Below are 72,089 nucleotides of genomic sequence, written 5' to 3'. Positions count from 1 at the left end.
GTGATGACAGTGAGGGTAGTGAGGGTGGTGAGAGTGAGGGTGGTGAGAGTGAGGGTGGTGAGAGTGAGGGTGGTGAGAGTGAGGGTGGTGACGAGTGAGGGTGGTGAGAGTGAGGGTGGTGAGAATGGTCGTGATGAGGGTGGTGGTGGTGAGAGTGAGGGAAGTGAGGGTGGTGGTGATGAGAGTGAGTGTAGTGAGAGTGGTGAGGGTGGTGGTGATGAGAGTGAGGGTGGTGAGGGTAGTGATGAGGGTAGTGGTGATGAGAGTGAGGGTGGTGAGGGTAGTGATGAGGGTAGTGGTGGTGAGGGTGGTTGGTGAGGAAGCCGAGGGGAGCTCACAGATGCGACAGCCTCACTCACGGTCAACGCCTTAAAGATGGTGCCCGTGAAGCTGGGCACGTCCATTCTCATTGTGGGGGGGCACAGCTGGGAGGTTGCTTCCGAGTGGACCATCTTCAGGTGTCTCAATGTGATGGAGAATTCAGTCACAGGCAATGGGTGGTAGTGGTGTGTGGATGGTGGTGGTGGTGTGTGGATGCCTGTGTGTTGTCGTTCACTGCAAAGGCAGTCGACTCCACCTCTTCACCACCATCCACACGACCACCGACACTCAGCAACCACCACCACACAAAGTACCATCACCCACACCAACTACCACCACTCCACACGCACACCGTCAACCCATGGCAGTCTGTCCCGTGACCTCCTGTCAGCAGAGCCGTCGACACTTCACGTGGTAGCCTCAACATGCACCTAGCTTGGCACAGGCGCCTTGGTGACGTCACCACCACTTGCGAATGGTGGCTGCTTAGGCCTCGGCAAGGCAATTTACCCTTTTTACCGGGTAAAAGGGTAAAGGTGTCGACATGCCAAGGGATAAGGTAGGGTAAAGGGTATGGTAAAGGTAGCGCGAAGTATTACCCGGTAAATACGGTACCTTGTTTATCGCTAAAAACTCCGTGGCGCAGTCCGTGGCTTCCATTTAATAAGTAATGTTTTTTAAACTTTATTAAAAACACGCTTTTATGAAATGTACTCGTAATGGCAGAACTCCACGACTCCAGGAAGTGGCCCGGAAGCTTGCCATAACGAAAGGGACCGTGGTGATTTACAGCTAACGTCAGTTTACCGTGGACAATTAGACACAAGCTGAAACATAACATATAAAAAATTGTTTAAAAAAATATACATTATGATAGAATATATTATCAGTATGATATAAGTATACCAAGTTTGCAGTCGATACCACATTGGGAAGTGGGTTAAAATTGAGTTACAAGATTTGAGGATACGACAACAACAAAGACGACAACAACAAATACAACGACAACAAGCGTGTAAAATTGTAATCATCGAGAGTATTCTATATGAATGAAGCGCTCTACCCAGCATTTACCGTTATAAACCTTGTTCATGTGTAGTAGCACCTCAGTAATTACCCTGTAATCGAGTAATTTGTATGGGGTAAGGGTATAAGGTAGGGTAAAGGTAGGCTCGTTGCTTTTACCTTTTACCCTACCTGCTGAAGGGTAAAAGGTAGGGTAGAGTGATTGTATTGTGATAAGGTAAAAGGTAAGGTGAAGGTAGGCTTGTTTTTTTACATTTTAACTTTCACCTTACCTTGCTGAGGTCTATGGCTGCTGTTCCTGGGACGTAGTTGAGGGTGGTGGTGATGAGTGAGGGTGGTGGTGATGAGAGTGATGGTGGTGGTGAGGGTAGTGATGAGAGTGAGATGAGGGTGAGGGTAGTGGTGATGAGGGTGAGGGTGGTGGTGAGGGTGGTGAGGAAGCCAAGGGGAGCTCACAGACGAGACAGCCTCACTCACGGTCAACACCTTAAAGATGGCGCCCGTGAAGCTGGGCGCGTCCATTCTCATTGCGGGGTGGGGGCACAGCTGGGATGCTGCTTCCGAGTGTCGGGTTTCTCAATGCGATGGAGAATTCACTCACAGCCAATGGGTGGTGGTGGTGTGTGGATGTGTGTGTGGTGGTGTGTGGATTTGTGGGTGTGTGGTGGTGGTGTCGTTCACTGCAAAGGCAGTCTGACTCTGCCTCTTAACCACCAGCCACACCACCACCGACACTCAGCAACCACCACACGTAAAGTATCATCACCCCACACCACCCACACCACCACCCCACACCGTCAACCCATGTCACCTGCTGGGTCTGTCCCGTGACCTCCCGTCAGCAGAGAGCCGTCGACACTTCACGTCGCCCCAAAGTGCACCTAGCTTGGCACAGGCGCCTTGGTGACGTCACCACCACTTGCGAATGGTGTCTGCTGTTGCTGGGACGTAGTTGAGGGTGAGGGTGGTGGTGAGGGTAGTGAGGGTGGTGGTGATGAGAGTGAGGGTGGTGAGAATGAGGGTGGTGAGGATGGTGATGAGGGTTGTGGTGGTGAGAGGGTGGTGGTGGTGGTGAGAGTGAGGGTAGTGAGGGTGGTGGTGATGACAGTGAGGGTAGTGAGGGTGGTGAGAGTGAGGGTGGTGAGAGTGAGGGTGGTGAGAGTGAGGATGGTGAGAGTGAGGGTGGTGACGAGTGAGGGTGGTGAGAGTGAGGGTGGTGAGAATGGTCGTGATGAGGGTGGTGGTGGTGGTGAGAGTGAGGGTAGTGAGGGTGGTGGTGATGAGAGTGAGTGTAGTGAGAGTGGTGAGGGTGGTGGTGATGAGAGTGAGGGTGGTGAGGGTAGTGATGAGGGTAGTGGTGATGAGAGTGAGGGTGGTGAGGGTAGTGATGAGGGTAGTGGTGGTGAGGGTGGTTGGTGAGGAAGCCGAGGGGAGCTCACAGATGCGACAGCCTCACTCACGGTCAACGCCTTAAAGATGGTGCCCGTGAAGCTGGGCACGTCCATTCTCATTGTGGGGGGGCACAGCTGGGAGGTTGCTTCCGAGTGGACCATCTTCAGGTGTCTCAATGTGATGGAGAATTCAGTCACAGGCAATGGGTGGTAGTGGTGTGTGGATGGTGGTGGTGGTGTGTGGATGCCTGTGTGTTGTCGTTCACTGCAAAGGCAGTCGACTCCACCTCTTCACCACCATCCACACGACCACCGACACTCAGCAACCACCACCACACAAAGTACCATCACCCACACCAACTACCACCACTCCACACGCACACCGTCAACCCATGGCAGTCTGTCCCGTGACCTCCTGTCAGCAGAGCCGTCGACACTTCACGTGGTAGCCTCAACATGCACCTAGCTTGGCACAGGCGCCTTGGTGACGTCACCACCACTTGCGAATGGTGGCTGCTTAGGCCTCGGCAAGGCAATTTACCCTTTTTACCGGGTAAAAGGGTAAAGGTGTCGACATGCCAAGGGATAAGGTAGGGTAAAGGGTATGGTAAAGGTAGCGCGAAGTATTACCCGGTAAATACGGTACCTTGTTTATCGCTAAAAACTCCGTGGTGCAGTCCGTGGCTTCCATTTAATAAGTAATATTTTTTTTAAACTTTATTAAAAACACGCTTTTATGAAATGTACTCGTAATGGCAGAACTCCACGACTCCAGGAAGTGGCCCGGAAGCTTGCCATAACGAAAGGGACCGTGGTGATTTACAGCTAACGTCAGTTTACCGTGGACAATTAGACACAAGCTGAAACATAACATATAAAAAATTGTTTAAAAAAATATACATGATAGAATATATTATCAGTATGATATAAGTATACCAAGTTTGCAGTCGATACCACATTGGGAAGTGGGTTAAAATTGAGTTACAAGATTTGAGGATACGACAACAACAAAGACGACAACAACAAATACAACGACAACAAGCGTGTAAAATTGTAATCATCGAGAGTATTCTATATGAATGAAGCGCTCTACCCAGCATTTACCGTTATAAACCTTGTTCATGTGTAGTAGCACCTCAGTAATTACCCTGTAATCGAGTAATTTGTATGGGGTAAGGGTATAAGGTAGGGTAAAGGTAGGCTCGTTGCTTTTACCTTTTACCCTACCTGCTGAAGGGTAAAAGGTAGGGTAGAGTGATTGTATTGTGATAAGGTAAAAGGTAAGGTGAAGGTAGGCTTGTTTTTTTACATTTTAACTTTCACCTTACCTTGCTGAGGTCTATGGCTGCTGTTCCTGGGACGTAGTTGAGGGTGGTGGTGATGAGTGAGGGTGGTGGTGATGAGAGTGATGGTGGTGGTGAGGGTAGTGATGAGAGTGAGATGAGGGTGAGGGTAGTGGTGATGAGGGTGAGGGTGGTGGTGAGGGTGGTGGTGAGGGTGGTGAGGAAGCCAAGGGGAGCTCACAGACGAGACAGCCTCACTCACGGTCAACACCTTAAAGATGGCGCCCGTGAAGCTGGGCGCGTCCATTCTCATTGCGGGGTGGGGGCACAGCTGGGATGCTGCTTCCGAGTGTCGGGTTTCTCAATGCGATGGAGAATTCACTCACAGCCAATGGGTGGTGGTGGTGTGTGGATGTGTGTGTGGTGGTGTGGGGATTTGTGGGTGTGTGGTGGTGGTGTCGTTCACTGCAAAGGCAGTCTGACTCTGCCTCTTAACCACCAGCCACACCACCACCGACACTCAGCAACCACCACACGTAAAGTATCATCACCCCACACCACCCACACCACCACCCCACACCGTCAACCCATGTCACCTGCTGGGTCTGTCCCGTGACCTCCCGTCAGCAGAGAGCCGTCGACACTTCACGTCGCCCCAAAGTGCACCTAGCTTGGCACAGGCGCCTTGGTGACGTCACCACCACTTGCGAATGGTGTCTGCTGTTGCTGGGACGTAGTTGAGGGTGAGGGTGGTGGTGAGGGTAGTGAGGGTGGTGGTGATGAGAGTGAGGGTGGTGAGAATGAGGGTGGTGAGGATGGTGATGAGGGTTGTGGTGGTGAGAGGGTGGTGGTGGTGGTGAGAGTGAGGGTAGTGAGGGTGGTGGTGATGACAGTGAGGGTAGTGAGGGTGGTGAGAGTGAGGGTGGTGAGAGTGAGGGTGGTGAGAGTGAGGGTGGTGAGAGTGAGGGTGGTGACGAGTGAGGGTGGTGAGAGTGAGGGTGGTGAGAATGGTCGTGATGAGGGTGGTGGTGGTGAGAGTGAGGGTAGTGAGGGTGGTGGTGATGAGAGTGAGTGTAGTGAGAGTGGTGAGGGTGGTGGTGATGAGAGTGAGGGTGGTGAGGGTAGTGATGAGGGTAGTGGTGATGAGAGTGAGGGTGGTGAGGGTAGTGATGAGGGTAGTGGTGGTGAGGGTGGTTGGTGAGGAAGCCGAGGGGAGCTCACAGATGCGACAGCCTCACTCACGGTCAACGCCTTAAAGATGGTGCCCGTGAAGCTGGGCACGTCCATTCTCATTGTGGGGGGGCACAGCTGGGAGGTTGCTTCCGAGTGGACCATCTTCAGGTGTCTCAATGTGATGGAGAATTCAGTCACAGGCAATGGGTGGTAGTGGTGTGTGGATGGTGGTGGTGGTGTGTGGATGCCTGTGTGTTGTCGTTCACTGCAAAGGCAGTCGACTCCACCTCTTCACCACCATCCACACGACCACCGACACTCAGCAACCACCACCACACAAAGTACCATCACCCACACCAACTACCACCACTCCACACGCACACCGTCAACCCATGGCAGTCTGTCCCGTGACCTCCTGTCAGCAGAGCCGTCGACACTTCACGTGGTAGCCTCAACATGCACCTAGCTTGGCACAGGCGCCTTGGTGACGTCACCACCACTTGCGAATGGTGGCTGCTTAGGCCTCGGCAAGGCAAGGTAATTTACCCTTTTACCGGGTAAAAGGGTAAAGGTGTCGACATGCCAAGGGATAAGGTAAAAGGTATGGTAAAGGTAGCGCAAAGTATTACCCGGTAAATACTGTACCTTGTTTACCGCTAAAAACTCCGTGGCGCAGTCCGTGGCTTCCATTTAATAAGCAATATTTTTTAAAAACTTTATTAAAAACACGCTTTTATGAAATGTACCCGTAATGGCAGAACTCCACGACTCCAGGAAGTGGCCCGGAAGCTTGCCATAACGTAAGGGACCGTGGTGATTTACAGCTAACGTCAGTTTACCGTGGACAATTAGACACAAGCCGAAACATAACATATAAAAATTGTTTTAAAAAATATACATTATGATAGAAAATATTATCAGCATGACATAAGTATACCAAGTTTGCAGTCGATACCACATTGGGAAGTGGGTTAAAATTGAGTTACAAGATTTGAGGATACGACAACAACAAAGACGACAACAACAAAGACGACGACAACAAGCGTGTAAAATTGTAATCATCGAGAGTATTCTATATGAATGAAGCGCTCTACCCAGCATTTACCGTTATAAACCTTGTTCATGTGTAGTAGTACCCCAGTAATTACCCTGTAATCGGGTAATTTGTATGGGGTAAGGGTAAAAAGTAGGCTCGTTGCTTTTTACCTTACCTGCTAAAGGGTAAAAGGTATGGTAGAGTGATTGTATTGTGGTAAGGTAAAAGGTAAGGTAGGCTTGTTTTTTTACATTTTAACTGCTGAGGCCTACAGCTTCTGTTGCTGGGACGTAGTTGAGGGTGGTGGTGATAATGAGTGAGGGTGGTGGTGATGAGAGTGAGAGTGGTGGTGATGAGAGTGAGGGTGGTGGTGATGAGAGTGAGGGTGGTGGTGATGAGAGTGAGGGTGGTGGTGATGAGAGTGAGGGTGGTGGTGATGAGAGTGAGGGTGGTGGTGATGAGAGTGAGGGTGGTGGTGATGAGAGTGAGGGTGGTGGTGATGAGAGTGAGGGTGGTGAGTGTGGTGATGAGAGTGAGGGTGGTGAGGATGATAGTGATGAGAGTGAGGGAGGTGAGGAAGCCGAGGGAAGTTCACAGACACGACCGCCTCACTCAAGGTCAATGCCCTAAAGATGGCGCCCGTAAAGCTGAGCGCGTCCATTCTCATTGTGTGTGTGTGTGGGGGGGGTTATTGATGAAACGCTTCACCTGATTGTTCCAACTCCTACACTACAGAGTATTCACACCGAGTAAAGCACTCAACAAAAAATATGTCTAAGTTCACTGTCAACGCAATCCCAAGTTTTATTTTGAAGCTGCACAGTTTACAGTGCAGCCCGAACGACAAAGTGTCCCACCCCTCATGCCTCTGCGTGGTTGGTAGAGCCCGTGGCGGACTCAGCGACATTTTGATTGCAACAGGAAAGGCCCCGGCCGTGCTGAGTCACTCTTTTTTGCTGAAGCGGCCTGGCCACCACAAATGAAAGTTTAACGAAGCGGCTCTTATAGCAGCAGCAGCCAAATACTCTATACGCGTGATGTTAATCATAAATGTGGAGGAGGAAAAGCCCGAAGACAAATCCACGCGACCAATATATACAGCAGGCGTCAGGGTTGAACCCACGACCTCCTGTATAGCAGGCAAGGTAGTTAACATCTAGCCACCGTATTGATGAGAGGCACACAAACTCCAAATATACAGCAGGTCGTCAGGGTTGAACCCACGACCTCCTGTATAGCAGGCGAGGTAGTTAACATCTCCTAGCCACCGTATTGATGAGAGGCACACAAACTCCAAATATACAACAGGCGTCAGGATCGAACACATGGCCTCCTATATACTAGGCGAGGTAGTTGACATCTCGCCACCGTGGTGTTGTGAGGGCGATGCCAACCTCTGGCAGTGCCACCATCCCTGGGGCCCAATCTGTCGTTGTTTCACTGCCTACGCATTCGGTGGTGGTGATGGTGAGGTGACATCACCCCGTGTGCCTAGACGTGGCTGGAGGAGACAACACCGCTGAGCTTCTTGGTCTCCAGAGAGACTCGCAGAGGGCATGGGGCACATGTGTCCAGAGCTGCAGTCTGGGTCAACCTTGGAGTTCATCTTCTGTCTGTGTCGTGACTGAACGTTGCGAAAGGTATCCCATGTTGCCCACATGGGATACCTTTACGCTTTCTGGTGACCATATAAAGAAGGTGAGGAATTTGGGACATATATTTATTCTTGATTCTACAAGTGGCAGAATTGTTTTTCTTCCACACTTGACTCATTGGTATAGCCAAAGTGTGTCATTGTGTGCCTCAAATACCCCAAACATCAGGAGACCAAATCTCACAAAAACCACTGACCTATACCTGTCAACCCATACGGTTCACCTGTATTCCTGTACAAGGAAATTGAGTTCTCAGGTACATACGGCGTACAGCCGTTTCAATACGGGTAAAAAAAAAGACATTTTTGTCTTTGTTTCTGCCTTGTGATGGGACTTTGTAGGATGAACATTGAGATTCGTAAGGGCACGGGTAGACCAATAAGGTCTGAATTGGTCTGTAATAAGGGAGGAGTCCATTGCAGTGCTTTTGTATTCTTATAAAATGGACGGTCAAGGAAGTCGGAGTAATCGCCGGTATTTACCAGTTGAGAATGCATGGAGACTGCCGGCCTCTCTGCCAATGCGATGTGGGTCAACGAGTAATATGAAAACAGTTTCAATGGGGGCTGCTTCACCTTCCAAAATTATGCGAATGTATAAACAAAACAAAAAAGATATAAACAGGGGTCTGACAGAGTGGAATAAATTTCAGCTTGGGATGTGTGAGAGTCTGATGGATGAAGAGGGTGGACACAAGACCAATAGCCTTTGATCTCCTATATTTATAAAACAAGCGTGGACAACAGGAATCCAGACCACCGTGAGACCAGTTTTACAGAATCTGCTGCTCTGCTGCAAGTCCACAGGGAAGGGCAGTTTGGCTCAACTTCCTTGGAAGATTCAATTATTGGAGGGCTGTCTCTGTAACTGGGACGTAGCTGCTACGACAACCGTATTGGCAGGAGTGGAGTGGATCTCTGAGCGTCCCGAAAGATGGCAGGAAGTTAGATTGCCCTCTCCCTGTCACACTTTGAAATCATCTCGCACGGCCTGAGGGCCGCTGATAACGCTCTTAGCATTAATTCCCCGTGAACTGTGTCCAGGTGTTGCTGGGTGCAGCCACCGTGCGGTTTGTAAACTCGTGTTTTTGTTCCTCAGTGGCGATGGGCAAGCAGACGTGCACGGTAATGTGGAGGAGAATGGGCATCCACTGATGGTGAATGGACACAAGGGGGACAACGGAGACAACGGCACGGACGCCATGTGAAGAAATCTTCTGTGGGCTCCCCCGTGACCACCCTGGTCGGCACGTGGAGCCGCTCTTACCCACAGTGCCATGCGGGAATGCAGTGCTGACTGCCTGTGCTTCATGAGCTGATTATTTACAGGCCGTGCTTTTGTCATCTTTCTCCCTCACTGTGACTCTCCACACCCCTCTTTGGCCATTTCAAATCCCTCACCGCTAAATTCCACATGATCCAGAATCGTACTGCTGCCTCCCATCACAGCTAATCCTCAGATTCCCCCTCTGGCTCCTAATCCGGTCCCCAATCGACTGAGACATCGCACTCTCCACCTACATGACCCTCCATAGACTCTCCACTACCTCTTTTTCCTCTGTTCAGGGGGTCCCCAATTTATGTCAGGGTTAAGGACCGAAATGTTGCGACTTATAACGAAACGATGCATAGCAGGGACTTTTCCCTCATAGTAATACTACGTATTAATGGAGGGGAGATAGGGACCGTAAGAGCGTAAACATTGCCTCTGCGATGCAAAGCGGGGCAGTTTCTCTAATAATAAACAATGTAATAAGGTAGGGATAGGGACCGTACCTTATGGAAATGTGTTGTTTCATACCTAGCAACCAAAATACGTACTTTACATGTACAGACAACTACATACTGTGTACATAACTTTGCAACACAATGTACACACATTTGTAATAAAGCTCGTTGAGACGACTTCTGGAATCTGTCTTTTATTCAACTTGTATTACAGTTTCCTTCACGCTGCTGACAGGCAGCGTGAGAGGGACAGATAGAGAGAGACGCACTGCCACGTGGCAACTCGGAGCCCCGCTCCCGCGTGGCCCCCTTCCTCTGTTCGTTCCTGTTCTGACCACGTGTCGTTCGTCTCCACCCCTATTTAATACCCGGGTCACGTGGTACGGTTCCGCCAATCCTCGTTAGCCTGCATGGAAACTTCCAGGCTCCCTCGTCAGCTCCCGGGACCACGCCCCTGACTCATCTCCCCATTGGCTGTGGCTAAAGCCAGCAGAACCAATCCTTATAGCTGTCACCTTTCCATCACGTCAGGGCCATGCCCCCAGGCTTCCCCCCATTGGCTGTAAACCAGGACCGGCAGAGCCAATCACCATGACGAGTTGTGATACGTCAGTGAGCCGGATATATCCTCATATTACACATTTATAACCAATTCTGAGTTAAGGAACTGTTAAACAGCATTTAAACTTATAAAACACTCAATTGAAAACCAGCAATGATGATTTTGAAGCAGCCCTATACACTTTAATCGTTTTCCTTTTCTTAACAGAACAACGAATTTGTGACATTTTAAAGCAAAGACTCGAGCAGAAACATGTTTTAGTGGGAAAAAAGCACAAAATCTTGAACAGCATTAATAAAAAGAAAGATGTTACACCTTAACCTACATTGTTTACGATCTTACCTTTAGGAGTGGATGAGTTGTGTTGAAGAGTTGCGTCGACTACAACGAGCACTCGTAGCTACGCACGCCAGAGATCATGATGGTACTGAAGGTGCAGCGCATGCGTGAGTTGTACAGTACCTCTATACTCCCCCCCACTCAGAAGTGCGTTCAGCTGAGCCAAGTTGAAATCGATTATTCAAAATCGATAATCGTCACCGGTGTTGGCCGTGAGCGGGAATCGAAGTCGGGTCGCCAGGCTCGTAGTATAGCGCTAACCGCTGCATGCTAACCGCTGTGCACCCACCACAATGTGTTTAACTTGGCTTGGCTGAGCGGAGTTAAAACTACATAACGACGTGTATAGATATACGTGTATTTGCGTGTGTGTGTGCGGGTAAATGTTACGTTGCATTCCTTAACATGTCAGCGACGTAAGTGCGAAACAAGGTAGGGTGTGTGTATATCGAGACGATGTACATCAGGGAGCCCCTGTACTCCCCACCACGTGTTCCCCACTCCAACCAAAGCCTTGTGTCAAAACCCACAAGTCAACCCCTCAATGTCTGTACAATTGTAGACGTGGGGGAAATAAGTACGATTCTACACGTGGGAGGTAACTGGAGTTACCTTCAAAAGTTCACGCAGATGGGAGTAAGTCCCACTTGCCCCACTGCCATTTCCTGGCCACTTCATAGCCCAGTGGGTTCAGGGGAGTCTCACAAATCTGTGATTCATGAATCCTCAACTCCATAGCGCCCCGTCGCTCTCACCGCAGATTCCCCCTGCTCACGTCCAGACTCTAGAAGTTCCCTCCTTTCTGTCTGTATTTCTCCCCTGTGTATCTCCTCACCTGCGCTGCACCACTGCTGTTTTCCTTCTCTCCTGAGCTCCATGCAGATTTCCTACATCCCCTTCCTGCTCTGCTGAATGTCTCAGCATTGTGTGTCTGTGTGTGAACCTGAGTGAATGTGCGAGTTGTGTGTGTACAAGTGTAAACGAGATGAAGGGGGTGGTAGTGGAGTGGTTGTGGTGCAGTGTGACTTGTGTGTGGTTTGAAGGGACCAGAATCGGTGCATGTGTCGTAAACGCAATGCACGAGTCGATAACTCAAAGGGTTCCTGCACTGGGAATGTTTGACACACTTTGTCACCAATTATTCTTGTACATGCCTTAAACTTACCACAAAGTAATACAAATGTAATAAATCTGCTCGACGACAAGCGACTGTGTCTTCTTGGTTCTTTCGGTAAAGTCACGTAGAAGGGAAATAATAAAATAATAAAAATAAAACATAATAAAATACAATTCTCATGACGTTTCGGTCACAACGCAAGCAGCCGTCCTCAGGTGAAGAACAGAGCTGTCGGAAAGACAGCGTCTGAATGAACACCACCAAGCTTGGCAGCGTATATTTAAGCTGGGTTAGAGGAGAAGGGCGCCTTGACAAAGGAATTTCCATATCAACAGAGGAATTTAGCATATTTATGGAAAATGCAGGTATGGGATTAGTCAACTTGTGGAATGTGTAGGTGGATGGGGGGGGGTCTCAAAGTCATATTATGCTCGTGTATTATGTAGGATTGCTAATATTTATGGAAAATGCAGGTATGGGATTAGTCAACTTGTGGAATGTGTAGGTCAGGCATGTCCAAAGTCCGGCCCGCGGGCCTTTGGTCAGATTTCATACGGCCCGCAACTTCGGTCTTATAATGTGTTATTTATGGCTCGCTAGCTCTGTCAGAATAAATAAATCATAAAACTTTAAAGATGTAATTTCTCCTTTCACCACACGGTGGCAGCACCATTCTAATGCTATCTGGCTCTGCATCCGTGCCGCGAACCCTTCTCGAATCATTTCTGCCATGGCGACTGCAAAAAAAAGAGAAAAGTTGACAGTGAGGGCCGCCGCTTTCAGGAGCGGTGGGAATTACAATACTTCTTCACTGAAAATCGAGGCAATTGTGTTTGTCTAATTTGTAAAGAGACGGTTGACTTGTTTAAGGATTTCAACGTAAATAGACACTACGAGACTAAACATGCTACAACATGCGACAAGCTAACAGGGAGTGACCGCGCTGAAAAAGTGAAGCAACTCCAAGCTGGTCTGGCATCGCAACAGCGATTCTTCACGCGGGCCTGTGAGTCAAAGGAAAACATCACCAAAGCCAGCTACTAAGTGGCCATGTTAATAGCTAAACATGGCAAACCTTTACTGAAGGTGCGTTTATCAAAGACTGTGTCATGAAAATGGTGGAGAACATTTGCCCCGAGAAGAAGCAAGAATTTATTAATGTTTGCCTGGCACGCAACACTGTGGCATGGAGAGTTGAGGACATATCGTCAGATATTCAGAGACAACTGAGGGACAGGGGAGTGGCTTTTGATTATTTCTCATTAACCTGCGATAAAAGCACCGATGCATCTGACACTGCACAACTACTTATTTTTTAAGAGGATTTGATGACAACATGAACGTGACATCGGAGCTGCTTGACCTCAAAAGCCTTAAAGGGCAAACCAGAGGAACAGATTTATTCGTTTCTGTTTGTGAAGCTGTTGATGATATGAAACTACCATGGAGTAAAGTCTCTGGGATCATTACCGATGGTGCGCCTGCCATGGCTGGTGAGCGAAGTGGATTGTCCACACTGATCTGCAATAAAGTCAGCAAAGCAGGCAACGCTATTAAACTTCACTGTATCATTCACCAGCAGGCTCTCTGCGCCAAACATCTAAAATTTGACGATGTTATGAAACCAGTGGCAAAGACAATCAATTCTATTCGCTCTAAAGCTCTATACCACCGATAGTTTCAGCAGTTCTTGCGTGACATCCAGGCTGAATACGGTGACGTAAGATATCACAACGATGTGAGGTGGCTAAGTCGGGGGTCCGCATTGCAGCGATTTTTCTCTTTCAAAGAGGAAATTGGACATTTTTTGGGTGAGAAGAGACAACCAATGGAAGAACTGTCCGATCCTGTATGGCTGGCAAATCTGGCTTTTTTGGTTGACATAACGAAGCATTTGAATGCACTGAATGTTAATCTTCAAGGAAAAAATGCAGTGGTGAGCCAGCTATACGCTCACATCAAGGCCTTTGGAACCAAACTGCAACTTTTCCAAAGACACTTGTCCCAAACAAAGCCCTGCACCGCGCACTTCCCAGCTTTGAAAGAGGTCATTGACAGTTTCCCACAGGACAACATCAGTGCGCAAATGAAGAGTTATGCAACAGCTATCGCATCTCTTTCTGTGGAATTTAACAAAAGCTTTCGGGACTTTGCAGTTATTGAAAAGGACATGTTGCTTTTCTGTTCTCCCTTCTCCGTATACCCTGATGATGCTCCTCCACAGCTGCAGCTGGAGCTCATTGAACTGCAGTGTGATGATGAGTGCCGCGGAAAACACCAGCAGTGGACAAAAGCAGGTTTACAGAAATGCGGTCATTCGCTAAGAAAATGCTGAGCTTATTCGGCTCCACATATTTGTGTGAGCAAACATTCTCAGTCATGAACTTAAACAAGAACCGATTGAGGTCAAGGATGAGTGACTCCCACTTGCGTGGCATTTTACGCATCTCAACCACTGCCCTCAAGCCAGACCTGGTCTCTTTACTGAAATCTAGATCTTAGTATCACCCTTCTCATTAGTGTCAGCAAGTTATCTGTTCCTTGATCAATCTGAAATTGAGTGTTTTGAACGGTAACATCTGTCACTATTAACAGTGAAAAGCCTAAAGCACACTAATGCACTTAGACTTATGGCACTTGTTTAATTAAACTCTTGAATAAGATTTGGTTATAACTGTTGATGTTATGTACCTGTAGAGGTGACGCAAACTATTGATTTCTGAAAGATCTTGTAAAAGACAAGGCCAAAATTCACTTGTTTTAAAGTTTAATGATAACAGACCACTTTGCATTACTTATAACTCCTGTTTAAAATGTTCATGAGGCAAAGATATTTAACTCATGGAAATTGAAGGTATTATATACAGTTTGTTCAATGTTATCTGACTGAATGAAAGGCAGAATTGTGTTTCTAGAGTTGTTCATGTCTGCCTGAGTGGCTTATATTTGGTTACATTGTCATTTGAAAAATAAAGGTAATTGTGACAATGATAATTGTTTTATAACAGTGTGTATTTTCACGTAAATTTTGTGGTTAAAAAAATGTCAGAAGGAACTATTGGCCCCCGGGCATCTTCACTTTATCAAATTTGGCCCTCTTTGCAAAAAGTTTGGACACCCCTGATTTACGAGATATAAATGATTGGGGCGCCAAGGTGGCTAAGAGATGTTGACTACCAAGCCTGGTATATAGGGGTTCGTGGGTTCAATCCCGACTTTGACGCCTGCGGTGATAGCGATTCTCTAAACAGAGTCCTGGGCTTCCCCTCGGTCGACTCAGCCTCAAATGAGTATAGCCGGTGTGGTGTGTGTAGTTCAACATCACCACACGGGAGACAAAGGCGGCCGGGCAGGCGTGGTGCTGGCCACCTCTGTGTGTGTGCCACAGTGTTCGGAGCTTTCATAGGCGCTGCTTCTACTCGCTACTAACAGCACTTGCCCCAACAGTCTGTTAAGGCTACACCACCTTTATCTCCCCAGTAGTGATGTTTACACACCGCTTCAGGTACTCATTTGAGGCTTAGTCGACCTAGGAAAGGACACACGCAATCTCTCACATACACTCACACTCAACAATGGCCGTTCGCCACTAAGTGGCGGTGATGCTACTACGGTGCTTGTGCCAGGCCAGGTGCATCTTGAGGCCACGTGACGTGGGGATGGCTCGCTGGCAGGAGATCACGGAAACAGACCCTGCAGGTGCCATGGTTGTCTGACTGAGATGACTGGCAGATGCAACACCTGTGCCCCCTATTGTGCCAACTTGCTGATTTTACCTGCCCGGCGCTCCGCTCGTTGTTGTGAGCATCGCTTCTCTGCCCTCCGCTGTTGTTGAAGGGCGACTGCCTCCAACTGCCCAGTAGCCTGAATGTGCACCCAGCCTGGCTTACGATCCAGGATGGATCTAAAACCTGCAGACTTGTTCCTGGGGATCGGAGATTGGATCATCACCGTTCTTTCCCTGAAAGCTCGTGAAATGTGTGGCGCTGAAAGTTACTTTTTTGATGGACTTAAAGAGTGATTTGTGATCGCGGACTAAAAAAGTGTAGATTTTATCTTCTCAGCAATCCGCCCCCACCACCCATCCTTGCAGCACCACACAGCTCTCCAAACTTTCTGAGCGACGGCTGCGGTAAGCCTCATTTTCCGACATGGAATGCTGTAGATAGTGGGATGGTCCAGTCGCTTTTTATCAACCAGCTGGAACACCTCTTCTATCAACCAGGGTCTCTATGGAGGTCTATAGTCCCTAGACTGCATACCCAATGCAGCCATTGCAGCTGCATGAGCCACATTCCTAAACCTCACCCCTTTACCCTCAGCGTGAGGATGGAGTGGACGATGCCAACCCCAGCTGCAAGCGATGATGAAATTCTCACTTGCAACTATCCTCAGATAGCTAAGACCTGGCCACTGTGGATTTTAATAGGGTTCTAGATGGACACCCACCACCGGAATGGAAGAATGGTAGGCGCATTTTACAGATGACAAACCGATGGTCAGTGGAAAGATCAGCTCCACGGTAGGTCCTGGTGACAAGGACTATATAGTCCAGCAGATGTGCTTTATTTGACCCAGCGTGCACCAATGATGTTGTGTGGATGTGCTGATGCCAGAACAGCGCGTTGGTATTTACAAGCTCATGCGCTACAAAGAAGTCGAGCAGCCTCCTACCGTTATTATTGAGCTGATGTGGCCCATGTCGTGCAATCACTCTGGCCCAGGTGCCTGTATCATGACCCACTCGGGCATTAAAGTCACCCAACAAGATGGCTCCATCCCGAGAGACCACTTTAGCCAGCACCTGGGACAGGAGGTCATAGAAGGCATCGGACTCGTCGGCCTTGTCTGCATCCCTCCATGTTGTTCATTTTCGGTGGGGGCATAAGCAACCACCACCACCATTCCTCGCCTCCCGTTGTTGAGAAGGCGAGCCCACAGTATCCAGGGACTCAAAGCTTTCCACACCTCACCGCCATGCTCCCATGCCCCCTTAATTATTTTGTCCAGAAGAAGAGCCACTCTCTGTTGTTTGTAAGTCTCCTGTCCAGAGTATAGGACTGTCCACCCCTCAGTGAACGGAGCCAGAGGCAGCCCATTCGAGCTCCTGAATACCAGAGATCCAAACGGTCCAGTTTCCAACAGAGGAGTGGAAGCCTCTCCTCCAAAGCAAGCGTTCGAACATTCCAAGTGGCCACTCGCACTGACACCCACACTCACTCACTCTGCAGTACAGGGGGAGATAACTCAAACTCCATTCACTCAATCTGTAGAACAGGGAGAGATCATACAAACGCCACTCACTCTCTGTAGAACAGGGGGAGATCATACAAACTCCACTCACTCACTCTGTAGGACAGGGGGAGATCATCCAAACTCCACTCACTCACTCTGTAGAACAGGGGGAGATCATACAAACTCCACTCACTCACTCTGTAGTAGAGAGGGAGATCATACAAACTTCACTCACTCACTCTGTAGAACAGGGGGAGATCACACAAACTCCACTCACTCACTCTGGAGTACAGAGGGAGATCATACAAACTCCACTCAATCACTCTGTAGAACAGGGAGAGATCATACAAACTCCACTCACTCACTCTGTAGAACAGGGGGGAAATCATACAAACTCCACTCACTCACTCACTCTTAGAACAGGGGGGAGATCATACAAACTCCACTCACTCTGTAGAACAGGGGGAGATCACACAAACTCCACTCACTCTGTAGAACAGGGGGAGATCACACAAACTCCACTCACTCTGTAGAACAGGGGGAGATGACACAAACTCCACTCAATCACTCTGTAGAACAGGGGGAGATCACACAAACTCCACTCAATCACTCTGTAGAACAGAGGGAGATCACACAAACTCCACTCACTCACTCTGTAGAACAGGGGGAGATCATACAAACGCCACTAACTCACTCTGTAGAAAAGGGGGAGATCATACAAACTCCACTCACTCACTCTGTAGTACAGAGGGAGATCATACAAACTCCACTCACTCACTCTGTAGAACAGGGGGGAGATCATACAACACAGTTACTCCTTGCTGCGCTGTCAACTTCAGCGACCCATCAAAAAATGTATGTGAGGTGGTAACGCTGGACCCCAGGGGCTCTTCAAGTCTTCACAGGAGCGAGTTCGCAATGCTGCAAAGGTCACTACTTAAAATAAAAAAAAAATTACGCGGTAAGTCCCCACAGAAACGACCTGTCCATGACAAATAATAGCTCAAGGAAGTGGCTCGTCGTCATCACGCGAACATTTATCGCAGCAGTCAAAATACCGAAACGTGTGATTTCGATTCCAAATGTGGAAGGAAAAAACCGAAGGACTGCGGGGGGAGAGAGGCGCAGTTTCTCAATACACAGCAGTTTCGAAACCACGACCTCCTGTATACCAAGCGAGGTAGTTAACATCTCCTAGCTACCCAGATGATGATGAGAGAGAGACACTGCAAACTCCAAATATACAGCAGCAGGCGTCAGGGTCGGGATCGAACCCACGACCTCCTGTATACCAGGCGAGGCGGTTAACATCGCTCGGCCAGTGATTTGAGTGAACGGTTCACGTCTATGATAGCCGCGTTGTGTGTGCAAACCGGTGGTGACGGCACGTGGCACGATAGCACCTATGAAGGCCGGCACGGCCCACAAGGGGGTGGGTGGGTGGCCAACACCACACCCGGCCGCCTTTGTCTCCTCAGCGGCGATGTTTACTACACACCGCACTAAGTACTTATTTGAGGCCGAGTCGACCTAGGAGAGGCCCAGGACCGGTTCAGATAATCATCACCGTGGTTTTGGCCGTGAGCGGGAATCGAACTCGGGTCGCCGGGATCGTAGCGCAGCGTAGCGCTAACCACTGCGCCACCGCTCCCCACAGATAGAATAAGGACAAAGATCCCCGAGTATAACCTTGAACAGACTCATCATCTTTGTTCTTTCGGTAAAGTCACGTAGAAGGGAAGTAATAAAATAATAAAAAAATAATAAAAATAAAATTTTACAGACTGTTGGGACAAGTGCAGCTGTGAGCGAGCGGCCCTTTGAAGGCACACACACACACGGGGGGCAAGGGACGTCCCTCTCTTACTAAGCTCCAGTCGCCCACGTACACGCACATAGCTCAGCAGAAAAACAAACAACAAGATCAAAGACTGGTGGGGCAGGTTTTTTGTGCGTTCAGAAATGGGTGCGGGGGTGCAGGAATGTGTGGGGCGTGCGAGCATGGAGCGCATCGCGGATTGGTCGCGGAGGTGCGGTGGGCGGCCCTTGCCTCGTTGCGGCCAATGGGTAAGCCGGATGCCAACAGTGACGTCGTCGTGTCACTTCTCAGTGTATATATACAGTACATACACACACGGGACAAGACAGAAACACAGGACAGGCTGGGTGAGTACTCGTCAAAATCAGCACCTTTATTTATCCTGCACACTTTGTGTGCATAGATCCGTCTTGAAGGTGTTCATGGCATCGTGATATTTGCCGTATTCTATTCTTCATATCTATTCGAAAACATGTACAACACGTTTGAATAATGTACAATGCATCCTCAATAATCGACAATATATTAAACTAAATAACTGAAAATGACAGAAATGTAAACACCTATTCTTATTTTTTCTACTTTGATACTGCCAAAAAGGTCTCATTATACATTCAATAATCTCAAGTTTGTTGCACGTATATAAATAACGAGTACATTATGGTTGTTAATCGAGGACACGTAAAATCAACAGCTGTTTAACAACTCCAGTTATGAAACTTCAACAAATATGCTGCCAATGTTGTAGTAACTATTCGAAGCTTGATTCGGATATTTTCTTTGCTTGATACGGTTTATTTCATTGCACACCAGAACCCATGTGACGTCACTCACCGTACGCACTGCTCCAGAGGCTGATTGGCAAGGACCCTCGCTTCGTCGGATCCTCGTTCAAAGCAAAACTACACTATACACTACACAAGAATATTAATAATCATTAGAAATACCGTCGTTATGTAGACTATATATAACACAAACAAGCAGATCATACGCCTTCATCTGCGACAAAGAGCTGCATAGCTCATTGGATTCTTCCCGTCTAAATAAAGATTCATATTTAGATTTGAAGCTTTCATGACTGCAGCAATCCATTCGCTTTGGTTCTTTCGGTAAAGTCACGTGGATAGAAAATTAATAGATCACGACATTTCGATCGCTACACAAGCGACCGTCTTCATGTGAACCCAAATAACCAAAGAGTAAAGATTCCGATTCTCACAATGTCCTTCACATGAACAGCAACACTCTCTGCGTCACGTGATGTGTGGGCTCCGTGCCTTTTATGCAGAGGTCGCAAACGGGTTTTGATTTCTTACCCATACCCGTACCCGGTCGCTCCAGGGTCGCAAACGGGTACCCGATACCCGGCCGGGTATGGGTAGGGTACGGGTATCGGGTACCCGATTGCAACCTCTGGGATGAAGCCATGTTGCAGGCGCGGGTGGGTTGATTCTAGGAACTTGAATTGTGAGAAGAGACAAGACGTTGGGAAATGAGTGACAAACGGCGACTCACCAATTACTCACGGCCTACCCGTACCCATACCCATACCCGGCCACACCAGGGTCGCAAACGGGTACCTGTACCCGGCCGGATACGGGTAGCCAGGTATCGGGTAGGGTACGGGTATCCGATTGCGACCTCTGCTTTTATGAGCCCCGAATGTTGAAACCGCTCCAGAATTTCCTTCCACTGAGCCCCTGCCGCTGAGATGATTCACTCCCAGAAGGTCGTGTGGCTGATGGGATAAGTAAACATGTGTGTACTTTCACGTGGAGGGACAGATATACGGAGGTGCTTGTTATTTGTTACTTGTGTAATAAACCACTTCCACGACGACTCTTGACTGGTGTCTTTTACTGGTAGGAACGAAGTGGACCAGCCACCAATAGATTATTTCGTCCGTCCGTCCGTCCGTGTAGCAACATCGCCCCCTCCTGCAAACACTTGGCATGACCCTACAAAAACCTTTAGACTTAGTGACGCTTTCCTGGCTAAACAAGTGTAACATTCCCTTATAATTCCCTCAGATAGCTTTTAATTCAAACATTTAAATTAATGAGGCTTTCCTGGCTAAACACGTGTAACATTCCCTTATAATTCCCTGATATAGCTTTTAATTAAAACTTTGAAATTAAAAAATATCGTTCGTCTGTCCGATTATGTGTAGCAACATCGTTCCCTACTGAAAACACTTGCCATGACCCTACAAAAACCTTTAGACTCAGTGAGGCTTTCCTGGCTAAACAAGTGTAACATTCCCTTATAATTCCCTAAGATAGCTTTTAATTAAAACTTTTAAATTAAAATTTTACTCACAGCGCCCTAAAGCCTACAGCTAGGCCTAAAGCCTCAAACTACGCCTATCACTCTCCCTTCGTATCGTACCCCCGCGTGTGTGCAAGGGAGTTAATGTTTAACAATGTTACATTCCCTGATGCTTTTAAATAGAAACATTTAAATTTAAAGCTTTAACTTAAATAATAAAAACATTTAATTTTAAAATTAACTCACGGCGGCCTAAAGCCTACAGCTAGGCCTAAAGCCTAGAACTAGGCCTCAACCTCTCCCTTCGTATCGTACCCCCGCGTGTGTGAAAGGGAGTTAATGTTTTACAATGTTACATTCCCTGATGTTTTTAAATAGAAACATTTAAAGCTTTTACATAAATAATTAAAACATTTAAATTACAAATTAACTCACAGCGGCCTAACGCCTACAGCTAGGCCTAAAGCCTAGAACTAGGCCTCACTCTCCCTTCGTATCGTCCGATTCGGTGTAGCAACATCGCCCCCTACTGCAAACACTTGGCAGGACCCTACAAAAACCTTTAGACTTAGTGGGGCTGTCCTGGCTAAACAAGTGTAATAATACATTATGTTTATATTCTTTGGTTATTCGTTCCTACCAGCCCACCCCGCAGGGTCCTGTTATTCAGCAGAATGTCTACACAGCTCCGCGCTCTCTCTCCCTCTGGGTAGTTCTCTGACTTGACAGTCCACCTCTGTCCGCTGACGCGGCACGCCTCTCTCTCCCTCTCCGTTCACGCCGCTGGCCTGGCGGCGTGCCCGGAGGATATGATGCTTCGCTGGGGGTTCGCCACGTGGTCGTTGGCGAGAGGTAGAGCGGCGATGCAGTCTCCAGACCCGAGGCTTCCCACACCGACCCCGAGTCCTCTCCTGCCTCCGCTTATTTGCCTCCCGGCGGAGCTAAACTCCGCCTACAGCCACGCCCCCTCGTGGAACCCTCTGAATGGTTCCCGTATATTCCCCGTAGCTCCGCCCGTTACCTTTGGCCAAGATCGAATCCCTACTCCAGATTGGTTACCGGTTACCCAGCGGTGGCCATGCAGATGTCCCCTGTAACCCCCCAGGTGGCGCTCTGATTCTCACCATGTCCTTCACATGAACAGTAACTTTCTCTGCGTCACGTGATGTGTGGGCCCCATGCCTTCTATGAGCCCTGAATGTTGAAACCGCTCCAGAATTTCCTTCAATCGAGCCGAGATGATTCACTCCCAGAAGGTCGTGTGGCTGATGGGATGAGTCAACATACTTGTGTACTTTCACGTGGAGGGACAGATATACGAAGGTGCTTGTTATGTGTTACTTGTATTCTCCAAAACAAACAAAACAGGTTTATTTGAGCAGGTAAGGCCCCACTGAGCTATGTCGATCTTGTTCAGAAGCGACCTGGCCATCACAAATGATAACTCAACGAAGTTGCTTATCACGTGGAAATGTATAGCAGACAAATCCAACACTGTCACATGCTCACAGACAGCCAGTCACCTGCGTATTGCTCTTCTATCACTGCTACTGCTCTGTATACTGATCTACTGAAGTTCACTCGTCGATTCTTCCACCCACTGATTGTTACGTCTCACCCGTCACACTGTGTTCAACTGCCACACTGCAGGTCACAACAACACACTCACGAAACTGATATTTCTGTTCTTTAGCTGTTCTACCAAACCGTCTGTTCACTCACTGGACGGCATGCCGGCTCACCCGGCCCTACTTTAACTGCTGGTCGTGAGTGGAGCGAGAGTTGTGATGAACCACTCTCTTCGAAGTTCATCAGGAGACATGCACCATGAAGTGGGTCCTGGCCACAGCGTTCATCTCTCTTCTGCGTGAGTTCACACCGAGAAGCACTCACCCACTGGCACATGGGCCGTGCCAATGCAGGGCCCTCACGGTAGTGGTAGTTTACCAATAGAAGTTTGCTACAATAAACAGAACCAAACCGTGCTGGCCTCACCCAGGGCCAAGCAGGGCCAGGTGCAGCATATCTCATTTTTATCATGCAGGGATCACGACTTGTTCACTGAGTATGACAGCAGTACAGCACGGCTCAGCTTCTGCAGTAGAAAAACAGCCTGGCCCCCCACCTGAGCCGTGCTGGCTCGATACAGTCCCAGCATGGCTCAGATGTGCAGTGGAAAAGAAGTGATGTGTCACCAGCTGAGAGTCCAATGTGAATCGTCGTCACGATGACGTCGTGGCGATGGGATCCCAGTGCCAGGGCCCCCGTGTAGCCGTGAGCGTAGGTGCCTCCCGTGGTCGCGCTGCACTGAGACGCGTCCCTCACGCTGCCCGTGTGACCACGTGAGCACTGGAGGTGAGGGAGGCAGTCGCGCTCACTCACCAGGTGAGCGGTCTTCCTCTCATACAGCGGATGCTGAATAAAACTCATTGTATGTCCGTGCCTTTCAGTGAGCTGCTCATTTTATCCACGGATGCTGGATCAGTATAAATGTGAATGTTACAGCACTGCTGTGTGTAACGTCTCCATCTAGACCCCCCTCCGTATCTCTGCTATTGCTGAGTGGACCTCTGGTGAGCATTTAACAATGGTGGCCTCTCTCTCTCTGTGTATAGATATCTGTATTGTCTACACAATGGGAGAGTATGGCTGATCTCTTTTTGAGGGAACATCTCTAATGAGAGTGACCGGTCTCTCTCTTTGTGTAGCTGTGACGTCGGCTGTGAAGCTGCAGCTCTCCCTTCCGGAGAGTGTGAATGTGACTGAGGGAGAGAACGTGACTCTTCCATGCTCCTTCTCCCCACCGCCGACCAAGTCGAATGCTCTCCTCATCAAGTGGGTCATGATGCCCACACACTACTCGGAGAAGATGCCCAGATGGGATATCATCGAGGTGAGAATCTCCTTCAACTTTAACCCTGAATATTCAACTCAATAGTCGATGTCTGCATCGCCGCGTATCAGATAGTAACAAGACGTTATTTGGGGTTTTTATTCCAGATTATGATTGAAAAAGTTGCTTAAATACCCAGAAATGTCACACCGAGTCTCTAGACCGTCTTTTTTAAGCAGGGTGCTCTCAATTGAGTTGATGAGAGTTTAGCTTCATGTGAGAGGAAGCCGGAGAATCTGGAAAGACCCCACATATAAAGGCGCAATACTCAAAACTATACACAGAGTCTATAAATCCATAGCTAGAACCACTCTAACGCTGTCTGCAAACCAAATCAATTGCTAACTGCCTTCTCCTGACCACCTTGAAAACCAAGCCTACAACCTCCGACATTCCCAGACAGTCAAAGTATTGAGCAGGCTCAGCCCTGAATGGCGACCGAGATCCAGTGAGTTTGGGGAAATTCTGAATGATTTGGAGAATTGTGGTTCGTGCCATTTTAGATCTACGACTCGCATTCTGGAAATTCGAGGCCCGGAGTGGCTGAGTTTGTGGGAGACGAGAAGAGTGACTGCTCCTTCAGGATCATCAACGTCTCGAGGACCCTCGGCCCCGTGTTTAAGTGCAATGTCTACTGTTACCGCTGTGGGACAGAGGACTGCCAGGTGTTTGGAGAGGTGAAGCTGAACGTGACGACTGCAGGTGAATGAGAGCGTCGTGCTCACCACATGGTGGCGCTGTGACTCGCACCGTCACTCGTGCAGACGTGGTGGGTGGGATGTCAAGGGTCAGAGATCACAGGGTGGAGGGTGCAGAGCTGGAGAGCGGTCGTTGTACAGAGAGGAGCCTCGGCAGAGAACCTCACTGCTGCATGTGAAGCCGTGTTGAGTGAGTGGTCTCTCCCTGCTGCACATGAAGCCGTGTTGAGTGGTCTCTCCCTGCTGCACGTGAAGCCGTGTTGAGTCGCTGAGTGAGGCGATGGTGCTGGTTGCGAGTGGGGGTCTCGTTGAGTCCCTCTCTGTCTCAGTCTTTGGTTCTTGACACCGCCGTCCGTGTCTCTGCAGCTCCACGGTCACACGGGGAGACCTCGCCCACACCACGTGTCCACTCCAAGTGGGAGACGGTGGTGATGGTGGTGACGGTGGTGACAGTGGTGGTGGGTGTGATCTTGACATCTGTGGCTGTCATCCTCTTCATCAAGAGACACCCTTGTTCGTCTGGGAGCTCCCCCCGCTCACGCAGGTACTCCCCCCCCCCATCCCAGAATCCCCCCAGCGCAGCTCCTCACGAATGAACGTGAACACAGGAGGCTGGGCTGGGTTCTCAGAGGTGCTGAGTTGGACCACTGAGCGCTTGGGGGGTCATTCCCCGTGAACTGTGCCCAGGTGTTGCTGGGTGCAGGCACCGTGCGGATTGTAATCTCGTGTTTTTGTTCCTCAGTGGCGATGGGCAAGCAGACGTGCACGGTGGTGTGGAGAATGGGCCTCCACTTATGGTGAATGGGGACACAAGGGGGACAATGGAGACAAAGGCATGGACGGCGTTTGAAGAAATCTTCTGTAGACTCCCCCGTGACCACCCTGGCCAGCACGTGGAGTCGCTCTTACCCACAGTGCCACGCTGGAATGCAGTGCTGACTGCCTGTGGTTCATGAGCAGATTGTTTACAGACCGTGCTTTTATCATCTCTCTCCCTCTCTGTGACTATCCACACTCCTCTTTGACCACTTCAAATCCCTCACTGCTAAATTCTGCAGGATCCAGAATCCTGCTGCTGTCTCATTTCACAACTTCTGTAAATGAAACCTCATCATTCCAATCCTCAGATTCCCCAACTGGCTACAAATCAAATCCCTAATCGACTGGGAGATGGCACTCACCCCCTACACGATCCTCCGTAGACTCTCCGCTTCCTCTCCCCTCTCTGTACTCCCCACCACGTGCTCTCCGACCTCTCCCCTCCTCTCTCTGTACTCCCCTCCACGTGTTCTCCTACCTCTACCCTCTAATCTCTGTGTTCACGTAGAATTTATTGGAGATGTACAGAATATGAAATTCACGGGCTTGTACTTTTTTAATTGGCTGCCGTGGCACAGACGACACGCTCCTACCGGACGGTGTGGATGGTGAGAGGGGGAAGGTTGCCCAAGTGATGCCGCTCTCCCTCTCGGTTCGTCTTTGTCTGCCGTGCGGTTTACATGCGAGGTGCGTTTCTCTACACTGGTGTGGAATTAGGCACCGTGTGACATTCATTCATTCATCTATTCGTATGAGCACTTTTAAATACCGCATGTTTAACCCTGTGTTGATCATGGGTACTAAGTATTAATGTTCTCCGCTTTAATATTTGCGCCGTGGTTGCGGTGCAGGTCTGAGTTGTGCCTGTGAAGGGACCTGAATGTGTGTGCATTGCACAAGTCATGAGGCCCTAAAGATTATTAATCTGGGATGGCGCCTTGGACTTGTCACGAATTAATGTATGTTGTATCTGTACGACTGGGAAGTATTGATCTCAGGAGTCTATCCTGCTCATAGTTACTGTTGGGAGATGTGGGTCGAGAGGAGTGGTTCCCGACCTGTGAGCTGTAGACCACACGGCCATGTTAATTGCCCTGCAGAACTGTTGCCGATTTTATTCACAAAACCTTTTTGTATACACTGCAAGTTATTCTGCAATTTGTTTTGAGGGTTGACAGTGAACGTGGCTCCAGAAAGGTTGGGAATCACTGGGCTGGAAGATCCACACTGTGACTGCTTGGAAGAGATTAGTTTCTAAGTGCAATGCTGCACATGTTTGGTCTTGAGAAATATTTGGCGTTCAGGTCTATAGTTTTTATATTTAAAATACTTACGATTGTAATCCTTTTTTTTGTCAATATATAAAAAATATATATTTTTAAAGGTTTGGCCAAAAATGCATGATTTGCTGGTGTAAAAGAGAAATATTTCTATTTTCTTAAAAAAAACTCTGGTCCTAGACCCATAAACTGAAATATTAAATGTTTTCAACAATACCGAGTCTTGTCTGTTAATCATCTTATCACAAAACGTATGTAGCTGGGAAGCTCCACTGCAGGTAAGTGAACCCTCGCGAGGGGTGAGGGGTTCGTTTTGCACGGCTCAAACGTGAACGTTCATCTCAAGGGCAGGGCCCTGTCTCCACCCCGCTCCACCCCGCTCCACCCCGCTCCACCCCACTCCACCCCACTCCGTCGGGCGATTTGCCACAAGTGGTTGTAATCGCAAGCAAAGCGTCGTATTCGAATTGTTGTGGGCTTCCTCTCCATCACACCGATGTGCTTTAGTCGCTAATTGGCACGTTTCTTGTTCACGTGACAAACCTTACTCATTGGCTGTGTCGGGTGGTGGTGGGTTCACTACACGTTTATTTTCACGCGATCCAACCCAAACCGCCTGTGTTATGAATCACTGAAACTCATCACGCAACTGTACTGCCCCCTGGCGGTTACATCACGCCACTGCACAAATCCACAATAACCACAAACCCAGCCGATTCATCTCCATGACGTTCATGTCCCCTCCACATCAAACATAAAAAAAAATGCAGCCACAAAAATATTTCTGAGTGCACAATTTTAGCAGCACCCTTGGTGGTTCAACTGCAGGAAAAAACATTCTGGACCGGTTTCGACATTCAGTGTCTCATCAACAGTCAGGATCGCTTGAGAATATAAAACACGGCGCTCGATGTGACAAAGATAAACGATGAAGGTGCAGCCCCTGCAACTGCTCGCTCACGCCACTGCAGGCGGAAGGGCCTCCACCAGAGAGCGCTCTGCACAGCCCCTCAAGCCAAGGGCAGAGGGCTTGGGGAACCGTGGTGGCTAGATGTTAACTACCTTGCCTGGTATAGAGGTTGTGGGTTCGATCCCGACCCTGACATCTGCTGTACATTTTGAGTGTGCGTCTCCCAGTAGTCGTGCGGACTTTTCTCCGGGTCTTCCCGGTTTTCCCCTCCACATCTAGAATCAACATCGCGCCTTCAGAGTGTTTGGCTGCAATAAATGTCCACTTGGTGATAAGCCATGAAGTTGAGCTGTCATTTGTGATGGCCTGCAGGTCGCTTTTGCAAAAGAGCGACGTAGCTCAGTGGGGCTTTACCTGGCAAAATAAAAACAGTTTAGTTTGTAGGCTTTATCTATATTATTTTACTTGCACCGTGTATTGGGTTTAAAGAAAGACAATCTCACAGTGACAGGATCAATGAAAATATGTAAAGGTTACAATACTCACAGTTAAGCAAAATAAGTAAATAATAGTTTAAAGTTTGTGAACCACAACACGACCACAGCAATCATGGCTCTTCGTCAGCGCACTGCTAGATGAAGTCCTCGCCAGGCCGCTGTGGGTCGTGATGATTGTTGGACCATACTTCACTACGGGTCGGGGTGGTGATTGTTGGACCATACTTCACCACGGGTGGTGGTGGCTATGCACGTGACCTGTGACCCAGCGCTGTGGAGGCAGCAGCAGCAGGGAGGGTTGGTGGATCACCGCACGATTTTTTCAGAACTTCCCTCTCGTGACCGTGGAGGATACGTCGTACCCCGCGACTCGCCACGAGAGGGCGGCACAGCAAAGTGAGATGATCATAGAGGCGCCACTCTTTATCACTGAGGGCATCACGCGAGCACAGTAGCCATACTTTGTGAGCTCCATCTCTGGGACATTTTTTGCCAGTTTTGAAAATTATGAAAAAAATAACAAGGTTTTACCCTTTCTGGCAATAAAACAGTTGTGTTAAGATATTCAAACACCAAATATATGATACCTTTGGCAAGGCATCAAGTCTGCATGAACCACAACATACTTGTGGTAAAACATGCAAACAAGGCGGTATTTATTTTTGCCTTTCTCCGAGTGTGGCCAACGTGATCCTTGAAAGGAAGTTGAGTCTACGATGACCCCAAGGTAATTCGTTTCATCTGCCTGCTCAATTTTTTCATTATCTAAGACTGCATCGCTGAGGAAGACTTGCCGGTTGTCTTTTTCCTGGAAATACGTCACCTTTGATGTATTGGCATTGAGGACCAGCTTAAGTTGGTGCTGAAATTTAAATCACTCTGTAATTCCTGTATACGTCTTTGGAGTAATTGCCAGCAACCCTAAATATGGTGTCATCAGCAAAGATGTTCATCTAAGAGTGGTCAAGCTGGGTGTCCAAGTCATTGACATACAGGGAGAACAAGATATGTCGAAAAACGGAACCTTGAGGTACAACCCTTAGTAACTTCAATTTTGTTAGACACCAGAATGGCAATGGATACGACCCGATTACATCAAAAAAGGTAGATTTTGAACCAGTCAACTGTGCTCGGAAAATCGTAGGCTTCGAAATCTATATAATAAAATGCTATGGTCGACTGTATCAGATGCTTTGGATAGATCTAGGAATAGGCAGGCGCAGTGTTTTTTTTATTTCCAGATTATTGAAAATAAAATTTAAGGTGTCCATAACAGTTGAGGTTGTTAAGTATTGTTTGCGGAAGCCTGATTGTTTTGGATGTAACTTAGCTGATTGTTTTGGATGTGTTGAAGAGTATCGGACGACTCGTTTTCAAATAAGGGCTTACGCCAACTTAACACTGAGGGTGAAACACTTTCCCAGGGGTTAGGGGTCCTAGCAACAATAGCGGCCGTCTGCAGCATCGCAGCCAAAATGGCGGCCGCCTGCGGCGTCGTAGCCAAAATGGCGGCCGCCATCTCCCGCGGCGCATCCGTTGGGAAGATGGCGCCAATTTCAAAAGTGGCGGGAGGCGCATTTGCGGGAATCCGCCGCTCCCATTCCGAGTGTGGGCCGGGTGATTGCAACTGCGCACCCACCTCGGTAATTGTGGTGGAGAGCTTCGCCATCGCCTGCAGGAGCAGCTGCCCTGCGAAGGCGCTCCCCGCCTCCGGCGGCGGCGCGCTGGCACCCCCGTCTAGTCTTGAGAATTTGTATTTTATTTATTTTATTATTTCCATTCTACGTGACTTTACCGAAAGAACCAAGAAGAAGTCTCCTTCCTGCTCCGGGGCCCCGAACTCCGGGGCCACTGCCGGAGCCTCCTCCACGCAGTCTTCACTCTCTAAGCGCCCCGTCGATAGGTTCTTACGCCGCACTCCAGATTTTGACATGGTGGCGGCAGCGCAGGCATTCTGACACCACTTGTTGAAGTATCAGACGACTTGGAGGCACGTTTTCAAGTAAGGGCTTACGCCAACTTAACACTAAGGGTGTAACACTTTCCCAGGGGTTAGGAGTCCTCTACTCGGACCTTCCCCACGGTCTGTTCCTTGGCTCAGCTGGCTGTCCGGGCTGCCTCTTCAGCGCCGGCCGAGGGCTGATCCAACTTCGGCCGGCCGAGGAGTGCAGCCTCTCCTAGCGCTTACGCTGGCCCATCTACAGACCCTTCTCCTTACCCCTGGTCCTAACACCCATCCGCTTCGTTCCCTGCTCTCCGCAACGACCCCGCTTACGTCATTGGCTCCCGTTTAAGTACCCTTGCGGGACATGACGTCATCCCGCCAGCAGGCGCGCATGACGCCACTTCCCGTGACGTCATCGCTCCTGGAAGCGAGCGTGACGTCATGCCCATAACTAGTCCTCTACAGATGTAACAGATTAGCTGATTGTTTCGTATGCAACTTAACTGATTGTTTTGGATGTAACTGCTCACCTGATTGTTTTGAATGTAACAGCTTACTTTCTGCAAGAAAGTTGCTGACTTGGGCGTTTAATTATTTGTTTAATAATGTTATCAATGGAGGTGAGATTGATATTGCCCGTTAAAAATCAGCATCATCTGAAGAACCCCTTTTGTGTAGGGGGCGAACAAAAGCAGTTGTCCATTGAGCGGTTACAGAGGCGTCTTTAATGGACACATTTAATATGTGGGTTAGGGGCCTGAAAATCAAGTCACCCACTGCATTTAAAGTGAAGGCAGGCAAGCCGTCAGCTCCAGTGGAGGGCTTGCTTGGAAGAAACAACTTCTTTGGGACATCAAGCTCTGTCATGGGCTTTAAATTGAATTATTTTGGATCTGCGTCAGATTCTTTTTGGATGGTACCAACGCTTTGCATTTGCGACCAATATCATCCATAATAGAGGGGTTCATCTTCTTGTTTTTTTCGGTAAAGTCACGTAGAATGGAAATAATATAAAAATAAAACATAATAAATTAATTCTACGTGACTTTACCAAAAGAACCAAGAAGATGAATCCCTGCAGTCACGAAAGCTTTAAATCGAAATAGAGGGGGTTGTTTTGGGTTAGATCGCGTAAATATATAAATGTGTCGTGCCCATTCGTCACTAGTACAGCACACCGGTGTGTTGGAGAGCCAAGCCACAACATTTACACTCCGAGTACGACGTTTCGCCAGTAATTACAACTAGGGTCATCAGGCAACAGCCAGATTTGTGGAGAAGTCCACCTGTTTCGTTCCTTATATAGGTATGGATGTGGTCACCACGCTTTTGCACTCCTGTACAAAGTGGGGGGTGTGGGGTTAATGAGTCAACGTACATGATGCATGCGCATTATGCGAGCCCTTTCATCTTGTCCTTCCTGTCCATTGTGTGTATTAAAATAGCCGTACCAACGGTAATCCCTATTGAAGTATGGTTGGCCTGTATAGGCATGCATTTAAATAATGTTTTATTTGATCATTCGCTTTCACGCAGCACTAAGTCGGTAGCTATCCAAACGGTTAATTTATTTTCTTTCAATTTCGATAGATTATCTAATTAGTATTGGCCAGTCGTAGCTAGTTTTCAACTGAACTTAAACATTATCAAAATCAATTGAGTGTACTTGTTGTAACGTGTGTTCTTCTACTGCTGAGAGTATTTCATATTTCTCTGATGTTCTTTAAGTCTCGTGCTGATCACATTCGTCCTGTTTGTCCAACATAACATTTGCCACAAGTGCAGTTAATCCTGTACACACCTTATGTTGGTAGCTTCGGTAAATTATCTTTTGTACCAGATTTTATGTACCGTGCCAAATCCGACACGGATGTTTTGTTTTTCCAAACATCTGGCTAGTTTATCAGTTACTCCCGCAATGTACGGTATTTTGATCGTTTTAATGAAATAGTTTCAATGCTCGTGTTATGTGATTTGCTTTTGGCATTCAAATAAAATAACACGAGCATTGAAACTGCCAAAGTAATTAAAACGTATTCTTAGGTTTTTTCGGTAAGTCACGTGCTGTGACTGTTCCACCTGAAGACGAAAGCTTGTGTTGCCTCCGAAACGTCGTGATTTTTATTTTACTTAAATTAATTTTAATTTTTTACCTACGTGACTTTACCGAATAAACCTAAGAATATGAATCCTTGCAGTCACGAAAAAGCTTCAAATCTAGTATTAATTAAAACGTGTTTACTCCCCACACACGGATTGGTCAGTGCGAGGCTGCCCCCCCCCCCAATGCCCCTCCCCATCCCGCCACGCCCCCCACGCCGTGCCCGCTGCTCCGCGAAGGGGGATTCCACGCCCCCCGCAGTTTTAAAGTTCCCGGCGAGAGTCGCCCCCATGGCCGCGTGTACGGTGCGACCCCACACCCCAGCTCCTCCCCACCAGCACCACCACAGCTGAGAGGTGAGGTTGTCTGTCTACGCGTTGTCTCTGTGTGTGTTTCTCACTCTGTCTACGTGGTGTCTCTGTGTGTCTACCACTCTGTCTACGTGTTGTCTCTGTGTGTCTCTCACTCTGTCTACGCGTTGTCTCTGTGTGTCTCTCACTCTAGTCTACGCGTTGTCTCTGTATGTCTATCACTCTGTCTACGCGTTGTCTCTGTGTGTCTATCACTCTGTCTACGCGCTGTCTCTGTGTGTCTATCACTCTGTCTACGTTAACACGATCCACACTGCGATCACAACAACGATAACGAAACCTCCACGCCATTGCGTGACCACAGACTTCCTCTTTTCGCTCAGTGCGAGATGGATGACTCGCTGGGCTCAGCTCGCCTGTGGAATTTACCGTGACCGGGTCTCTCTCGTGCCACGTAAATCAGCCCCGCGGTTCACAAGTCGCCTCACGCTTTCCCCAAGCAATTCTGATCTCGATGTAAAGCTTCTTTCGTGACTGCAGGGATTCATCTTCTTCAGGTGAAAACCAGGTCTGTCGAGGCGACAGCGTCATTCTGATCTGCCACGCCGTCTGTTTGTTCCCCCGGAATGAATAACCGCTGGTGGTGAGTGGAGTGAGATATGTGATGAGCTACTCTCTTCTGTGTTCATCAGGAGACGGAGGCACCATGAAGTGGCTCCTGGTCGCAGCGTTCATCTCCCTCCTGCGTGAGTTCAGACCCCTTTCCCACCGGCATAGTCGAGCCGTGCCAGCCCAGAGCCCTAACGGTCCTGGTCGTTTTCCACTGGCAGTTTGCTGCACTGAGTCATAACCAACCCGCCCTGGCCTCATAAGACATCAGAATCTCACCCAGGGCCAAGCAGGGCCAGGTGCAGCATTTATAATTTTCAACCTCCATGCATCTCGACTCGTTCACGGCACGGCTCAGCATCTGCAGTAGAAAATCAGCCGAGCCCCCTCCTGAGCTGCGCCGTATCGGCTTGGCACAGTCCCAGCATGGCTCAGGTGTACAGTGGAAAAGAAGTGATGTGTAACCAGCTGAGAGCCCAATTGAGGTCGTCGTCACGATGATGTCATTGCGATGGGATCTCAGTGCCAGGGCCCCCGTGTAGCTGTGAGCGTCGGTGCCTCCCGTGGTCGCGCTGCACTGAGACGCGTCCCTCACGCCGCCCGTGTGACCGCGTGAATACTGACGGTGAGGGAGGCAGTCGTGACATTTGGTCCATGACCTATCCCACGCGCTCACTCACCAGCTGAGCGATCTTCCTCTGAAATAGCTGCTCTTCAGTGAGCTCCTTGTTTTGTTATTCACTGATACTGGGTCAGTGTAAAGGTGAATGTTACAGCACCGCTGTGTGTAACGCCTACATCTAAACCACCTCTGGCCCTGCTATTGCTGAGTAAACCTGCGCCGAGCACTTTAACAACAGTAACCAGTCTCTATCTAGACATCTGTATTGTCTATACAGGGATAGAGTTTAGCTGCTCTCTCTCTGTGGAGGCATCTCTCATGAGAGTGACCGGTCTCTCTCTCTCTCTGTGTAGCTGTGGCATCTGCTGTGGAGCTGCAGCTCTTCCTGCCGGAGAGTGTGGATGTGACGGAGGGAGAGAGCGTGACTCTTCCCTGCTCATTCTCCCCACCGTCGACCGTCTCGAGTGGCCTCTACATCACGTGGCTCACGATGCCCACACGCTACATAGTAAGTATGCACAGATGATATCATCAATGTGAGAACCTCTTTCCACGTCAACCCTGAATATTCAACTCATTAACTGATGTTTATGTCGACATGTATCAGATAGTAATAAAGTGATTTGGGGGATTTGTTTTGTTCCAGAATAATAAAATAGTCGCTTATTCAGACAGGAATGTTGTACCGAGTCTCACGACGCAATTTATGAGCAGGTTCCTGCCATTTGAGTTCATGAGGGTTTGGAATCCTGTTGAGAGGAAAAGGGAGAACCCAGAGAAAAACGCCATCACACAAGGGGATAATGGGCAAAGCTCTACACAGACTCAATCCATAGGTAGAACCACTCTTTAACGTTATCTGCAAATCAAATCCACGGCTGTACCCGAATATCCTGGCCACCTTGCAGCCCAAGCCTACAACCTCTGGCAACCCCAGTCAAAGTATGAAGCAAGCTCAACCCTGCTTGGCTATCAAGATCCAATTAGTTCAGGTGTATTGTGATTTAATCGTAGTAGGCTTGTGGTTCATGCTCCGATTTGTGTTTTGTGCCATTCCAGATCTATGACTCACTTATCGGGAATGTCTGGCTTGAAAGAGCTGAGTTTGTGGGAGACAAGGAAAAGTGCGACTGCTCCCTCAGGGTCCTCAACGTCTCCAGGACCCTCAGCCCTGTGTTTAAGTGCGATGTCCTTTGTACCAGCTGTGGGAAGGTTGACTTGCGGGTGGAACGAGAGGTGAAGCTGAACGTGACGGCTGCAGGTGAATGAGAGGGGAGCGTCGCGCTCACCACACGTTGGCGCTGTGACCCGCACCGTTGCTAGTGCAGCCGGTGGTGGGTGGGAGGTCAAGGGTCACAGATCACAGGGTGGAGGGTGCAGAGCTGGAGAGCGGTCGAGAGGAGTCTCGGTAGAGAATCTCTCTGCTGCACGTGAAACCGTGTTGAGTGAGTGGTCTCTCCCTGCTGCACGTGAAGCCGTGTTGAGTCGCTGAGTGAGGCGATGGTGCTGGGTGCGAGTGGGGGTCTCGTTGAGTCCCTCTCTGTCTCAGTCTTTGGTTTTTGACGCCGTCGTCCGTGGCTCTGCAGCTCCACGGTCACACGGGGAGACCTCGCCCACACCACGTGTCTACTCCTGGAGCGAGACGTTGGTAATGGTGGAGATGGTGGTGATAGTGGTGGCGGGCGTGATCCTGGCGTCTGTGGATGTCATCCTCTTCATCAAGAGACACTCTTGATCGTCTTGGAGCTCCCCCCACTCACTCAGGTGCCTCCACCCCCCCCCCCCTCTAGCCCAGTATCCCCCCAGCCCAGTATCCCCCCAGCCCAGTATCCCCCCAGCCCAGCTCCTCACGAATGAGCGTGAACACAGGAAGATGGGCTGGGTTCTCAGAGGTGCTGAGTCAGCACCACTGAGCACCTGGAGGGTCATTCCTCGTGAACTGTGTTCAGGTGTTGCTGGGTGCAGGCACCGTGCGGTTTGTAAACTCGTGTTTTTGTTCCTCAGTGGCGATGGGCAAGCAGACGTGCACGGTGGTGTGGAGAATAAGAATGGGCGTCCACTGATGGTGAGTGAAGACAAGGGGGACAACGGAGACAAAGACACTGACGCCGTTTGAAGAAATCTTCTGTGGGCTCCCCCGTGACCACCCTGGCCGGCACGTGGAGCCGCTCTTACCCACAGTGCCATGCGGGAGTGCAGTGCTGACTGCTTGTGGTTCATGAGCTGATTGTTTACAGATCGTGCTTTTGTCATCTCTCTCCCTGTGACTCTCCACACTCCTCTTTGGCCACTTCAAATCCCTCATCGCTAAATTCTGCAGGATCCAGAATCCTGCTGCTGCCTCATCTCACCACTTCTGTAAATGAAACCTCATCCCCATCCTCAGATTCCCCCTCTGACTCCAATCCGGTCCCCAATCGACTGAGACATCGCACTCTGCACCTACACGACCCTCCATAAACTCTCCGCTACCTCTCATCCATCTGTTCAGGGCGTCCCCAATATATGTCGGGGTTCGGGACCGAAAAGTGGCGACTTATAACGAAACAATGTATAGCAGGGATGTTCCCCTTGTAAGGATACTACTCCGTGTTAATGGAGGGGAGATAGGGACCGTAAGAGCATAAACTTTGCCTATGCGATGCAAAGCAATGCAGTTTCTCCCATACGAAACAATGAAATAAGGTAGGGAAAGGGACCGTACCTTAGTGAAATGTGTTGTTTCATACTTGGCAACCAAAATACGTACTTTACATGTCCAACTAGGAACTCTATGTGTACAAAACTTTACAACACGATGTACACACATTTATAACCAATTCTGAGTTAAAGAATCGCTAAACAGCATTTAAACTTATCAAGCACTTTATTGAAAACCAACCTCATTAGCATTTAGAAGCAGCCCTCTACACTTTCTTTTCTTAACAGAAAAACGAATGTGACATTTTAAAGCAAAGACTCGAGCAGAAAACAATTTGTGGAAAAAAAGCACTAAATCATGAACAGCATTAAAAAAAAAGATGTTACCTTCACCTACATTGTTTATGATCTTCGCCTGAGTAGTGAATGAGTTGTGTTGAAGGGTTGCACCGATTACAACGAGCACTCGTAGCTACATATGCCACGATGGCACTGAAGGTGTCAGCACATGCGTGAGTTGTACAGTACCTCTACACCCCCCCCCACTCAGAAGTGGGTTTAGCTGAGCCAAGTTGAAATCGATTTTTCAAAATCGATAATCGTCACCGGTGTTGGCCGCGAACGGGAATCGAAGTCGGGTCGCCGGACTCGGAGCGAAGCGCTAACCGCCACGTGATAACCGCTGTGCACCGACGCACAATGTGTTTGACTTGGCTCGGCTGAACTGAGTTAAAACGACGTAATGAGATGTTTATATACATGTGTTTGCGTGTGTGTGTACGCAGGGAAATGTTACGTTGCGTTCCTCAACAGACTCCAGAAGTTCCCTCCTTTCTCTCTGTCTCTCCCCTGTGTCTCTCCTCACCTGGGCTACACCACTGCTTCTAGATTTGAAGCTTTCGTGACTGCAAGGATTCATATTCTTAGGTTTTTTCGGTAAAGTCACGTAGGTAAAACATCAAAATAAATAAATTAATAATTTTGATGTTTTACCTACGTGACTTTACTGAAAAAACCTAAGAATATACACCACTGCTGTTTTCCTTCTCTCCTGAGCTCCATGCAGATTTCCTACAGCCCCTTCCTGCTCTACTGAATGTGTCAGCATTGTTTCTGTGTGTGAACCTGAGCCAATGTGCGAGTTGTGTGTACAAGTGTGAGCGAGAGGAAAGGGGTGGTAAGTCGTGCAGTCTGAATTGTGTGTGGTTTGAAGGGACCAGAATCAGTGCATGCATCGTAAACGCAATGCACAGGTCTGACTCAAAGGGTTCCTGCACTGGGAATGTTTGACACATTTTGTCACTAATTATTCTTGTACATGCCTTAAACTTGCCACAAATTAACATATATGTACATTGTATTTTTACTACTGGTAAACGATCTCACTCACCCATGCTGTGTTTATTTCTTTGCTTGTATTATTAGTCAGAACATGCGTCTTGTGCTGTTGTAATGTATGCAATGTCATGGTGATTGTTATGATTACTAGTTACTTCGAATTTGTTGTTTGCACAGGAAAACTATTTTAGCAAAGACGTTTCTATTCCTCGTTTTGCAATATTTTATCGAATGTTATTCCTCGCTCTAGATGCACTTTTTGCGATGTTTCTTGAATCTTAATGTTCAGTTTAGTTTATTTTTACGCGACCTGTTGCAAACGTTATGTTTTTAATTTGACAGTGTTTCTGTTTTGTTGATGAAACCCGATTCAAGAGCTTCTTAGCTCACAGGGTAATTCTAGAAAAAAACTGTTTAAAAAATATAATTAACTGTAAACTATTTACAGTTAGGAAGTGGTTCCTGACCTCTGGATCGCAGTCCATGGCAATCCACAAGGCCATGGGAATTGCTCTGCAGAACGATTGAAGGCTCCACGATGTCACTCACAAAGTCATCCTTTTGTTACTGCAAGTTCTTTCTGACGTATAGAGGGTTAGCAGTGAACGTGGGTCTAGAAAGGGTGGGAACCACTGGTCTAGAAGATCCATATTTTCAGTGACAGCCATTGGTTTAGACACCTCATGTATTAAATATTTAGTATTGGGAAATGTCTTTAAAGTCCATATTTTGTATTCATGGTTGTACATATTGTTTTATGAAATCTGTATATTGCAAACATTGTCTTTTTTTAAAGCATTGGTGTAGAAAATCAATGATTTATAATATTTGCAATGAGAAAAAATTGGTGTAAAAGACTTGTACCTTTATTCAGGGATATGCTGGTCGTTTAAGACCCATTAGGCAATCAAAATATTAAAAAAATATTGCATAAAACACCGAGTCTTGTCTGTCAATCATCTCATCTTGGTCCACACCGTCCTCAGGCCCACGAGGGCTCCCAGCCGGTCGCTACTCCCTGGCCAGGGAGAAACGTTCCAGGTGAGACCGGTGCAGGGTCCGGGCCCACCAGAGGCTCAGCCCCCTGCTACAACGTGTGGGGTGTGGGGCTATGCAAGATCCCATTGTGGGGCCCCCTCCTCTTGGTGCTTGTCGGTAGCTGCATGTGCATAGAAGTGCAGTACAACAATGGGATTTTGCGCCGTGCCGCCTTCTGCTGCTCGCCACGTTCAAGTTTCATGTATTAGGTGTAGCCCTGTGAGCCATTCGGCTCTTGAATCGGGTGCAACCGCAAAAAAAACATGAACAAAAAATATCTTAAAGTGAATATGTGACTGAGTGCAAACAGAAAATCCAAGAAAAGACAGCAAAATTGCAGAAAAAGCACCGTACACCAACACTGCAAAAATCCCAGTGGGATGCAAGTCAAACAACAACAACAACCACAAGACAACTTAGATTAAGGCCATCAGTCTAACTCTGTACTACAACAAACAAACATGGCCAAACCAATAAACGTTTCGAAAATCACCAAAATAAAGCCATAAATGCAATGAAACAGTGGGCATAGGAACTGTGACCGAATTTTCACAATAAACGATGTTAACAACATGTACTACCAAACTCTGCAGCCATAGCTGGCTGCATGAGTCACTCCCCGCAGCAGCCCGCAGGGCACCGTGGAGGTGGTAGTTGGTGGTGGTGGGTTGTGGTGGTGGTTGCTGGTGGTGGTCGCCCATCTGGACACCGTCCAGGCTCGAGCCCTGCTGAGCTCCCCAGCTCTGGCGCCGCGTTGCGGGGCAATGGCCGAGTTGCGAAGGCCGCAACGCACCCCGGCGCCACAAGGTGGCGCGCTTGTGGATGTTCCACGTTGCTATGGCGAGGTAGAGTCCATCCCGTAGGACGTCCACCGTGGATGTCAACGACAAAGTTGTACTCATTTTATCACGCGAGGTGATTGTCAACTACTGGCAAATCCCAGAGCGCGCAGGCGACCTCTCCCGTGTCGACGAATCGCTGCGTCTCCCTCCGAGTCTCCCCGTGTCTCTCCCCGTCTGTGTCTTTCCTTCCCTGCGTCTCTCCATCTCCCTGTTTGCTGTGCCTCTCGCTGTGCCTGTATCTCTCTTCCCCGTATCTAAGACAGCTGCAACACGCAAGGTGTTAATCGCCATTATTGATGACAATTAGAGACAGCTGCAAAAAGCAAGGAGTCAATCACCATTAGTGATGATGTGGTGCCACAGCGACGGGGCCGCTCGGCCGAGCCAGGGAGCCGCCCGGCTTCCACCGCCGCACTGCCCCCCATCACCCCCCCCACATAAACACGCACCCGCACCCACGTAGGGCCTCGTGGTCGGGTCACCTACCCTGAGTTTTCACCCGAGGGCCCCCTAGGGGGGTTACCCCACGGTTTCTCAGGGCCAGGGAATTGGACAGGACCCTTCCCAGGCCAAGTAACACTGCGGCGCCGTGGGCGGATTTGAGATCGCACGACCACGGCGAGCTCAGAGAGCCCCGCAGTTAGAAACGCATACAAACACAAACACGGGTCAGCAAGGCAGATAGCTGGGATCAGGACCCGGGACGACTGATTGGTCGAAAGTTCAAAGGCCGGCGGGATCGCAAAAGAGCGGGAAATCCTAGGCTCAGGATTGGTCGAGAGACCAAGGCGGTCGGGACGGGGGCGCCTAGCCTTTGATGTGAATAGTTTAAAAGAAAACGCAGGGGCAGTAGGGAACTCTCTTCTTCTGGAGTTTGGACACGGAGTCAGCGACGAAGGAGTCATCGGGCGAGCCGCTAGATTGTCTGCAGGACGATCTGAGCGCCGCAAGGTCACCAAGGACTACAGACGGTATCGTGTTGCGCGCCTTACAACACCTCAGAGCGGAGAGTAGGATCCGTAGGAGAGGGTTAGTTCGGGGTAAGGACGAGTAGGAAAGCGGTTTAGCAGAGAGCGCAGCATAGAATAGGGCTACACGGCACCAGAGTGTGGGTTAGAAGCGCCTTGCTGGCCCGCACACACACACGGGTGGCTCGGTTGGTTAGCAAGGGCTAATAAAATCTCGAGCGTAGTAACAAAACCGTGTTGTTGGGTGTTTTTGGAACGTGGTATTAGCGTGCACTGCATTCGCGAGTGTGTGGTCGTTGTATGCATAAAGGCCGTGGTCTCTGTACGATTGTGCGGGTACGGAGGTGTGTGCGTTAACGCCCGGGGAGAGCACTTTTGTGTGTTGGCGTGACTACGCAGCCGTGTGAGAGGAGAATCGTCCTTGTACGATATTTGTGTTGACGTGCACGCGCGAGTGGGGGAGGGGACGAGTCGTTGTGTCGGCGTGTGCCCCGCTTGCGTGTGCTCGTTACTTGCGTAAGCTCTCGGCGTGCGTAATCGGCGTACCCCAGGTGCGCGATCGTAACGTGAGCGGCCAGCGCGGCGCAGAGCGGCGCAAGAGTGGGTATCGCGTGTGGAGCTGTATGGGTGTGCGCGCACGTTCACGACGTGTGTAACACAGGTGCGCGATCCTAACGTGAGTGGTCAGTGTTGGGTGAGTGCCGTGCAGAGCTGTGTGTGGGTGTGCGCGTACGTGGTTAACCATGCCTGCTACGCGGACCCGCGGTGGAGGGGAATCCTCGGGTGACGGCTCCCACACCCTGGGTGAGGAGCCTAGCGGCGGTTCGCTTAGCAGCGGGGGGGCGATTGACGATGTTAGTCCGGCCGTTAGTATTATCGAGGGAGGGATCTCGGGGGCTAGCGACCCCCACAATGACAATAAGTTTCAAGTTTCATTTATTAGGTATAGCCCTGTGAACCATGCGGCTCTTGAGTCGGGTGCAAACGCAAGAAACAAAATATGAACAGAGAACATCTTAAAGCGATGACGCGCAACAGAAACATCTTGGATAAATCAGCAAATCTTTTTAAAAAACGTATTTCAACGCTGTGTGCAAAAATCCCAGTATGATGCAAGTCAAACAATAACAACCATAAGACAATTTAGATTAACCATGTTTTCGAAATCACCAAAATAAAGCTATTAAAACAATGTAACAACAGTAATCATAGGAACTGTGATTCAAATGTAACAATAAACGATATACATAACATGGACGACTAAACTTGCAGCCATAGCTGGCAGCATGACACTCCCAGTGTAAGATGTGTGAGCGAGTCAGCGTATGTTGAGTGAGTCAGTGTAAGATGTGTGAGTCGGTGTATGATGTGTGAGTCAGTGTGAGATTAGTGAGTATCACGGCATCCTCCACGCCATCACCGCCTCCTTCTCGCCATCACGGCCTCCTTCCCGCCATCACGGCCTCCTCCACACCATCACAACCTCCTCCACGCCATCACGGCCTCCTCCACTCCATCACGACCTCCTCCACACCATCACGGCCTCCTCCACACCATCACAGCCTCCTCCACACCATCACAACATCCTCCACGCCATCACGACCTCCTCCACTCCATCACAGCCTCCTCCACACCATCACGACCTCCTCCCCGCCATCACGGCCTCCTCCCCTCGGCTCCGTCGGCTCGCGCCTCTCGCCCACCTCAAACGGCCCCCGCCAGCCACTGGGAGCGCTTGCCTCAGGCGGCCATCTTGCTCGGGGCAATGAAGAGACATCTGCAGCAAGCAATGTGTCAATCACCATTAGTGCGGCATATGAATAGGGACCACCCACACCAGAATATATGCGAGTGTGAATGGAGGAAGACCCCAGCTGCAGAGGTCGCAAACGGGGTTTGATTCCTTACCCGTACCCGGCCGCACCAGGGTCGCAAACGGTTACCCGTACCCGGCCGGGTACGGGTAACCGGGTATCGGGTAGGTTACGGGTACCCGGTTGCGAGCTCTGCCCAGCTGTCTCTGCTCACGAGTTCCAGTCAGCAGGGAGCAAGAGAGCGGTCCCCGGCAACCTCCAAGCGTCCCAGCTTGGACCCCACCCGGTGGGGGAGCAGGAACGGGCAGAGGGGCGCAGGGAGGCTGCCTCTGACGCCGCCTGTCGTGGAGGGGAGCCGACGAGCGCCCGGCTCTCTTACTCCTCCGACCACGGCGGCAAGCCGGGGTTGGCCCGCGGCGAGTGACGTCGAGCGTCACCTCCAAGTCGGCTGTCTTGTGAACGTAGCCCAGCAGTGGGTGGTGGACGCCAGTGAAGGCTTAACGTGCCTTCAGGGGGTGTGTGTGTGTTTGTGCGTGTGGCTATGGTGTAAGAGCACCGTGTTGTACAGATACATGCTGTGGTGTGAAAGCAGGCAATGGGAGTCTTTTCAAAATTAAAGTTCCATCCCTGTTAAAGCTCCTCGGTTTTTATATCTATTACTCTCTCATTAGGCTCCACCCACATTAAACACCACTAGTGGCGGAGCCATTGGGGGGGTAGGGTGGCACGTGCCCCCCCGATTATCCGATCGAAATCCCTAGTCGATCGGATCATTGGGGTTTATTAATAATAAATCGTCATTTTGCGACCCCCACTGACACTGTGTAGCATATTATTACGTGTCCGAGTCCATAATTGGCAATAAGTAACGGCAAAGCAGTTATAAGCAACTCACTGAATTGTGCGCAGTCGCGTATAGAGGCCACGACTTCCCTGAAGGCAAACACCTTCAGCGAGCGCGATGCCGATCAACACAACGCGCGGTTCGAATTCGACTAACAGGCCATGCGCCATCGCCGCACAAGCGTCGAATAAAAAGCAAGGGACAAGTCCCTTACTAACAACTCTATCATTTTTCATTGCTGGAGGGTTTGTGCCCCCCCCCCCCTACCTGCAAATCATGGCTCTGCCTCTGCACATGAGCGTGACTTGGCCGACGAAATATAATAGTGGCAGAAATGAAGAAATCGACAAAAAACGCTGCACTTGCTGGCCGCACGCGCCAGCGCAGCGGTTCAACCGGTCAACCCACCAGCGCCAGCGAGTGGCGGTTCGACCCCGCGTGCCCTCCCCCCCCACCCTGCATTACCCCCCCCCACGCCTTCACGTACACTGTCAACCAGCCCGGTCAGAGTCGCCTAGTCGCGTTGTTGCTGCTACTATCGCCGAGTATTCGAGACGACCCCACGTCCCTGCTCCTCCTCCCCTGCCAACAGCATCACAGCTGAGAGGAGGAGGTGAGGTTGTCTCTCTCTCGCCCTGCTCACGGAGACTGCGTCCCTGGGTCCCGACCGCAATTCTCGGGGTTCCATTTGGTTCATCGACTCCTCGTGTCTTTACCTTTGTGAGTGTGTGACGTTGTCTCTGTGTGTCTATCACTCAGTCTACGTGTCTCTGTGTGTCTATCACTCAGTCTACGTGTCTCTGTGTGTCTATCACTCAGTCTACGTGTCTCTGTGTGTCTATAACTAAGTCTACGTGTCTCTGTGTGTCTATCACTCTGTCTACGTGTCTCTGTGTCTATCACTCTGTCTACGTGTTGTCTCTGTGTGTCTATCACTCAGTCTACGTGTCTCTGTGTGTCTATCACTCTGTCTACGTGTCTCTGTGTCTATCACTCTGTCTACGTGTCTCTGTGTCTATCACTCTGTCTACGTGTCTCTGTGTCTATCACTCTGTTTACGTGTCTCTGTGTGTCTATCACTCTGTCTACGTGTCTCTGTGTCTATCACTCTGTCTACGTGTCTCTGTGTGACACAGATACACGTAGACAGAATGATAGACACACAGAGACACGTAGACTGAGTGATAGACACACAGAGACAACACGTAGACAGAGTGATAGACACAGAGACACGTAGACAGAGTGATAGACACACAGAGACACGTAGACTGAGTGATAGACACACAGAGACAACACGTAGACAGAGTGATAGACACAGAGACACGTAGACTGAGTGATAGACACACAGAGACAACACGTAGACAGAGTGATAGACACAGTCTGTGTCAGAGAGACAACACGTAGACAGAGTGATAGACACAGTCTGTGTCTATCACTCTGTCTACGTGTTGTCTCTGTGTGTCTCTCACTCCGTCTCATCACAACGTGACCGCTACGTCGGGCGGCTAAAACGAGCAGGGAGGTGGCGCAGTGGTGAACGAAGCAGCGTCTACACCAGGCACTCGACTCCAGGGGTAACTCCAAAGAAACGGAAACACAAGAATACTTATTCATCAACTGCAGATTAAATATGCGTATCCCTCATTGACGAAAGTGCAGCGTGCTGGAGTGATATAATAGTGATGACGATAACGAAACCATCACGCCGTGGGGGTTGAGTGGCCACAGACTTCCTCTTTTCGCTCAGTGTGGGATGGGTGACTCGCTGAGCTCAACGTTGTTGTGAATCTTGATTTGAAGCTTTCGTGACTGCAGGAATCCATGCTCTTTGGTTCTTTCGGTAAAGTCACGTAGGTATAAAATCAAATAAATCACGACGTTTCGGGCGCAACACAAGCGTCCGTCATCAGGTGCCAAAGCATGGTCTGTTGTTGAGGCAGACTGTTTTAAAAAGGGTTGAAATGGGTGTAGCCCAAGGGTCATAATGAAGTGGCCAGGGCTTGTGATGATAATGTGAGAAATTAACATGTATGATAGGAGAGCGGCCTCCTCGACGAGCGCATGGAAGTGGCTATATACCTACGTGACTTTACCGAAAGAACCAAAGAGTATGTTGTTGTGAATTTTACTTTGATCGGGTCTATCTCTTGCCACATAACCCAGCCCCGCGGTTCACAAGTCGCCTCACGCTTTCCTCAAGCAATTCTGCTCTGTCACACCGTCTGTTTCTACCCTCCAGCGGAATGAATGTCGGCTCACCCTGCCCGACTTTAACCGCTGGTGGTGAGTGGAGCGAGAGATGTGATGAGCCACTCTCTTCTGTGTTCAACAGGAGACGGAGGCACCATGAAGTGGCTCCTGGTCACAGCGATCATCTCCCTCCTGCGTGAGTTCACACCGAGAAGCACTCACCCAGCACACGTGGAGCGGTCTCCTTCAAACCCCTTTCCCACCGGCACAGCCGAGCCGTGCCAGCCCAGAGCCCTGACGGTCCTGGTGGTTTCCCCATGAAGAATCTCGCCCAGGGCCAAATACAGAATTAATAATGATCATTAACATGCATCCCGACCTGTTCATTGCGTGTGACATCAACGGCACGGCTCGGCTTCTGCTCATGGAAAAACAACCTGGCCCGCTCCCGAGCCGCACCGGGCTGGCTCGGTACAGTCCCAGCATGGGTCAGGTGTGCAGTGGAAAAGAAGTGATGTTGATCCAGCTGAGAGTCCATTGTGAATCGTCGTCACGATGACGTCGTGGCGATGGGGTCCCAGTGCCAGGCCCCCCGTGTAGCCGTGAGCGTCGGTGCCTTCCGTGGTCGCGCTGCGCTGAGACGCGTCCCCACACACCGCCCGTGTGACCACGTGAGCACTGACGGTGAGGGAGGCAGTCGTGCTCACTCACCAGCTGTGAGCGGTCTTCCTCTCAAGTAGTTGATGCTGAATGACGCTCATGTTAGGTCACTCTTCAGCGAGCTCCTCGTTTTGTTATTTACTGATGCTGCATCAGTATAAACGTGGCTGTTACAGCGCCGCTGTGTGTAACGCCTCTGTATAGACATCCCTTAGTATCCCTGCTATTACTGAGTGGACCTATGGTTGAGCACTATGAGGACAGTGACCAGTCTCTCTCTGTTTAGACATCCGTATTATTTGGTTCTGACTTCTGTCTGTCAAGACATATGTCATGAGAGTGACCGGTCTCTCTCTCCCCGTGTAGCTGTGACATCTGCTGTGAAGCTGCAGCTCTCCCTACCGGAGAGTGTGGATGTGACAGAGGGAGAGAACGTGACTCTTCCCTGCTCATTCTCCCCATCGTCGACCGTCTTGAGTGACCTCTACATCACGTGGGTCATGATGCCCACAGGTGACAAAGTAAGTAAGCACAGATGATATAATCAACGTGAGAATCTCCTTCCATGTCAACCCTGAATTTTCAACTCATTAACTGATGTATATATCGACATGTATCAGAGAGTAATAAAGTCATTTGGGGGGTAATGTTCCATAATAATAATAGTCACTTAATCACCCAGGAATGTCGCACCGAGTCTCAAGACCCTATTAAAGAGAAGGGTCTTGCCATTTGAGTTCGTGAGGGTTGGAAATCATGTTGAGATGAAACCGGAGAACCCAGAGAAACCACACCACACAAAGGGATAATGGGCAAAGCTCTACACGCAGACTCAATCCAAAGATAGAACCACTCTTTAACGCTATCTGTAAACCAAATCTACGTCTGTTTCACAAACTCCTGGATACCCTACAGCCCAAGCCTAAAACCTCTCGCATTCCCAATCCTAGTATTAAGTAAGCTCAACCCTGCTTGGCTATCAAGATCAGATGAGTTCAGGTTCATTGTGATTTGATTATAGTAGGATTGTGGTTCGTGTTACAATTTGTGTTTTGTGCCATTCCAGATCTACGACTCGCATCTTGGGAGTCTCTGGCTTGAAATAGCTGAGTTTGCGGGAGACAATGAGAAGGGTGACTGCTCTCTCAGGCTCCTCAACGTTTCCAAGAACCTTGGCCCCGTGCTTAAGTGCGATGTCATTTGTACCAGCTGTGGGATGGATGGCTTCCAGGTGGGACGAGAGGTGAAGCTGAACGTGACGGCTGCAGGTGAATGAGAGTGTGCTCACCACACGGTGGCGCTGTGACTCGCACCGTCGCTCGTGCAGCCGGTGGTGGGAGGGAGGTCAAGGGTCACAGATCAAAGGGTGGAGGGTGCAGAGCTGGAGCCTCACCTTACCATATTAATAAAAGTGTGCTGTATTTGGCCCTTACCCCCCCCCCTTCTCCAACCATTATATAAACGGAGTGGTAGCTCCTGCAATCTCTCATTTACTTGATACAGCTGTCGTGGCTGTGACGGTTCCACCTGAAGACGGAAGCTTGTGTTGCCTCCGAAACGTCGTGATTTTTATTTTATTTTACTTTTATTAATTTGAATGTTTTACCTACGTGACTTTACCGAAAAAACCTAAGAATATGGAGAGCGGTCGTTGCACAGAGAGGAGGCTCGGCAGATAATCTCCATGAGAGAAGTGAAGCCGTGTTGAGTGAGTCGTGTCTCCCTGCTGCATGTGAAACCGTGTTGGGTGAGTGGTCTCCTTGCTACACGTGAAACCGTGTTGGGTGAGTGGTCTCCTTGCTACACGTGAAGCCGTATTGAGTTGCTGGTTGAGGTGGTGGTGCTGGGTGCGAGTGGGGGTCTCGTTGAGCCCCCGCTCTGTCTCTGTGTCGGTGTTTGACACCGCCGTCCGTGTCTGCAGCTCCACGTTCACACGGCAGCACAAGTGGCACGACTGTCGCTCCTGAAGGGGAGACCTCCACCACACCAGTGGCCGACTGGTGGATGACGGTGCTGCAGACGATGTTGGCGATGGGCGTGACCCTGGGACTTGGGGCTGTCATCGTCACCTGCATTCTGCTTCCTCAGCAGTCTGGGAGCTCCCCCCACTCACGCAGGTGCCCCCCTCCCCCTGCCCTCTAGCCCAGGCTCCAGGATCACCCAGCCCCTCAGGAATGACCGTAAATGCAGGAAGCTTGGCTCAGTTCTCAGAGGTGGCAACTCTGACGCTGAATTGGCACCACTGAGACCATGGCGTCGTTTCTCGTGAACTGTGTCCAGGTGTTGCTGGGTGCAGGCACCGTGCGGTTTGTAAACTCGTGTTCTTGTTCCTCAGTGGCGATGGGCAAGCAGACGTGCACGGTGATGTGGAGGAGAATGGGCATCTACTGATCATAGTGAATGGACACAAGGGGGATAACGGAGACAAAGGCAGGGACGCCGTTTGAAGAAATCTTCTCTGGGCTCCCCCGTAACCACCTTGGCTGGCACGAGGAGCCGCTCTTACCCACAGTGCAATGCTGGAGTGCAGTGCTGACTACCTGTGCATCATGTTGTCTAAGCAATAGGCTGGAACAGTTCTGTTGGTCAAGTGACTGATGTTTCTTGCTTTTTCTAAAGTTTTGAAGAGTGAGCAAGGCGAGCAGGCCACTGTTGTATATATTGTGTTTAAAAATAAATTAATGTTATTTTATGAAATTATGCAAATTTATGAATGTATACAAATGTGTGCAATTGTGCTAATTAGGCTCGATTAATAGTTTGTATTATGATCAATAGGTGTGTGCGTGTAGTTACGTGTATTATGATTATTGGCTTGGCTTCGTTGCCTAGGGGTGTATTGCCAATCGTGATAATACAATGATTTGGAAGATCAAAGAATCGCCCAACTGCGACTGTGGAGAAGTCCAAACCATCAAGCACATCACCGATGAATGCTCCATCCATGCCCATCCTGGCGGTATCGCTGAAGTCCACACCGAGTCAACCACATCATTGGACTGGATGAGGAATCTTTGCATTCATTTATAACGATCATTAAGAAAAAATAAAAACTGGTGCTTTTCACAATGCCATACCAAAGAAGTAGAAGAATACAATGATTCTCGCTTTAACTTTTACTGATTATGTTTTGTGTAATTATGTCCGGTCTCAGGATTCAGATTTCGCCGCAGGATATAATTAAGATTATTATGCATGAACTTAGGAAGGAACCACTCAGACTCTTCTGCGTTAAGCAACTTTAATATCTAAAAACACTCTAGATGTCCTACTCATCGATCCGTACAATGAACCCTCAATGAATTTCGATTGAAAGCTTTCGTGACTGCAGGGATTCATCTTCTTGGTTCTTTCGGTAAAGTCACGTAGAAGGGAAATAATAAAATACAAAAAATTAAACATAATAAAATAATTCTCACGACGTTTCGGCCACAACGCAAGCAGCCATCCTGCTTGCGTTGTCGCCGAAACGTAACTTTACCGAAAGAACCAAGAAGATGAACCCTCAATGGTTACATTTGTTAAAACTGAACAATAGAACAATAGGCTAACTCTTCAAAGTAGCGCGACCGTACACAACGATAGTAAAAGTCCTTTAAAATGACAGTATTCATACGGAACCGTGCTAAAGAAACATGTGACAATGGCAAAAGCAGACATCAATGAATTCATTGGTAAGATGCAATTAAGAAATGTCCTGAAACAGTAGTGTACATGCGAGTGTGTATGTTTGGCAATCAGATGCGAATCAATTGGCTATCGGGACATCAATAAATTCTCGGGCGAGATTCTGTGATCAAAAGAAATATCTCCAGACAATAGCATTCATGTGAGTGTGTAGATTCGTAACATAGATGCTTATAATTGTTTAGTGCGTCATCAATGAATTAATTAGGTAAAGTTACACGATAAAAGAAAACGAATTACTAAAATACTTCTAAACGACCGTATTCATGCAACTCAAGAGACAGAACAATGTTTTTCACGATCAGCTAATAGTTAACACACCACCTTGGGATGGCAGCCATTTTCGCAACACAAAAAAAACTTCATGGAACAATCTTATTCGTACCGATATGCACATTGTGTGTGTGTGGCCAGTCCCCACGAGGTCCAAAATTATAGCGAACAGCAGAGGTCGCAATTTGTGAGAATTGTATTTTATTATGTTAAATTTTTATAATTTCCCTTCTACGTGACTTTACCGAAAGAACCAAGAAGATAAATCACGACGTTTCGATCGCAACACAACCGGTCGTCGTCAGGCACAAAAAAAAATCACGATGATCGAAACGTCGTGATTTTTAAAATATCTTTTTTCTAACTACGTGACTTTACCGAAAGAACCAAAAAGTATGAGACGACCTATTGTTGTATTTTCATCACGTGACAGTGAGATCCGACCTTTGACGTTATCGGACCATTTGCTCCGCATTTCATGAGGACGCATTCTGTTCGAATATTGCCATTTCGAGGTGTTGCCTATTGAAACTTAATTTGAAAAAAAAGGAGTGTTGCCTATTGGTTTGTTTTAACCACGTGATCGTGAAATTCGATGGTTCATGTTCTTCTAACCACTTCGTAAGCATTTATTTTATGAACCCATATGCCTGCACGAATACAATAATTTTTATATTAGCTGTTTGTTTTTCTTTTAATCGCATAATCTTGCAAATCTGTTCTTTGCTTTCGACCAATTTGATGAGGATCATTTACATGCACACGTATGCTGACATCGATACGGTTGTTGTGGGTTAGCCTGTAAGTATTATTTGATCACGTGATCGGGAGAGCCGATCGTTGATGCTTCTGACCATTTGATACGCAGATGTTTTTTTTGGAAACGCATTCCGTACGAATGTTGCTATTTTAGGGTCTGACTATTGTATATACAACTGTTGAGTCTATGGGTGGCAGTGTTGTGTCAATGCGTGGCAGTACTGAGTCTATGGGCGGTGGCGGTGTTGAGTCTATGGGTGGCAGTATTGAGTCTATGGGTGGCAGTGTTGAGTCTATGGGCAGTACTGAGTCTATGGGCGGTGTTGAGTCTGGGCAGTGCTGAGTCTATGGGCAGCGTTGAGTCTATGAACAGTGTTGAGTCTATGGGTGGCAGTGTTGAGTTTATGGTTGGCAGTGTTGAGTCTATGGGTGGCAGTGGTGAGTCTATGGGTGGCAGTGTTGAGTCTATGGGTGGTAGTGTTGGAGTCTATGGGTGGCAGTGTTGAGTCTATGGGGTAGTGCTGAGTCTATGGGAAGTGTTGCGTCTATTTACAGTGTTGAGTCTATGAGAAATGTAGAGTTTTGGGTAATGTTGAGTCTATGGTGTAGCGCTGAGTCTATGAGAAGTGTTGCGTCTATAGGCAGTGTTGAGTCTGGTTAGTGCTGCTCAGTGTACAGGGAAAGTTAATTCCATTGGAGGGCTGCAACGGGATTGGGCACAGGGAGATGGAGGCACAAAGAGAGTAGATTGGGAACGAAGAGGACGAGAGGAAGGGGCACGGAAGGAGCTGTGAGGTGAGGTTGGGCAAGGAGAGAGTGAAAGACTCGAGTCAGGTCTTCTTGGCTCTTTCGGTAAAGTCACGTAGAAGAGAGTGTGAGAGTGAGTGTGTGTGTGAGTCTGAGAGTGAATGTATGTGTGTGTGAGTCTGAGAGTGTGAGAGTGAGTGTGCGTGAGTCTGAGAGTCTGAGAGTGTGAGAGTGAGTGTGTGTGTCTGGGAGTGTGAGGGTGAGTGAGTGAGTGTGAGTCTGAGAGTGTGAGGGTGAGAGTGTGTGTGTGAGAGTATGAGATTGAGTGTATGTGTGTGTGAGAGTGAGTGTGTGTGTGAGTCTGAGAGTGTGAGAGTGAGTGTATGTGTCTGTGAGACTTAACCGAAATAACCAAGAAGATGAATCCCTGCAGTCACGAAAGCTTTAAATCGAAACTCGAGTCAGGTATTTAAGAGAATGACTTGCTCTTGCAGATGGGACTATCATCACCACCATCGTCTGTTGAGTTCGAACCCAGTTAAACAAAGTACACTCATAGTACACTCATGGTACCCACTCACGCTCAATAACGCACTCGCCCACCATCTGACTCCATCAATTACCCACTCACCCACAGTCTCACCATCTAACTGACCCGCTTGGTCACTCACCATCTCTCTCACCCACTCACTCACCATCTCACCCACTCAATCACTCACCATATAACTCACCCACCATCTCACTCACCCACTCAGTCACTCACCATCTCACTCACCCACCATCTCATTCATCTCACTCACCCACCGTCTCACTCACCCACCATCTCACTTCATCAAACACATTCCTGCGGAGGGAGCTGGTAGGAACGTTGGGTTGCTCGGGCAATGACCAGGGTCAACGGCGGCGTGGTGTATTCCACAAATATGCCCGACTGTGAGGATGGGCACAAGCCGGCGTGAGTAGGTTAAACGTTGAGTTTTATAAGGGCACCACGGGGTGACCAGCCCCTCCTCACCCAGCCCTACCCCTCCCACCCCCCACCCAGCCCCACCCTCCCTACCCAGCCCCTCCCCACCCTCCTCTCTCCACCCAGCCCCACCCCTCCCATTTTTGGATGCACGACGGACGGACACAATAATCCCCTGTGGGCTGGTGGAACCAGGTGGTTCCTACCAGAATGACCCACTCACTCGGTCACTATCTCACTCACCCGACTCAACCACCCACCCACCGATTCACTTCCCCGACTCATGCAATCGAGACCACCATCCCAAATCCCCTTGATTCATTTCCGCAGCTGCTTAGTTCAGACCAGACTCGAGCACTCGAAAACCCCGTTGACGATGCTGCGGTACGTACGGCACGGGCGTGACGGGTGTTAGGATGTGTCGACATACAATGCACAGAAACGCACCACCACCATCATCACCATCAATCATCACGGCCGGGTATTATGAGGGCGGTTAAGAAACATCGTGCCGTCACTTGATGAGTCACGCACGCGATGATACAGGTGTCTAGACCTGTAGCGGCAAAGGTCATTGACATGGTTTGCTGAGTCGCGTATGTAATAGTAGTAATACAATTTAGGCCGAGAGCTTTCGTACGGGCATGTACGAATGTAATTTGCACGCAACAGTCCGTTCTCTCCTGTAACACTGCGTGGTAGTTTTCACAACGCCAATCGCATATAACGCGACGGATGTTGTATTATAGAGACCACGTGCTCGTTATAACTCGGATGCCAATTGGATATAAGGCTACGGATGTTGTATAATAGGCAAGATGTGCTTGTTATAAGGTGAATGTCAATTGGATATAACGCGACAGACGTTGTATATCATAGGAAACATGTGCTTGTTATAACGCGGATGCGAATTGGATATAACGCGATCGAGTTGAACAGAATGTACATCGCAGCGCGAGTAGGAATACGCGCAATAGAGGTTTTTGGGTTAGATTACGTAAATATAAATGTGTGTTGTTAAACCCGCCACCACCCGGCACAACCAATTAGTAAGCGGGTTGTCACGTGAGCAAAACGTGTGCAATTCGTTACTAGTTCAGCACTAACCGGTTGTGTGTTGGAGAGTAAACTCAGTACAACATTCATAATCAACGTTTTTGTGTTTAGATCGCGTTATTTAGTACAACATTTACAATTCTAGTGTAGTGTATAGTGTAGTATGTAGTGTATAGTGTAGTGTGTAGTACAGTGTATAGTGTAGTGTATAGTGTAGTATACTAGTTCAGCACTAACTGGTTGTATGTTGGAGAGTAAACTCAGTACAACATTTACAATTCTAGTGTAGTGTATAGTGTAGTGTATAGTGTAGTGTATAATGTGGTGTATAGTGTAGTATACTAGTTCAGCACTAACTGGTTGTGTTGGAGAGTAAACTCAGTACAACATTTACAATTATAGTGTAGTGTATAGTGTAATATATAGTGTATTGTATAGTGTAGTGTATAGTGTAGTGTATTGTGTAGTATACTAGTTCAGCACGAACTGGTTGTGTGTTGGAGAGTAAACTCACTACAACATTTACACATTCTAGTGTAGTGTATAGTGTAGTGTATAGCGTAGTGTATAGTGTAGTCTATGTTCGAGAGTAAACTCAGTACAAAATTTACACATTCAAGTACCGTGACGTTTCGCCAGTAATCACAACAACAACAGTCACAACAGCAACAACCACAGCAACAGCATCAACCACACAACAGCCAGTAGCATCATCAGGTGACAGCCAGAGTTGTGGAGACATCCTCCCCCTCCTGTTTCGGTCTTAAATAGGCACGGGCCGGGATAAATGTGAATGTGACGAAATGAATCAGCGGTCGTACGTACGGCTGCCATGGCGTAGCATCATCACCATCATCATCGTCACCGCTACCACACGTGTGGAGTCATTGGGATGCTGCTGGATACTGCTTCTAGAGCAGGGGTTCTTCTTAACCTTGACTGAAGCCTTGCACCCAATCAACATCACTCAAACTCAGCCCACTGACTGGATGACAGCAGAGCCACAGCCAATCAACATCAATCAAACTCACATCTCGATGGGGGTCCTTTACACCCGGGTCAGATACAAACAAAATATTTTAGTTTTCAGTTATGGAAGCTTTGATGTGAGCAGAGCTCTGGCCTGGGCGTTAGCGTGTGTGGAGGAGGGGGCGGGGGGATAATTAAAGGGGCAAATGGCTCTTCTGCCGCTCGCTTTTCTCACCATCAGCGGGTTTTCAGCCCGCGGTGTGGTGTTCGCGTTGAAACATCATCCCCACGCTCCCGCTGCTGAGCAGTCGAAATGTCGCGCTAAGCGGGCGGAGGGAAGTTAATCCCCGCTCGCTTGAGCCGAGTCACAGGATAGCTTTGCTCAATTAACGGGATAAATTGCCCCTTCGGTGGCGAGGCGTGCGGGGGGAGATTATAAAGTCAGAGCCGACAAAGGGCCTCGGGACAGAGAGATAACGCGGTACAACGCAACCCCTGTGTGTACGTGATAGACGTTCTCGCTCGCTCGCTCTATCACTCACTCGGTCACTCGCTCGTTCACTCTATCACTCACTCACTCTATCACTCACTCTATCACTCACTCTACCACTCACTCACTCGCACACTCACTCACTAGCTCACTCACTAGCTCACTCACTAGCTCACTCACTCGCTCACTCACTCACTCACTAGCTCACTCACTAGCTCACTCTATCACTCACTCACTCTATCACTCACTCTATCACTCACTCTACTACTCACTCACTCGCACACTCACTCACTAGCTCACTCACTCACTAGCTCACTCACTCACTAGCTCACTCACTCACTAGCTCACTCTATCACTCACTCTACCACTCACTAGCTCACTCTATCACTCACTCTATCACTCACTCACTCTATCACTCACTCACTCTATCACTCACTCGCTCACTCACTGACTCACAAGCTCACTAACTCACTAGCTCACTCACTAGCTCACTCACTCACTAGCTCACTCTATCACTCACTCTATCACTCACTCTATCACTCGCTCACTCTATCACTCACTCACTCTATCACTCACTCTATCACTCACTCTACCACTCACTCACTCGCACACTCACTCACTAGCTCACTCACTAGCTCACTCACTAGCTCACTCACTCGCTCACTCACTCACTCACTAGCTCACTCACTAGCTCACTCTATCACTCACTCACTCTATCACTCACTCTATCACTCACTCTACTACTCACTCACTCGCACACTCACTCACTAGCTCACTCACTCACTAGCTCACTCACTCACTAGCTCACTCTATCACTCACTAGCTCACTCTATCACTCACTCTACCACTCAATAGCTCACTCTATCACTCACTCTATCACTCACTCACTCTATCACTCACTCACTCTATCACTCACTCGCTCACTCACTGACTCACAAGCTCACTAACTCACTAGCTCACTCACTAGCTCACTCACTAGCTCACTCACTAGCTCACTCACTAGGTCACTCTATCACTCTATCACTCGCTCACTCACTCACTCGCTCACTCACGCACTAGCTCACTCACTCACTAGCTCACTCACTCACCAACTCACTCACTCACTGACTAGCTCACTCTATCACTCACTCACTAGCTCACTCTATCACTCACTATATCACTCACTCTATCACTCACTCTATCACTCACTCTATCACTCACTCTATCACTCACTCGCTAGCTCACTCGCTCGCTCACTCACTCGCTCGCTCGCTCGCTCGCTCACTCACTCACTCACTAGCTCACTCACTGGCTCACTCACTCGCTCGCTCGCTCGCTCACTCACTCACTAGCTCACTCACTAGCTCACTCACTCTATCACTCACTAGCTCACTCACTCACTAGCTCACTCACTCACTAGCTCACTCACTCACTAGCTCACTCACTCACTAGCTCACTCACTCACTAGCTTACTCACTCACTAGCTGAGATTAATCCGCACCCCCAGCCCCTCCGCTGTACCTCCCCGGGTCTGCGCGGTCTCCCCCCGTTCCTGATGCGGGCCGCAGAATCTTCGCAACCAGCTCCGGTGTATCCCCGGGTTGTAGCTGCTGTTGTTGCTGAGTTGTTGTTGAGTTGTAGTTGTTGAGTTGTAGTTGTGTAGTAACCAACACCATCATCGCCATCACCACCACCACCACAACCATTATCATCATTACCACCACCACCACCACCATCATCACCATCACTACAACCACAACCATTATCATCACAACCACCATAACCATCATCACCACCATCATCACCATCACCACCACCATCACCACCATCATCACCATCACTACCACCACAACCATCATCACCATCACACCCACCACCACCACAACCATCACACCCACCACCACCATCACGACCTCAGCACTGTCAGGGCCTCAGTGCAGCTTCTGCCACCGCCGTCTCTCCCAGCGTCTCTCCCCCACTCATGAACCCGAGACTCCTCCGGCCATCGTCACCACCACCATGGTCTATCCACTGCTGGATGGAGATCAACGTGGTGATGATTATGACGTCTCTATCCTGCGTGTGCGCTCTAATCCACGTGGTGGTGGGTGGTTGGTGGTGGTGGGTGGGTGGTGGTGGGTGGTGATAGTGGATAGTGATGGGTGGTGGGTGGGTGGTGGTGATGGGTTGTTGGTGGTGGTGGGGGGTGGTGTTTGAGTGAGTGAGTGGTTGTGTAGTTGTGGTGGTGGTCGTGGTTGGTGGTGGTTGGTGATGTTTGTGTGAGTGAGTGGTTGTGTAGTTGTGGTGGTGGTTGTTGGTGGTTGTGTGAGTGAGTGGTTGTGTAGTTGTGGTTAGCGCTGCGCTACGATCCCGGCCACCCGAATTCTGTGCCTCCTCCCCTAGGTCGACTCAGCATCAAATGAGTACCTGGTGCGGTGTGTAAACATCGCCACAAGAGAGACAAAGGCGGCCGGGCGTGCATGATGCTGGTCACCCACCCCCTCGTGTGCCACGGTGCCGGCATTCATACGCGCTGCTGCTACTCGCCATGTCTCACAGCACTTGCCTCTACAGTCTGTTAAGGCTACCTGGGGAATATTTGTCTTTATCAGGACTGGGTGAGATGGCTCACTGGAAGGTGGCTGCGCTCTCTCTCCACTGCTGGCTGGCGGGGCTCTGTTGCAGGCAAGTCGCCACACGCCCCGTGCCATCATCATCACCATCATCATAACCTTCATTATCACCATCGTCATCACCATCATCACCCTCACAACCGTCATCATCATAACCATCATCATCACCATCATCAAAACCATCATTACCATTATCATCATCACAACCATCACCCTCATAACCATCATCATCATTACCATCACCCTCATAACCATCATCATTACCATCAATATCACCATCATCATCATAATCACCATTATCATCATGACCATCATCACCATCATCATCATGATCGCCATTATCATCTGGGTTGGTGAGTCAGTGATCAACTGGATTTGCGAAACCCAGCAGCAGCCTTCGCTGCTGAGAAAATGGCAGCGCCTCTATAAATATGTAATAAAGGTCGTGGAAGCGACTTCTGGAATGAGGGTCTTTATTTGTCTTTCGTTCACAACACTCCTCATATAAATTCTACTCCTGTCTTACTCCTTCACGCTGATAACAGACAGCGTGATAGGGAGAGAGACTCGTGCTGCCACGTGGCAGGCTTGGACCCCCGCTCCAGCGTGGCCTCACCCTTCGTTCGTTCCAGATCTGACCACGTGTTGTCTGTCTCCACCCCTTTTAATACCCGGGTCACGTGGTACCTTTCCACCAGTCCTGGTTAACCTCCATGGAATCTTCCAGACTCCATCGTACGATCCCAGGACCGCGCCCCTGACTCGTCCCCCCATTGGCTGTGGCTAAAGCCAGCAGATCCAATCATCTACTTGCAGATGTCACCTTCCCATTACGTCAGGGCCACGCCCCTAGACTTCTCCCCATTGGCTATGGGCCAGGACCGGTAGAGCCAATCATCGTAACGAGGTGTGATCAATCAACCACCCGGATATACCCTCACATTACAAATATATTAACATATGAACCAGAGGTGCGCTCACTCACTCCACTGGCTCGTGATTCCTCTTTAATTCATCGATCGCAGCTCGGTGGCTGATGAAGTCAACAATTCCAGCAGCAGAAGCAACAGCAGCAACCTGTCGCCATCGGAGCTACTGGAGAGTCTGATCGGCAAGACGTCTCGATATGACTACCGAGTACGGCCCAACTTCGGCGGTGAGTCCGTTCGGAATCTCCATTGTCACCATCACCGACATCACCACTTCAACCACCGCTCGCACCATCACTGCCATTACCGACACCACCACTAAGACCCTCACCACCACCTCAATCGCCACCATCGCCGCTGTCACCACAACCACCACCACTGCCATCACTATCTCAACCGCCACTATCACCACCACCTCAACCATCACCGTTATCACTTCAAAATCACCATCGAAACGATCACGGTGACGTCAAAATGGCCAGGCTATGTGCACGTTGAGGCCACGTGAAGTGTCGAACGCCCGCAGGCAGGAGGTTACGGGACAGACCCAGGTGCCACGGGTCGACTGACTGAGATGACTGGCTGATGCACCACCTGTGCCCCCTACTGTGCCAACTTTCTGTGCTTTAGCCACGCGGTGCTCCGCTCGTTGTTGTGAGCGTCGCTCCTCTGTCCTCAATTGTTGCTGGAGCGCGACTGCCTCCAACTGCCCAGTAGCAGCGCCCTTCACGAGCCTCCTCCACAGAGGCCGATCTGGACACCACTGGTACCAGTCATCGGCAAGTGCACTCAGCTCCACATCCTCTTGTACCACATCGCTCCATCTCTTCAATATCCAGCCGAACAAAAGCTGTTTAGGCATGTGGTGGCTGGCCATGCGGGCTACATGACCAGCTAACGCAGCCTTGCCTGCTGGAGGAGCTCACCGATGGGATTTTGCCAAGATCTTTTAAGGATTTGTGAGCTCCTCACACAATCCAACCTGGTTAAACCCAGGATGGATCGTAGGCAGGCCAGCCTAAATGTTTATAACCGGCGAAGATGTTCCATTAGGCGTGTTCACACAGTGTTACACAGCCGATGAAAAGATAATGCTGCTTGACTGATTCGGAGTGAGACCTCTGCTGTCAAACTGGAGCCGATCATGAGTACACTGCCCAGGTGTGGGAAACTCTCCACTATCTCCACAACTGCCCCTTCAATTGGGAGTTGTGGGGGTGGAGTGTTTTGTGGCACGAAATACCTAGGCAGGTGCTTAGATTTGGTGGGGCTGATGGTAAGGCCCCACCTCTTAGTGACACTCTTTAGGTTCAGCAGCAGCACCTCCAACTCATCCTCTGAGTGAGCAGCAATCACCAGATCATCGCCATACGTAACATGGTTGACCAATACGGAGCCATCCCTTGACTGCACTCGGGCATCGATCAGCCTCCCATTGTACCTGTACCAGATGAAAATGCCTCCGGTATGAACTACGTGGTCTAAACAGATGTTAAATAGAGGACATCCGTATCGCACCCCAAAGTGAACAGGGGTGATCGTCTCTGTGGGGTGGCCTTAAATAGACAGAGGGGGGGCGGAGGCAGAGAGAGGGAGGGGGGTTAGAGAAAAAATTAGCATATCAATGAGTGGTCAACAGACGTGGTGCTGCAAGTACGATGGCACGGCAAGCAAGCCTGAAAATCAGGAGAAGGACACTAAAATTAAATAACCTAGTAAAATATCGAAATGTAATGTAATACAACACAGAGTAATAACTCTGTAAGCATCTCATCAGCGTGCCTGGCAAGGCGATGTTGAATAATCCTTGCCACGATCTTTCCTTGCATACTGAGGAGGGAGATGCCCCTGTAGTTGTTAAAGTCTATGCGGTCTCCCTTCTTAAAAAGGGGGACCACAAGGGCATCCTTCCAATCCTTCGGAAACCTGTCCAGTGATCCAGACTGTTATTATGATGTCATGTAGGGCAGTCTGCACACAAACGCCAACCTCCCTCAGCATTTCACTTGGGAGATAATCTCTGCCCGGTGCTTTTTTGGTCTCGGACTCTGGATCATCTACTGTACTTCCACTTCAGCCAGCCACTAAAGTGACTTCTTCCAATATTTGAGTCACTGCAGCCTCAGCAGAGTCATCCCCACTTTGCTCCATGATGTTTTCCAGGCTGAGGAATCCCCCATCCCCCAAGACCTCACAGAAACGCTCAGCAAATCTGCAAACCTGTTCCTGGGGGTCGGAGATCAGATCACCTTTCTTTCCCGTAATGATGGTGATATGTGTGGCACTACAAGTTACTTTTTTTATGTAGTTAAAGAGTGATTTGTGATCGCGGGCTACTGAGGCAGACTCCATCTCCTCAGCAACCCGCGACCACCACCCATCCTTGCAGTGCCTCGCGGCTCTCCGAACCTCTGAGCGAAGGCTGTGGTAAGCATCCTCATTCTCTGACGTAGGATTCTGTAGACGTGAGAGTGGGCCTGTCACATTTTCTCAGCCAGCCTGAACACCTCCTCTGTCAGCCAGGGTCTCTGATGAGGTCTGGACCGTGTACCCAAAGCAGCCATTGCAGCTGCATGAGTCACAGTCCTAAACCTCGCCCATTTCCCCTCGGCATCAGAGGAGTTAGGGACGATGCCAACCCCAGCCGCAAGCGATGATGAAATTCTCGCTTGCAACTTTCATCAGCTCGCTGAGACCAGGCCACTGTGGGTTTAAATTGGGTCCTAGATGTACACCCACCACGAGAGTGGAATAATGGCAGGCACATCTTACAGATGACGAGTCAATGGTTAGTGGGCAGATCGGCTCCAAGGTAGGTCCTGGTTGCAAAGAAATGGGCCCACATCTGGTGTTTCGTCACTATATAGTCCTTGAGATGTTATTGCGTGGACCCGGCATGCATCCATGATGTTTTGTAGATGCACCGATGCTGGTGCATCCACAAAAGTGGTAGTTGTGGTTGTAGTAGTAGTGGTTGTAGCTGTTATAGTAGTCATAGTTGTGGTAGTTGTGGTTGTGGTAGTAGTGGTTATAGTCATGCTAGTTGTGCTTGTAGTGGTTGTAGTAGGGCTAGTTGTGGTTGTAGTAGTGGTTGTAGTAATAATTGTAGTTTTTGTAGTTGTTGTTGTAGTAGTGATTGTAGTAGTGGTTGTGGTTGTAGTAACGCTGCGTGCCGCGCTGTGTCTGCATGCAGGGGCTCCGACAGTGATTAACTGCAGCATCTTCATCGAAAACTTCGGATCCATATCAGAAACAACCATGGTGAGGGTTGAGCCGTGAGGGTGAGTGGTGAGGATGAGTGGTGAGGGTGAGTGGTAAGGGTGAGGGTAAGCGGTGAAGGTTGAACGGTGAGGGTGAGTGGTGAAGGTGAGTGGCTTCTACATCTACAGAACGTGAAGAACCAGTGGCTTCTATATCTACAGAACATGAAGAACCAGTGGCATCTATACTCTTAGTTATTTCGGTAAAGTCACGTAGGTAAAAAATGAAATTAAAATTAATAAAAAATAATTCTAGATTTGAAGCTTTCGTGACTGCAATGATTCATATTCTCAGGTTTTTTTCGGTAAAGATTAGCTGCAGCTAATCTGGCTGTGACGGTCCCACCTGATGACGGAGACTTGTGTTGCCTCCGAAACGTCGTGAATTTTATTTTTATTTTTGTTTTGTTTTATTTTACTTTCATTACTTTTAATGTTTTACCTACGTGACTTTACCGAAAAAACCTGAGAATAATAAAAAATAAAATACTAAAATCACGACGTTTCGGAGGCAACACGAGTCTCTGTCATCAGGTGGGACCGTCACAGCCAGATTTGCTGCATCACTTGATGACGGAGACTTGTGTTGCCTCCGAAACGTCGTGATTTTAGTATTTTATTTTTTATTAATTTTAATTTCATTTTTTACCTACATGACTTTACCGAAAGAACTAAGAGTATGAATCCTTGCAGTCACGAAAGCTTCAAATCTAGAATCAGTGGCATCTACATCTGCAGAACATGAAGAACCAGTGGCATCTACATGAGATTCTTCAACTTTTAATGCCATCCCCCGTGTTTAGTGTACATGCCGTACAACACGTTTGAACTCGACAGGAGTAAAGTTGGACTTACGAACAAATCGAATTACGAACAAACCTCTGGAACCTAACTCATTTGTAAGTATTGTAGTGTAGTAGTATATGATGTAGTGTAGTATATAGTAGTGTAGTTTATAATGTAGTGTAGTTGTATATTGTAGTGGAGTATATAATGTAGTGTAGTAGTATATAGTAGTGTAGTATATAATATTGTGTAGTAGTATATAGTAGTGTAGTATATAATGTTGTGTAGTCGTATATACTGTAGCAAAGTAGTGTATAATGTATATTAATATTGCACATGCCATACAACAAATTTGGAATCGACAAGAGCAAAGTTGGAGCAAATCGACTTAAGAACAGACCTCTAAAACGTACCAACCTCTCCTCCCGCCAGGACTACAAAGTGTCCATCTTCATGCGGCAGATCTGGAACGACCCGCGGCTGAGCTACACGGGGTCCAGGCGGAGCCTCGCGCTCGACAGCTCCATCATCGGCTCCATCTGGAGGCCCGACCTCTTCTTCTCCAACGAGATGAGCGGCAGCTTCCACTCCGTCACCACGGACAACCGCCGCATCACCGTCTACAGCAACGGGGATATCTTCTACTCGCTGCGGTGGTGGCCCACACGAGACGACCACGAAGATTCCCTCTCCACTCCCCTGTAGCCTCTCAATAGACTGTTGGGGGGGGCAAGTGCTGTTCGAAGGAAGGAGTAGCAGTAGGGCCTATGAAGGTAGACACAGACAAAGATCCCCCGTGTAGCCTGTTAACAGACTTTCGGGGCAAGTGCTGTAAGTAGCATCAGCGTCTATGAAGGTAGATACAGACAAAGATCCCCCGTGTAGCCTCTAATAGACAGGTCGGGGCAAGTGCTGTTAGTCGCGAGTAGCAGCACCTATGAAGGTCGGCACCGTGGCACACAGGAGGGGTGGGTGGCCAGCAGTATGCCCGGTCGCCTTTGGCTTCCCAATGGGCGATGTTCACTATTACACACCGCTACACCAGGTACTCATTTGAGGCTCAGTCGACCTAGGGGAGGCCCAGGACCGGTTCAGATAATCGCCACATTGGTGTTGGTGGTGGCCGTGAGCGGGAATCGAACTCGGGTCTCCGGGTTCGTAGCGCAGCGTAGTGCTAACCACTACACTTCCACGTGGCACTCTCACACACACAGAAAGACAAAGATCCCCCGTATACTCTTTGGTTCTTTCGGTAAATTCACGTAGGTAGAAAAATAAAGTAAAATAAAAAATCACATATCACGACGTTTCGATCGCAACACAAGCGGTCGTCCTCAGGCAGAAAAATTAATCCAGCAGTGGAACTGCTGAACCAGGAAGAACAGAGCGAGAGAGCTGTTACAACAAGACGTTATATATGTGGTGAAGGGTAAGCAAGCGGGGTCTGAGCTGGAAAGGAATTCCATCCCCGCACGCAAGCACGTCAGTTGTGTTAATGGAGGAGATTAGGGAGAGAGAGATTAGCGAGCACCTATGCACACACCCACATAAAAAACAACAACCGCCATTCACCACTAAGTGGCAGTGACATCACCATGGCACTTGTGCCAGGCGATGTGCACCTTGAGGCCACCTGAACTGTCGAACGCCCGCTGGCAGGAGGTCACGGGGCAAACCCAAGTGCCACGGGTCGACTGACTGAGATGAGTGGCCGATGCACCACCCCTACTGTGCCAACTTCCTTTGTTTAAGCCGCCCGGCGCTCCGCTCGTTGTTGTGAGTGGCCCACCTTTGCCCTCCGCTATTGTTGCTGGAACGCGACTGCCTCCAACTACCCAGTCGCCTCACCACTGCCCCACAAACTCCACACTGCCCACAGACTCAACACTGCCCACAGACTCAACACTACACCACAGACTCAACATTGCACCACAGACTCAACACTGCCCACAGACTCAACACTGCACCACAGACTCAACACTGCCCCACAGACTCAACACTGCACCACAAACTCAACACTGCACCACAAACTCAACACTGCCCCACAGACTCAACACTGCCCCACAGACTCAACACTGCACCACAAACTCAATACTACCCCACAGACTCACCACTGCCCCACAAACTCCACACTGCCCCACAGACTTAACACTGCCCCACAAACTCAACACTGCCCCGCAGACTTAACACTGCACCACAAACTCAACACTGCCCCACAGACTCAACACTGCCCACAGGTCCCTTGGGAGATCAACACCAGTGGCCATCAGGAGGTCCTCGTTGTGGCACGCATCCGCACCCCTATCTCCATTGCTCGTAGCCAACCAGTGCGGCCGTCACCGCAATACCCCGGAAGCCGTTGGGTTGTGGCAGTGCCCGCCCCCGGAGTTGGGGTGGCAGCCTCGGCCTCGTCCCCCGCTTATTGGCCACCGCAGCTCCGGTGGTGAACGCTGCGGGTGTGGGGCAGCGTTGTCGCAAGTTGAATTTGGTGCAATGATATCTCTGTTATTGTCGGTTGTCCTCTGACCCACGTGTGTTGCTGCTGCTCATGCTTCTCGTGCTGCTGCTGCTGCAGGCTGTCCCTGACTCTCTCCTGCCATATGGACCTCCACAACTTCCCCATGGACACCCAGGTCTGCCTCATCTACCTGGAGAGCTGTGAGTGCTGCCGGAATGAGGCCATCGATGCTTAGATTATTTGCATTGTGTGTGAGTGTGCAGGAACGTGTTCTCATATAGGCCACAGTAGTAGGCACTGTGCATAGGACCTTCCTACTCACCCAGTCACCCAGCCACCTACTTACTCACCCACCCACTCACCCACCCACTCACACAGCCACCCATCCACTCATTTACCCACTCACCCACCCACCCACCAGGGCCGTGATATCCAATCGGCCACGGTAAGCACTGTGCCTAGGGCCTACGATAATTAAAGGGCCCACAAAACACGTGTGACCAAGATATCTTCTTGAATCAATACATTAAGATGGCTGCTCGTTGCAACGCGAATCACTGAACGGCAGGCGATTTTGACGGCTTTATGACCCCCTCTGCCCCCCCCTGCCCCCCCTGCCCCCCCCCTCTTTCACCCCCTGCCCCCGAACCCACCCTCTCCACCACCGCCGATGGTCTAGACGGCTACACACTCCGGGACCTGCTGTTCCAGTGGCTTCCCGGGGACGCTGTGACTTTCGCCGACGGGCTCAGCCTGCCCCAGTTCCAGCTGATGAGGACTGCCGAGTTGGGCGACTGCACCAAGACATACGTCACGGGTAAGGTGGCGGGGGTGTGGGTGGCTGGGTGGGTGGCTGGGTGGGTAGTTGGGTGGGTCGGGAATTTATAACAAAATATACAGAGATTCCCCACCCGTATCGCCTGTAACGGACTGTAGTGGCAAGTGCTGTTAGCGAGCACCTATGAAGGCCAGAACGGCACACGAGGGGGTGGGTGGCCAGCACCATGCGCGGCCGCCTTTGTCTCCCCAGTGGCAATGTTTTTACGCACCGCACCAGGTACTCATTTGAGGCCGAGTCGACATAGGGGAGGACCAGGACCGGATCAGATAATTATCGTCACTGGTGTTGGCCGTGAGCGGGACTCAAACTCGGGTCACACGGTTCATCGCGCAGCGTAGCGCTAACCACTACACCCACCACTCCCCACCACCACCAGCAGCAGCAGCAATTCCCAACCACCCGCTTCGTGTGCCCCAGTGCCGGTAGCCTTCATAGGTGTCCGCTAACAGCACTTGCCAGGCAGTCTGTTCAGGCTGTATGGGGGATCTTTGTCTTTGGACGGGTGGTTGCGGGGGGGGGGGAGTGTGTACCCAGCTGGGGTGGTTCGGAGTGCCACGGCTCTTCACAATGACGACTAAAGTCCCTCTCGGAGCAGAAACATGATCATATATTGAATGGTGTTCATGTTTTGATTTAAAGCTTTCGTGACTGCAAGGATACATATTCTTGGTTCTTTCAGTAAAGTCACGTAGAAGAGAAATAATACAATAATAACAATATAAAACAATAAAAATGCTCACGATGTTTCGACTGCAACACAAGCAATCATCATCAGGTGTGAAATCCACAGCAAGAAAATTTGAAAAAAGTGGCGGTTTTTCCTAACGTCAGAACCACGGACAGCGATTTGGCAGTTGGTCAGATGGACGAGTCCCCCCTCTTTCCCCGAACACAGATGGACTCGTCCATGTGGCCAACTGCCAAACCGCTGTCCGCGGTGCTGACGTTAGAAAAAACCGCCACTTTTTTCTAATTTTCTTGCTGTGGATTTCACACCTGATGACGATCGCTTGTTTTGCAGCCGAAACGTCGTGGAAATGTTTATTGTTTTATATGTTTATTATTTTATTATTTCCCTTCTACGTGACTTTACAGAAAGAACCAAGAATATGGTGTTCATGTGTTTGTGTGCCGCTTTAAACTTTCTTCTCGAAGACGATTGCCTTCCGCTCCAATTGCCACCGCGCGTCATCGCTGCCCCTTAATTTTCTATCGTTTCCCCCTCTTGCTATTTCTGTTGAGCCCCTGGGTCACACTCAGGCAGGGGACTCTCATCCCACCCTCTTGATTTTCCCACCGAGGCAACGCAAATGCCCGCTTGGAGCATAGCCACGAGCCGGGCGGGGATGGCAACTGTCCCAGACAACGTGATGTAGTAGCCGCCTCAAGGGCCTGCGGAATCCCTGCGTCTGAATGCCTCTCTCTCTCTCTCTGTCTCCTCTCTGTCTGCCTCTCCGTCTCTCTTCCAGGTAGCTTCACCTGCATAGACGCCAAGTTTGTGTTGCACAGAGAGATGGGCTTCTACCTCATCCAGCTCTACATCCCCAGCATCCTCATCGTCATCATCTCCTGGGTCTCCTTCTGGATCAACATGAACGTGGCCCAGGCTCGCGTGGGTCTGGGCATCACCACAGTGCTCACCATGACCACGCAGAGCACGGGGTCACGATCCTCCATGCCCAAGGTGATGGCGGGGCACCTGTGATGCACCACAGCAGCTTTGGATTGGCTTTGGGATAGATATGGTGGGGGGGGGGGGGGGTAAATGGGTGAGTAGAACGGGCTGGGGTGGATGGGTGGGTGGATGAGTGGATGGGTGGGTGGGTGAGTGGGTGGGTGGATGGGTGGGTGAGTGGGTGAGTCCGTGGGTGAGTCGGTGAGCGACCGAGTGGATGAGTGGCATTGGCAAAAGAAAAGATGAGCTGATGGGTGAGTGAGTGGGTGAGTGAGTGGGTAAGTGGCATGGGCTAAAGAAGGGATGGAGCTGATGCGGTACATGAGGATGTGGAGCTGAGTGAACTTGCCGATGACTGGTACCAGCGGTGTCAAGATCGGCCTCTGTGGAGGAGGCTCGTGAAGGACGCTATTGGATCGTTGGAGGCAGTTGCCACCCAGCAACAACGGAGGGTAGAGGAGCGATACTCACAACAATGAGCGGAGTGCCGGACGGCTAAATCACAGCATGTTGGCACAGTAGGGGAGCACAGGTGGTGCATCGACCAGTCATCTCAGTCAGCCAACCCATGGCACCTGGGTCTGTCCCTAGACCTCCTGCCAGCGGGCGTTCGACACTTCACGTGGCCTTAAAGTGCACATAGCCTGGCACAAGCATCGTGGTGACGTCACCGCCACTCAGTGGCGAATGGCGGTTGTTGTTCTTGTCTGTCTGTGTGTCTTTGTCTTTGTGTCTGTTTGTGTGTGTGTGTGGTGTGTGTCTATGTGTGTGTGGTGTGTGTTTGTGTGTGTGTGTGTGGTGTGTGCATGCTGGGTGTCTCCCAGCTCTCCTACATCAACGCGATGGACGTGTGGATGACGGCGTGCCTCTTCTTCGTGTTCGGCGCGCTGCTCGAGTACATCATGGTCGTCATGACGGCCATGCGGGCCAGGAGCCTCGCTAAGACAACGCTCACCACCTACCATGTAAGACTCTCACCCACAGCCAGCCCCAACGGGTGATGGGAGAGGTAGGGGGAAGCGTGGGGGGGGGCTAGGTTTTTTATGATCTCCCCCTGTTCTACAGAGTGAGTGGAGTTTGTATGATCTCCCCCTGTTCTACAGAGTGAATGGAGTTTGTATGATCTCCCCCTGTTCTACAGAGTGAGTGGAGTTTGTATATTCTCCCCTCTTTACTACAGACTGAGTGGAGCCTGAGCACGCCCAAAGGGGGCAAGCCTTGACACGCCCGGAGGCATGTCTCTGGGCACTCTGCTCACTAAGTGGATGACAGCAGAGCCATAGCCAATCAACATCAAACTCTGCCCACTAAGTGGATGACTGCAGGGCCATGCCAATCAACATTGATCAAACTCCACCACCCACTGTCGTAAAGATATGGCAACTACTGTAATGTAGAGGCGATCACGTTTGATTTCTGATTAACCCCAGCAGCAACATATGTGTTCAGTTTAAAGTACTGTGTGACTTGTAATAACACATTTCCTAGAATAACAATGTATAACTGTTTTTAGATTATTAATTTGGGCTTAAGGGAAAAATCCACGCATTATTAATATACGTGAAAACCTCAGGTTCGCGTGGCTAATCTGCAAATGGGATAAACCGCACACGCTGATAATCGAGAGTCTCTTTAACAAGTAATAGGAGGCTTTCACGACCAATATTATCCATAAGGGAGGTTTTTGGGTGAGATCACATAAATATAAATGTGTCGTTAAAGCCGACACCACTCGACACAGCCAATTATTAAATTTGTCACGTCAACAAAACATGCCAATTCGTTACCAGTTCAGCACTCACCAGTTGTGTGCTGGAGAGTAAACCCACTACAACATTTAAACATTTGAGTATCTCGACGTTTCGCCAGTAATTATAACAACCAGCACCATCATGATACTTGAATCGTCAATGTTATAGTGGGTTTACTCTCCAACACACAAACATTAAGTGCTGTACTAGTAACTAATTGTCGCAAACCTCACAAATTGGCGTGTCGGATGGTAGTGGTGGGTTTAACAACACATTTATAAGGGAAGTAATAAAATAATAAAAATAAAACATAATAAAACAATTCTCACGACGTTTCGGCCACAACGCAAGCAGCCGTCCTCAGGTGAAAACCAGGTCTGTCGAGGCGACAGCGTCTGAATGAAACAGCACACGTGCTTTGAGCATATATATAAGCTGGGTTGGAAGGGGGGGAAAAGAGCGCCTTGACAAAAGAATATTCATATTCTTTTGTCATTCAGACGCTGTCGCCTCGACAGACCTGGTTTTCACCTGAGGACGGCTGCTTGCGTTGTGGCCGAAACGTCGTGAGAATTGTTTTATTATGTTTTATTTTATTATTTTATTACTTCCCTTCTACGTGACTTTACCGAAAGAACCAAGAAGATGAATCCATGCAGTCACGAAAGTTTTACATCGAAATTTAACACATTTATATTTACGCAATTTAGCCCAACAAAATTATCTTGTGTATCGAGAGTCATTCCGTCGATTAAGTAGGATTAATGTGAGCGTCACCTTCCATTACGTGACCCCCCCCCCCCGCCCGCCTGCCCTTAGGTCAATGCAGATGAAGGATGCGCCAAGTGGATGGTGCGGGCGCAGGGGATCGACAACGCCTCTAGATTCGTTTTCCCCATCAGCTTCGCCGTCTTCAACGTCGCCTATTGGCTCCTCTGCCTCCAGTCGACGGGGAGATAGCGAGGGGTGGTGCACGCAGGGAATCAATGCAGGGATTCCTATACTTACGAACAAGTTAGATTCCATAGGTCTGTGTTCGTAAGTCTATTTGTTCGTAAGTCCAAATGTACTTCTGTCAGATTCAAAACATGTTGTACGGCAATGTAAAGTACTATTACACATTATACAATACTATACTACATTATATACCTCTACACTTCAGTACAGGGACTCCTCGACTTACCAACGAGTTAGGTTCAATAGGTCTGTTTTCGTAAGTCTATTTGTTCTTAAGTCTATCTTTACTTCTGTCGATTCCAAACATGTTGTAAGGCGTGTACACTAAACACAGGGAATGGTTTGAAAAGTTGTAGATGCCACTGGTTCATCTTGTTCTGCAAATGTAGATGCCACTGGTTCTTCACGTTTTGCAAATGTAGATGCCACTGGTTCTTCACGTTCTGCAGATGTAGATGCCACTGGTTCTTCACGTTCTGTAGATGTAGATGCCACTGGTTCTTCACGTTCTGTAGATGCCACTGGTTCTTCACGTTCTGTAGATGTAGATGCCACTGGTTCTTCACGTTCTGTAGATACCACTGGTTCTTCACGTTCTGTAGATGTCGATGCCACTGGTTCCTCGTGTTCTACAGATGTAGATGCCACTGGTTATTTACATTCTACAGATGTAGATGTCACTGGTTCTTCACGTTGTGCAGATGTAGACTCCATTGGTTCCTCACGTTCTGCAGATGTAGATGCCACCACCACCACCACCACCATTTATTGCACAGCGGTTGAACTTACGACTCTCGGTCCAAATAGGCAACTGGACATACAGACAGGTTCTTATCTGTGAAAGTTTGTAATGCGAATGTTCGTAAGTAGAGGAGTCCCTGCAACAACAATACTTTCATTTTACATAGCATCGTTCGTGCTAATAGCATCCCGTAGCACTGTGCATTAATTATTTACAGGAGGTCATCAATTATCCGGCGGCTTCAGGGGGCGCCAGATTTTCTAAAATCCCGGATAATCACTCCTCATCATGACTTAAAATCGGCAATTTTTGCGCATTTTTACGTAACATTATGCTTTTAGGTGTTGTGTGTATGTGGTTTTGTCGTGTTTTAAATGTGTTAACTACGTGAAATTGGTATAAATAAACATACAAATGGACACAAATAACCGGCTGTAAAAAAATACCTATTTACTGTGCCATACTTACCACTCCAATGTCGCAGACTCTGCATCATGGGGTGATATATATACGTGCAGTAATTTTAATAGTTTAAGTTTGATGTAGGGTATAATGTAGTGTATATCATATTTAACACTGAAATTAAGCATAGCTACTTTGTTATGTCACACGTACACGGCGGTGTCAATGGCCAGACTGGTTACAGCCTTTGGAGCGGTTTTGCAGGTTTCGGTGGATCGGCCCGAGACCGCAGGATAACGTTGGAAGCAGCCAGGTGACACTGGTCAACACACTTTTTCTGGCATAAGGTATTCCAACGGGTTCAAGGTAATTTTGGGGTGCTGATTCCTAATCTGGCATCAGTTTTTGACTATCACATCAGGTTTTTGAGATATCAAATATTGCATTTTCAATAAAAACTGCAGAAGAAAAATATTAAATAAATGTGGACATCTACATAAAATGATGATATTATAAACACACTATCCTAAAGATACAGCACCATATTTTAACACTAAAGCAGTCACTGACTCGCAACAACTTGCAATCATAAGTGACAGAGTTAATTTCGGGTAAAATCAATAAAAATGGGGTATGCCGATAGCATAAAAATGATGTGATAGAGCAAATCTGAGATCAGATTTGGAATCAGCACCCTGAAATTAGTCTAGAACAGCTGCAGAAGTCCAGGTCAGAAAAAAATGTTTTTTTTGTTGAC

At 49.1% G+C, this 72,089-nt stretch overlaps 2 protein-coding genes and 1 long non-coding RNA gene across 3 annotated transcripts; all 3 read left to right on the top strand.

Moving 5' to 3' along the window:
• Positions 1-32,374: 32,374 nt before the first annotated feature.
• Positions 32,375-37,212, top strand: LOC144953213 (uncharacterized). The gene is made up of 6 exons (XM_078883771.1): positions 32,375-32,451; positions 33,099-33,152; positions 33,991-34,145; positions 34,697-34,898; positions 35,224-35,401; positions 35,642-37,212. Exons 2-5 carry the CDS (start codon positions 33,113-33,115, stop codon positions 35,370-35,372), a joined length of 546 nt encoding a protein of 181 aa, XP_078739897.1. The 5' UTR covers positions 32,375-32,451; positions 33,099-33,112; the 3' UTR covers positions 35,373-35,401; positions 35,642-37,212.
• Positions 37,213-43,627: 6,415 nt separating this feature from the next.
• On the top strand, positions 43,628-46,429 carry LOC144953217 (uncharacterized). Its single transcript, XR_013640774.1, has 3 exons — positions 43,628-43,734; positions 45,454-45,507; positions 46,338-46,429. It is a non-coding gene; the product is annotated as an uncharacterized LOC144953217 (long non-coding RNA).
• Positions 46,430-57,521: 11,092 nt separating this feature from the next.
• On the top strand, positions 57,522-70,191 carry LOC144953272 (glycine receptor subunit alpha-3-like). Its single transcript, XM_078883843.1, has 9 exons — positions 57,522-57,583; positions 58,557-58,687; positions 61,654-61,721; positions 62,939-63,159; positions 65,082-65,164; positions 65,644-65,781; positions 67,275-67,489; positions 68,305-68,445; positions 70,051-70,191. Exons 1-9 carry the CDS (start codon positions 57,522-57,524, stop codon positions 70,189-70,191), a joined length of 1,200 nt encoding a protein of 399 aa, XP_078739969.1.
• Positions 70,192-72,089: the final 1,898 nt, after the last annotated feature.

The sequence above is a fragment of the Lampetra fluviatilis genome, chromosome 73 (assembly GCF_964198595.1).
Source record: "Lampetra fluviatilis chromosome 73, kcLamFluv1.1, whole genome shotgun sequence".
NCBI lineage: Eukaryota > Metazoa > Chordata > Hyperoartia > Petromyzontiformes > Petromyzontidae > Lampetra > Lampetra fluviatilis.
This window is presented reverse-complemented; position numbering and strand designations above follow the sequence as displayed.

What these genes read in the sequence shown, in the direction of transcription:
- LOC144953213 (XM_078883771.1), top strand. Translation starts at nt 33,113, where the DNA reads ATGAAGTGGCTCCTGGTCGCAGCGTTCATCTCCCTCCTGC. An exon ending in CGATGCCCACACGCTACATA is followed by an intron (nt 34,146 to 34,696) that starts GTAAGTATGCAC and finishes GTGCCATTCCAG; the next exon opens with ATCTATGACTCACTTATCGG. An exon ending in GCTGAACGTGACGGCTGCAG is followed by an intron (nt 34,899 to 35,223) that starts GTGAATGAGAGG and finishes GTGGCTCTGCAG; the next exon opens with CTCCACGGTCACACGGGGAG.
- LOC144953272 (XM_078883843.1), top strand. Translation starts at nt 57,522, where the DNA reads ATGGCTCACTGGAAGGTGGCTGCGCTCTCTCTCCACTGCTGGCTGGCG. An exon ending in GATATCTTCTACTCGCTGCG is followed by an intron (nt 63,160 to 65,081) that starts GTGGTGGCCCAC and finishes CTGCTGCTGCAG; the next exon opens with GCTGTCCCTGACTCTCTCCT. An exon ending in CACCAAGACATACGTCACGG is followed by an intron (nt 65,782 to 67,274) that starts GTAAGGTGGCGG and finishes TCTCTCTTCCAG; the next exon opens with GTAGCTTCACCTGCATAGAC.